Source organism: Orbicella faveolata, unplaced genomic scaffold, assembly GCF_042242905.1.
Source record: "Orbicella faveolata isolate gen_17 unplaced genomic scaffold, um_ofav_v1 contig_2, whole genome shotgun sequence".
NCBI classification, from domain to species: domain Eukaryota; kingdom Metazoa; phylum Cnidaria; class Anthozoa; order Scleractinia; family Merulinidae; genus Orbicella; species Orbicella faveolata.
This window is the reverse complement of record NW_028301547.1, coordinates 9,139,562-9,211,650: the sequence shown is the minus strand read 5'-3', so window position 1 is coordinate 9,211,650 and position 72,089 is coordinate 9,139,562. Positions and strand designations below refer to the sequence as shown.

The 72,089-nt window shown below is 39.9% G+C and overlaps 3 protein-coding genes and 1 pseudogene across 5 annotated transcripts; 3 read left to right on the top strand and 1 right to left on the bottom strand.

The window, feature by feature from the left end:
* The first annotated feature begins 1,627 nt into the window (after window positions 1-1,627).
* Window positions 1,628-3,882, top strand: LOC149111867 (uncharacterized). Its single transcript, XM_089289458.1, has 3 exons — window positions 1,628-1,821; window positions 2,692-2,819; window positions 3,467-3,882. Exons 1-3 carry the CDS (start codon window positions 1,665-1,667, stop codon window positions 3,488-3,490), a joined length of 309 nt encoding a protein of 102 aa, XP_089145584.1. The 5' UTR covers window positions 1,628-1,664; the 3' UTR covers window positions 3,491-3,882.
* A 19,373-nt stretch (window positions 3,883-23,255) lies between these two features.
* Window positions 23,256-38,348, bottom strand: LOC110066086 (uncharacterized). 3 transcript variants are annotated; one of them, XM_089289448.1, is made up of 17 exons: window positions 38,170-38,348; window positions 36,996-37,176; window positions 35,196-35,355; window positions 34,478-34,789; window positions 33,313-33,360; window positions 32,709-33,005; window positions 32,075-32,104; window positions 31,431-31,564; window positions 30,011-30,812; window positions 29,260-29,370; window positions 28,245-28,426; window positions 27,655-27,777; window positions 27,003-27,073; window positions 26,259-26,299; window positions 25,763-25,862; window positions 25,242-25,341; window positions 23,256-24,088 (listed from the first exon to the last, which is right to left on the bottom strand). In XM_089289448.1, exons 3-17 carry the CDS (start codon window positions 35,314-35,316, stop codon window positions 24,032-24,034), a joined length of 2,529 nt encoding a protein of 842 aa, XP_089145574.1. In that variant the 5' UTR covers window positions 35,317-35,355; window positions 36,996-37,176; window positions 38,170-38,348; the 3' UTR covers window positions 23,256-24,031. The 3 variants fall into 3 exon arrangements, with proteins under 3 accessions (XP_089145574.1, XP_089145576.1, XP_089145575.1); XM_089289450.1 differs by lacking the exons at window positions 33,313-33,360; window positions 36,996-37,176; window positions 38,170-38,348 and adding an exon at window positions 33,430-33,531 and having other exon boundaries at window positions 34,478-34,527; window positions 35,196-35,308; XM_089289449.1 differs by lacking the exons at window positions 36,996-37,176; window positions 38,170-38,348 and having other exon boundaries at window positions 34,478-34,527; window positions 35,196-35,308.
* An 18,204-nt stretch (window positions 38,349-56,552) lies between these two features.
* Window positions 56,553-57,621, top strand: LOC149111866 (uncharacterized; annotated as a pseudogene).
* Window positions 57,622-65,750: 8,129 nt separating this feature from the next.
* LOC149111865 (uncharacterized) lies at window positions 65,751-68,007 on the top strand. The gene is made up of 3 exons (XM_089289457.1): window positions 65,751-65,946; window positions 66,817-66,944; window positions 67,592-68,007. Exons 1-3 carry the CDS (start codon window positions 65,790-65,792, stop codon window positions 67,613-67,615), a joined length of 309 nt encoding a protein of 102 aa, XP_089145583.1. The 5' UTR covers window positions 65,751-65,789; the 3' UTR covers window positions 67,616-68,007.
* The last annotated feature ends 4,082 nt before the right edge of the window (window positions 68,008-72,089 follow it).

Sequence of the window (72,089 nt, the reverse complement as noted above, 5' to 3'; positions counted from 1 at the left end):
GGCAGTTTTTAAAGACGTCAGAGCACAGCTTTGACATATTTTAAATTTAACTTCGAGGATTTGCATGGGATACTCCTTTCATTCGGAAGATACACTTTGGTCAGCATTTAAGCGCTTCAAAACCTATTATATTTACAATTGTCTTGCTTACAAACATGGACTGGTCCTTTCAAAATGAAAGGTGTACTGCACATGTCTTGATTTGTGGTTATCAAGCTGATATGCAACAAGTTCAGCACGACCAGGAATGTGATTACAGTGAATGAATGTGTGTTCAAGAAATTCTCCTAAAACAAATGATAACAGTTGCATTGTGTTCTTCAAATAACATTTAATTAACTTCCCACTATGAATAGCATGATAAAAAATATGTTATTATCTTATTGTATTTTAAAGCAGATCCAACCGATCAAAGTAGTATTGGGTTTGACAGAACAATTATAACACCTACAATGAGGGACATCTGTATCAGGTCATGTGAGCATAAGAACCTAGTAAACCAGAGTGCAGCACACTGAGCAATGCGTAACACTCCTTTAGACATAATTTTTATGTTTGTTATGTAGCATTTGACTTTTTATCAAGCTTCAGCCGATAAACCTGTACTGTATACTTTTCATGTGAGTTGCTGGAAGCTCTGTTACACAACTCTTTATACAACTGTATGCTAACAGCCACTTGAAGATTAATATTGAATCCAGAAACAAACATGGATGCACTCTTCTATCCAGAAATAATTATGCAAACTACTAGTCAATCATCAACATATACTTTTAACATCACAAGGCTCTTCATGTATCAAAAGAAGCATGCAAACTATATGAACATGTTTTTTTATATTGTGTTTACTGCATTTACAGTAAAATTTTACCACATTTTGCATCATCTTAAAGCTGGCAATCAACCAAAGAACCTACTTCCTGTATGCAGATTGATTATTCTTATTCCACGTGACAACATTACTTTCCAGTCATGACAAAACGTATTCAGAACTTCAGTGGAATCGACACCATTGACAAGGTGTCTATTTGGGACCAACTGTTGAATTCTCAGTTGCTGATTTTATTATGTAACTGCGGCTTAGATATTGCAGCAAACCCTCTTGGCAGTACATGCGCAAGTTAATTTGATATCTGTAAACAGTCTTCAATAAAATTAATAACAACTCACCTATGTTGATACCTAATAATCAATGTTACTTCATTTATTTAAATTTATACCCTTATCTTTCTAGTGATGGCCTATTCACTTGTAGTGCTTTAACTCCCGAATACTAACGTTTAAAACTAGCACTCCAATTGAATGAAATAAAAGTAAATCTAAGCCCACACAAGTACGCTTTGCGGACCTATTTTTTTTGAATGTCATGTTCTAACACAGTTTTGGTTTTTTTCCAAACCGTCTTCCGGACCACGTATATAAATGAAAGGGCGAATTGTTGTCATATTGTCATTCAGTAGCAATTCATCTCAGAGGATTGAACTATTGCAAGGTATAAGTAGCCTTTAATTTAAATGCGTTGAATCAAATGTTGAATTTACAATTTTGAAGTGTGGTTTCAACATGCAGCTTATTTTTGTGAACTATTGGGCATTCTGAGAGATTTAGTCCATAATAGCCTTGGATATGCAAATATTTCTTCCTTTTTCAGAAAGACTGACAATATGGCTTGTACCATGAAAAAGAGAGAAAAGAAAGAACAATATCATCGTTTGTGGTCGATGGCAACTAAGACCTGTTTGTTTCTGACTGTGAAAAACGATAAAGTTGAAAGTGTCAGGTGTAAAGAAAGTGCACGTAACGATGGTTCAGAAGAATCTAGTAAGTTACAGCTTTTCATGTCGATGAATTCGTTTCTTTCACTTGTTGTCTAGCAGCATGGTAAAGGTAAGGTAAAGTCTGCATGCGAGCCAACTGGCCCATCAGGCCGGAGCTTATCCCGGTTTCTGTAGCATGAAGCGACTAGGAGTATTTCTACTCCCCCCTGGATGAGATGCTAGTCCATCGCAGGGTTACCCCAAGCATTAAGTTCGCCGGTACCCATTTATACACCTGGGTGGAGAGAGGCACTGTGACAGTAAAGTGTCTTGCCCAAGAACACAGCACAATGTCCCCGGCCAGGGCTCGAACCCGAACCGCTCGATCCGGAGACGAGCGCACTAACCATGAGGCCACCGCGCCTCCCAGCGTATTGGCAACGTACTTCATCATAAAATTCACAATTTTTGACTTGTGTGTAATAATTGACCTAGTGTTATGCGTAATCCATTGTTTTATCAATTCAATTCAATATGCCAGTCCAACACCATTTGCCTCTAATCTATCTGTAGACAAAGTGTCTATTGTGGTTAAACTTAAGTCGCACTCGAAGTGGCTGGACTGTACCACATTACTGGAACTTATACCGGTCTCCGTACACGGAAGTGCGGACAAAGGGTAATGTTACTTCCCCCGAAGGGAATGCTAATCCGTGGTAGGTTAGCCTCCAGCATGTTTCAACGTTTCTTTAACACATCGCCACTAGGGCACCGCCTCTCCTTCTCGTCTACTTGATACAGTTTGGTAGTATTGATCCGTCAAACTATTAAAACTGGAAACTGAAGGATACTGTTGCCGGAGCCACCTTAAATGTAAAAATTGCATATTAATCCTTTTATTTCGTGTTTTTGTCTTTTCTTTGACACAATTAAGGGAAACTGAAAGTTGAGGAAGCACAAGATACTCCTCCTTCCGCAATTTGTTGGCGGATTGTGTTTACACTAGGCACCAAGGATTACGCCCTGCATGTAGACAACAGCAACACTGTAACTACAGTGGAGGTGGGTTATGAATCTCGCTTTCTTCCGTGCATCCTCTTCACCAGACATTAGAGATCAACAAAAATGCTGATTTACGAGAGACAAAAATGCTGCTGTAAGTGAGAGAAAGTCCTCTTTTCTAGTCGCAGATCACAAAACATCATTCAAATGTGCTCTTTACATCTGCTTTACTTTATGATATATGTCAAAGCGTGAGGTCAACAAAAGCAAATTTTGTTGACACTGGCCTTCGGCCACGGCCTGCATGTACAAGATTACATATCTAATTAACAACTAGATATTGGACCGGAATGCTGATCATTTTCATTCTGGAAAATTGTGCTAATCGATTAAGGTTTAGGGAAGATCCGATATAATTGAGCTATTGAAATTATATTTGGCTCCGCAATAGGCATGCATTATCAAAACTACAAAATTAATTCTCTTGAAATGATGCTGAGTTCAGAATCGTTAAGTTCACTAAGTTAAGGGGCAAGACCCAAACACTTTGCTAAATTGCTGAACCGTATTTCATAGGGAAAAGTTGTTTTTTGTCTTGAAAGAAATGTCGGATTTGTCTGTGAACTATTTGACGCATTTGGGGGAGTGTTGATCTTCTAAAACACAACATGACCAATAACGACCATTGTGTCTCCTTTTTCTGTCAGAGGTTCCTGATGAAAATGCATTAAAAAAGGCAACCTGTTTTGTGCCAACAAAACCAGTTAAATCTCAACCATTCGCAGCATGGGAAGTGAAGTCCTCTGGCCCGAGCCAAGGGAAGTACATCGCTGTTGACGAGGAAGGACGCTTATCGGTTAGAGCATTTGATTTTACACCATGTCGCCTGGGCGCTACTTTTGTAATAATATAAGTATGCCCGCGGCGGGAAGAAAAACAAGACGGTTAAAATGTTAACAACTAAGCTTTATGAAAAATGAGCAGCTGGATACATTTCTAGATATTCGGTTTTGACTTTTTTGTTATTGAGATAAGAGAAAAAAAATGCATATCGTAACAGCTTCGAGATTGAAAATATATGGCTGTAATTAATATAATCATTTGAATTAAAGAGAAAGTGAGAGTTACAGTTGTTTGTATAGTAAAAGACAGTTATTGATCGAACGGAGGGGGGGGGGGGGGGGGGGGAAGCATTGAATAAATTACCCAATCGAGAGGCTCGGTAACAGTCCCCGTTATTCATTGATATAAGGTAGTTTGACCTTTTAGGGCAAAACAATTTAACCAAAACAACCCCCGATTTATTTTTTCGTTGCAACGAAATATTTATACAGATACAGATAGATTTATGGAGTAGGACTAATTCAAACATATCAATTCGCTACTCCGAGTTTCATGCTTCTCGCAATCCTCAGGCAACTGTCACATATATATATAGATACGTGACATTAACACTTTCATGAAAACTGCAGGTACCAAGAGAAATAACATCAAACGCACTGATAACAGTCCAAAGGGTGAAAAACATATGCCATTTGGCCGAATTCAGAGTTGTTATGCATGGTTAAAGAGGAAAACAATATGTTTAAGTCACACTTAAACTTTTTTTTAGTTTTGAATATTGTCAAAATTACATTGACGCAAGCTCGAGACCAATAAAATATTCCGTTTTCCTTGTTTTGTGCCTATGTTCATGTCGACGGGTATCCTTACATATAATGCAATGAGACCTGCAGACGCTACGCGCGTTGGTCTTTGTTAAGCCTCTAAACGACCTCTAAAAGCCTGACTTTACAAAATTGTAATCAGGCTAGGTGAAACATTTGACTGGAAATTAAAAACAAAAACCCTTTTATAATATTTGGTCGCGATACGAGCCTTTTCTAATTCATGTTAGCATTTAAGCTTTTCTAACCTTTATGCAAATATAGATTTTCTTGCATTTTACAATTTTCAACATTTCTTCCAAGTTTCTCATTTACTTATTTGAGTTTAGGAATATTAGCATGGCCACTCCAAAACGTGCTCTCTTCATCGGGGCAATATTCTTCCTTGTTACTGCTACAATTAACGTCTCTCTATTACCCGTTCATAGCACTACAAACTGCCCCTCATCTACCACTGATTTTTTTGGAATTTCGCCGGAGAAGAACAGCTTTAAGTCCAATTCCTATTTCACCCGACAATCAACAACAATATGGCGGACCAAACGCTTGCTTGTGATAGCAAAGGTTAGAAGAACACAGCGTGCATGTGCATTGTATTGTAACTCTACATTGACTTTTCGACCGCTTCTCAAGCTGATCTTCGACATAGAACTCAATCCTGGTCCGACTGGTTCCTTTAACTGCTCGGTGAAGGCAAATACCAGAAACATCAACAACGTAAAGATTGCTCACCTTAATGTTCGCTCGCTGAAATGCCGGGATCACTTTTTACTTGTTAAAGAGACTATTTTATCAAACAAATTCGACGTGTTTACTATATCTGAATCTTGGCTAGATGCCTCTGTTTCAGATTTGGAGATTGAAGTGCCTCGTTATAACATCTACAGGGTCGATCGAAGCAACAAGACTGGCGGCGGGATCTGTGCATACGTCTTGAATACCTATCGTGCAGAATTAATGGGTGATATCTCTGACATTTCAACCACCGGTTTTCATCAGCTTTGGTTGAAAATACAGGTCAGGAATTTAAAGTCAATTATTATTTGCACTGTCTATAGACCTCCGGATACACCGCTAACCTGTTGGGAGAACGATTTAACAACAACTTTGATTTATGCGTTATCACTGGACAAGCCTGTGTACATAATGGGGGACTTAAACTGTAATCTTCTCAGCACCGATTGTAGAGAATCGAAATCTTTAACCAGTTTTTACGAGTCGTTTAACTTATCGCAATTAATTGCTGCTCCTACTAGAGTGACCGAATCGTCGCGGTCTCTTTTAGATGTTATTCTCGCTTCGCAAACCAAACAAGTTGTCAAGGCTGGTGTCATGGACAGCTTTATTAGTGACCACGACATGGTCTTTGCCGTCCTACATCTGAAAGTATCCCGACCTAAGACCACATATATTACAACTAGGAGTTTAAAAAACTACAATCCAGACGCTTTTCAGTTTGATATGTCCGGTGCACCCTGGTCTGTTGTGGAAGTATTTGACGACGTTGATGACAAATTACACGCATTTGATCTGTTGTTCAATGAAATTCTCGATCATCACGCTCCGATTAGATCAATTAAAGTTCGTGGAAAACCAAATCCCTGCATAACGGAGGAGATACGTGAACTTATGAAATCTAGGAATGTCTGGCGCAAAACAGCTCGTAGAACTAATGATCCACATGCCTGGTCTACCTATAAAAACCTTAAACACCAAGTCAGGAAGTCAATCAGAGCAGCGGAGAGTGAATTCATCAAAGATCAGATTCAAAACAACCCACGGAACACAAATTGTATTTGGAAGGCAATCCGGCTCTGCATCCCTAAAAGATCAGTCTCCCCTAAAGTTTACAGCAAAGAGGACAAGATCGTGGCGGATACTTTCAATAATTTTTTTGCGTCTGTTGGAAAATCAACCAATTCCAAAATAAAATCTTTGGCTGAAGAGAACAACTTCGACTTGAATAACAGCATCTTTACTCCTAGAATTTTTCCGACATCTGAGCAATTTACATTTCATTCTGTTGAATGTAAACAAGTCGAGGACATTATAAATGCAATGCCTTCTAATAAGGCTCCTGGGATTGATAAAGTGCCAACTCGAGTCATTAAAGACTGCCTGCCGATTATACTCCCTTTTGTTACATCAATCATCAATGCTTCTCTTTCATCTTCAACATTCCCAGGGATCTGGAAAACAGCCGAAATCACACCTATTCCCAAACAAGGCAATCACGAACTACCTAACAATAATAGACCAATTTCGCTACTACCTGTGTTGTCAAAGGTCTGTGAAAGAGTCGCTTATAATCAGTTTGTCACCTATTTGACAACAAAGAAGAGGCTGACGACAAAACAAAATGGAAGCAAAAAATGGCACTCTACTGAAACATCATTACTTCGCTCGACTGATGCATTTCTTAAAGGAATAGATAAAAAGAAATTAACTGCCTGTGTTCTCCTAGATATGAGCAAAGCGTTTGATAGTGTCGACCACCAAATACTGTTACGAAAACTACAAGACGTTGGCGCCTCAACTAGTGTGCTACAATGGTTTAACAGCTATCTCACAAATAGATAGCAAGTTGTACGAATTCACTCCACTGTTTCCAATCCAATACCAATTGAATATGGAGTACCTCAGGGTAGCATCCTGGGCCCTTTATTATTTAGTATATACGTTAATGATCTACCGGAAGCTCCACGGAATTGCTCTACTGAATGCTATGTAGATGATACAAAATTGTTTGTTTCTTTTCATTCACAAGACACCCAACGGATTGTTGAGGAGATGAACGAAGACCTCCTCGGTGTGCGCAACTGGTGCTTCAGAAATCGGCTATTACTAAATCCAGACAAGACGAAATTAATTGTTCTCGGGAGCCGACAGATGACTTCGAAGCTCCATGATTTTCGTTTGTCTTTGTTGGGAAAAGACATCTCCCCAGTACAATCAGCCAAAGATCTCGGCGTGATTTTGGATTCGAACTTGACATTTGATGATCATATTAAGACCATAGTATCGGAATGTATCGCACGCCTCGCGCAAATTAGCCGTGTCAAACATTGTCTTGACAGAACGTCGTTGTTAACCGTGATAAATGCCTTGGTTTTCAGTAAGTTGTACTACTGCTCGAACGTCTGGGCAAATACCACAGAGAAAAATATAAGGAAATTACAGGCTGTGCAGAACTACGCATGTCGAATCGTCAGTGGCGCGAGAAAGTACGATCATGTAACTCCCCACTTAAAAAGTTTGTCTTGGTTACCCGTTAAGGACCAACTATACTACCGCCAAGCTACCATGGCTTTTAAGTGCATTTCCGGACACGCCCCCAAATATCTGACGTCACAATTCATTACCCGCGAGCAAGTTACCAAGCGTACAACTAGGAGTGGCCAAAAGCTTGATATACCTTTTTTTAAAACAGCCTCAGGACAAAGAACATTTTATTACAGAACTATTGGACTTTGGAACAATTTAGACCCCTTTTTTAAAATCAAGCCGTTCAGTTCAAGTTTTTAAACGTATCTTAAAGAATAAGCTTTTAGACAATTTTGTAAATACTCCCTAAACTTCATTTATTTTTAGTATTTTTCGCGACTACAAAGTTTAGATAATGTTGTAAATGTTTTTTAAATTTGACTAATTTTGATTGTGTAGTTATTAGTAACTTAGTAATTTAAGTAATTGTTCCTGAAAAGCCCCATTGGGGAGGTAACAATAAAGTATGTATGTATGTATGTAAGTCCTGGCTTAGGCTTACAGGATGTAAGCAATTTCAAAAATGAAATTAGAGACTCGTAAATCCTGAAAAACGTCCCTGAAAATAAAAATGTCAAGCGTGCATGTTTAAAAACAATAAAAAAGATCATAGCAATGACGATTTTTCATTTTCCAAAATTTTTTTTTTTTTTTTTTGCCCTTTTTCTCGTAAACGGTGCGGGTGTCGTTTAATATTTTCCTTACGCAAATTTTCACTGATGTAAGATACACATAGTTTCAAATTTTGTGTTCAAGGTTACAAATGACTTTTATCACCTGACCCATACGGCCCCGCGAGCAATTTCCTTGGAAAACCATAAAAAAAAAGGTCCCGTATGAGGGCTGTACGCGTCAAAGTCATAGGGCCGGAAAAACACGTACGGCCCTACTAGGAAATCGATGCGAGTTAATGATAAAACAAGTTTGTCGATGCAATATTTTGTTCTCTTCAGAATGAGAGATGAAAGTGAACATTCTGAGAGCGAATTTTACTCTCCAGGCGAACTGTCCGATGCAGGACTGCTTCATTCTTCAACTCACTCCGAAAGCACAGAAAGAAAGTCAAATGAAGAAGTTCACAACTATCTCAGAAGCCAACAACAAGCAAACAGGCGGTCAAGAAAACAACTTTTCCGGCTGAACTGTCCTATAATTAACCTTTGGAATAAGCAAACAGTCTTGGGGTGAAACTTCTTTTAGTGGAAAGCATCAAAGAATTCATCGTGGGTCAAAAGCAAGAAAACCGGGAAGTCGCGAGGAAAACAAAGTTTACGATATGAAAGTTTTCTTGGAGTTTCCAGAGTTGTGAGAAGCGAAATCACAAACGTACTTTGTGTACAGTAGAATAAGTTGCCCCGCAGTTTCAACATCAGTGTTGTTTAATGAGACAAAAGGAGCAGTACGAGTACGGACACAAGCTCATTACAGTACAGTTCATCCAGATAATAAAACTCGCTTGTGTTTAATTTCCACTACACAACAAAGCTAGCAAAGTCAGCAAACCCAGGCACTGTTTGCGAGAGCCAACACCGGTGTCATTGATATTCAGTTGCTGGTACTGTCTTGTTCAAGAGAATCCCGGAGGTCGACAAATCGCTTGAAACGACGCCGACATTTTCTTGAGTCTTCGGACGAAGAAAATTTGTGAACAATTTCAGTGAAGCTTGAAGCGAACTTTTGTTACCCCCTAAGTTTTTGATGGTTTTGACATATTGTTGACAGCTTTATGTCAACTTTGTGTTGGTAAACAGGTTAGCCAATCCCGTTAGCATGAATTCTAATTGAGGACTGACATTGAAAAATGAGAAAACGAGTCGTGTTTTTCGATGAATTGTGTGTTTTTTGTTGGACGTGAAGAAATAAATGACAATTTTTTTTCGTAGAATCTTAAGAGTAAATGTCAGTAAAAAACCAAACAATATTGTAGTGTTTGTAAGGTACATTTCGGTGCATCATACATAATATACTTAAGCACGCAATGTAAGTTGGGAAGTTGATTATTAAAGCAGCATGGCGGACTTCTAGATTGGATTCGTGTGTCGTATCCGTTCATTGCAATAATCCAGTTCCATCAGTTGTAGAACGTGACATCTGGCGACGAGGATTGAAGTTGCAACTGCCCAGACCATGGCGTCAACAAAGATAGACGATTTGACGAGTGTAAAACCCTTCGACCCACATGGTGAACCTTCAGGCGTGGGAAAGCGATGGCAGCGTTGGTTGAAAAGTTTCTCGATGTATGCCGACAGCAAAGGCTTGCTCATCGAAGCGGATAAAGCGGATAATGAAATCCAGAGGAGAGCTTTACTCCTTCATTCTGCCGGCGAAGCTGTTCAAGAAATTTTCGAAACGTTGACTGACACAGGCCAGGCGAAAGATTACGAAAAAGCGGTGAAGGCTTTGAACGATTACTTCATTCCAAAGGTAAACTCGACATACCAAAATCACCTGTTCCGCAGCATGGAACAACAGGACGGCGAAACTGTGGCTCAGTTCGTGACGCGATTGAGGCAAGTGGTCAAGGACTGTGACTACGGCGAACAAGCCGAAAACCAGATTCGTGATCAAGTCGTGCAGAGATGTAAATCACATGAATTAAGGAAGAAACTACTGGAAAAAGGTGAGAAATTAACCTTACAGCTGTTTCTTTCGACGGCAGCAAATCACGAGCGAGTTCAATCACAGCTGGAGAATATGGAAGGCCGAAAGGATGTGAATTTGGTCCGCGACAAGCAGGAAGACAAAGAGAAGGAGTCTGTAAAGCGAGCATGCTACAGATGTGGAAAAGTAAGACATTTCGGACGAGACTCTGAATGCCCTGCGAAAGGGAAAACTTGCTATAAGTGTGGAGGAGCTGACCATTTTGGTTCGCAGTGTAGAACGAAAACAGCCAAACCTCCCAAACCTAGACGGGAAGAGAAGACAAAAGGAAAGAAAAAGAAGAAGTCAGTAAGGTATGTGGGAAGTGAAAGAGATGAAGATGAGTATGCATTTACTGTGAATTCCGCTACATCTCCTGAGAAAATAGATGTGACTGTGGGCGGAGTTGTAGTTGCAATGCTGATCGATTCGGGTGCGAGCACCAATGTGATTGACAAAAACCTGTGGTCAAAGTTAAAGCAAGACAAGATTAAGTGTGTGTCGAGAAAGAGTGACAAGAAGCTTTATGCGTACGGCAGTAAACAGCCGCTGAACGTTCTAGGAACATTCTCAGCACTGGCAAGAGTAGAGGGGAAAGAAGTCGAAGCCGAATTTGTTGTTATTAATGGTGAAGGGGCGGCACTGCTTGGAAGAGAAACTGCCATACAGCTAGGCGTGTTGAAATTAGGAATCCGGATCTGCACTGTGACATCTAATGAGACGATCATGTCTGATTACAAAGAAATCTTTGAAGGTGTGGGAAAGTTAAAGAATTACCAAGTTAAGTTGCATGTGAATCCAGACGTACCTCCTGTGGCGCAACCAGTCAGGCGCACCCTATTTAGTCTTCGAGACAAGGTTAAAGAAAAGATTGAAGAACTGGTAGCCATGGACATAATTGAACCAGTAGAGGGCCCGACCCCGTGGGTTAGTCCAGTTGTAGTAGTCCCAAAGCAGAATGACGAAATACGCCTTTGTGTAGACATGCGAAGGGCTAATGAAGCCATTATCAGAGAACGTTATCCCATACCCACAGTGGACGAAGTGCTCCAAAACCTCAACCAAAGCACCGTGTTCAGTAAACTGGATTTAAAATGGGGTTATCACCAATTAGAACTCCATCCAGACTCCAGAAGTATCACAACGTTCACTACACATTGTGGTCTATACCAGTACAAGCGCCTTATGTTTGGGATAAGCTCAGCTCCAGAAGTGTACCAGCATGTCATTCAGCAATTATTACAAGGCTGTGAAGGTGTTGCCAACATCTCAGATGATATCATTATTCATGGGAAGAACACTGAAGAACATGACAGAAGATTGCAGCGAGTTTTGGAGAGGCTGAAAGAGAAGAATCTCACGTTGAATGCAGAGAAGTGCAGGTTCCACATGACCCAGATGGTGTTCATGGGACTGGTGTTAAGCGACAATGGTATTGGCCCTGCGGAAGACAAGGTAAAAGCGATCGTTGATGCAAGAGAACCGCAAAGTGCATCAGAAGTCAGAAGCTTTCTGGGACTGGCAAACTACAATGCTCGTTTCATCCCGGACTTTGCTACGGTCGCAGAGCCATTGCGCAGATTAACCAAAAAGGGTGTCCGTTTCGAGTTTGGAGAAGAGCAGAAGAACGCATTCAATGAGCTTAAGAGGAGGCTATCAAGTGCAGAAACTCTTGGTTACTTTGATAAAAATGCCAAGACACTAATCATAGCAGACGCAAGCCCGGTAGGCCTCGGTGCGATCCTCATCCAGGAGCAGCAAGGCAGGAAAAGAGTCATTAGTTACGCAAGCAAGAGTCTAAGCGATGTGGAAAAGCGTTATTCGCAAACGGAAAAAGAAGCCTTGGCTGTTGTATGGGCATGTGAACGATTCCATGTGTACCTTCACGGCATTGAATTTGAACTGTACACTGATCACAAACCGTTGGAAACAATCTACTCAAGCAGATCGAAGCCGTGTGCACGAATCGAAAGATGGATCTTGCGATTACAGCCATACAAGTTCCAAGTCAAATACCTACCTGGAGAGCAGAATATTGCCGATCCGTTGTCACGCTTACTGCATGCGAACGAGCAAGCAGAATCTTCATCAGCGCACAAGGTGTCAGATGAATTTGTCAGGTTTGTCGCAGTAACTGCCACTCCTCAAACGATGACAACACGTGAAATTGAAGAAGCCTCATCAAAGGACAGAGAGTTCGTGGAATTGCGTCAGCACATTAAAGATGGAAACTGGAAAGGTGATCAGCACAAGCAGTACATACCAGTATGTGGCGAACTGTGTGTTATTGGCAAGTTAATTCTTCGAGGTACTAGGATTGTCATTCCGAGCAAGTTGAGACCTCGAGTACTGAGCCTTGCCCATGAAGGACATCCAGGAATTGTCAGTATGAAGCAGAGATTGCGATCAAAGGTATGGTGGCCTGGGATTGACAAGGAAGCCGAGAAGTTTTGCAAAACCTGTCATGGCTGTCAGCTTGTAAGCAGTCCGGCAAACTCAGAGCCAATCAAGTCAACCCCATTACCAAGTAGCCCATGGCAAGATTTGGCTATAGACCTATTAGGCCCATTACCATCAGGAGAATCTGTCTTAGTCATCGTTGATTACTTCAGCAGATACTATGAAGTGGAAGTCGTGCGTTGGACAACATCAGAGAAAGTCATAGAGTGTTTGGAGAAAATCTTCGCCACACATGGACTACCTCAATCACTTCGAAGCGACAATGGTCCACAGTTCAGATCAGAAGTTTGGAGGATAACGGCATAGAACACAGGAAGACCACACCATTGTGGCCACAAGCGAACGGCGGAGTGGAAAGACAAAACAAGTCCCTCCTCAAGAGAATGAAAATAGCTCAAGCTGAGGGAAAAGAATGGAAGAAGGAAGTTCGCAAGTATTTGGTAGCATATAGGTCAACCCCTCATACTACCACAGGTGTGAGTCCAGCAGAACTCTTGTTTGGCAGGAAGATGCGTACTAAACTACCTGAATTGAGAGAGGAGAGTACAGAGAGTGAGATGCGAGACCGAGATGGCGAAATGAAAGCCAAAGCTAAACACTATGCAGACAAGAAGAGGAATTCCCAGGAGTCAGACCTAGCTCCAGGTGACAAAGTCTTAGTAAAACAAGAGCGCAAAAACAAGTTGTCAACACCATTTGCTTCTGAGCCTTATGATGTTGTAACCAAAACTGGGAACAGTGTTGTCGTTGAATCACCAGAAGGCATTCAACTTATGCGAAACACAACCCATGTAAAGAAGTACGAGGAAGCATCACAGAATCCGGAGGAAACAACTCCATTGTTTGATGTTGCTGATCCTGTAGAACCGGAAGCAGAACAAGAAAAACTGAGCAGCCCAGTTATGACGAGACCAACAAGGGCAAGGAAACTGCCGGAAAGATTTAAAGACTTTGTTATGACCTGAGCGTCGTTGTTAAGGACTCTGTTTTGACTTGAATGCTATTGTTAGAGACTTTGTTATGACTTGATGTCATTATTGACTGTTACGGTTCAAAAGAGGAGAATTAATAATTTTTATGGCCAGCCGTTTTGTGAGTTTAAGTCGTACTAGGTTTTTAGTTGACTTTCAATTGTGTTGACATTGCCCTAAGATCATAGTTGTTATACCAAAAAAGGAAGGGATGTAGTGTTTGTAAGGTACATTTCGGTGCATCATACATAATATACTTAAGCACGCAGTGTAAGTTGGGAAGTTGATTATTAAAGCAGCATGGCGGACTTCTAGATTGGATTGGTGTGTCGCGTCCGTTCATTGCAATAATCCAGTTCCATCGGTTGTGGAACGTGACTAATATGTTTACGCATAATGTTATTTATGTCGAGCCGTGACGGTCACGCAATGGTCCGTAGGTCTAGTTTGTGTCAAGTATCACCCCAGGGAAGAGAGGGGGCGTTCCCTCAAGGATAAAAGATATTTCTCTCGAGCAATTCGGCCTTCTTCCCTTGGCCCTCGTACCCTCGGTATCTCGCAAGGAAAAATTTTTCCCGTCCCCCCCCGCTCCCCATCCCCTGTTACCAGACATCGGATAGTTCGATTACATTTAGTAATGTGGACGCATCTTTTTCGCCCCACCTTTGCTGAACAATGGAAATCCTGTAGATGTGTTGCTACAATTTACGTGTCCTGGATCAAATTAAACTCGGCACATTTGTGGCCAAATTCATCCAATCCATGTGCTTAGTTTTATTGCGCATTCTTTAGCAAACTAGTGCGACTTCAAGCAGAGTTAGCTTTCCGTAGAGTCATACATCGATATACATCAAAGATTATTGAAAAAATCGCGGACACGGTCAAAAAACGATTTGGCTAATTTTTTCCTGTAGGTAGCCTCATAGTAAACAAACGGAAATGGGTTTAGATGTTTGAAATATGCACTTTAACGGGAATACACCGTTAAAAACTTTCGGGGGCTCAATTGCTCAAATTTCACCAAGCGCGATCCTGAAATTAAGCACTTTTCGGGCAGTTGTCATACGAAAAAAAATGTAACAGAAGGACTTTTCTAGCTATAGAAATGTAGAGATGGACTTGCTTTATTGATACCAAGTGATAGTTTTTGTCTCATGATATTCCTGGAGGAGCTACGTCTCTGTTAAGAGACGACATCTTCGGCCTTTTGAAATTAAGGCAAAAGTGGCCTAGAATAGCTTGGCAAAAATACATGTGGAAGTGTCTCAAAGTTTACAATAACACTACCAAGAAACCTTGAAAGATAGTTCTTTACGATTTGGGTTTTATTTCTTTGGGACCTTTACCTATCAAGAGATGACCACCGTCCGTATTTCGGTTGAATACTAGGACGCCATAATGAGATGCATAATAATAAAATTAAACGTGTTGCACACAAATAACTGTTTTGGTCAGTTATATCTTCACTGGCCGTTGAAATGACTAGAAAAATATTAAAATGTCTACAACTACACTTGATTTTCATATACCGAGACAGGAGAAACACATTTCGACTTTTCCTACCCTGTGAATCGCGCCATTGTTCTGCATAATTCTGCACACAAAAGGTTGAATTGTTGAATCGCACACGACAGGTTAAATTTGCCACACAACCGTTAGTTTACGTTTGCTTCGCATCCAGTGAACATGAATTCGAGCATTTGCATCCTTTTACGCCTTCTGCACTCGCCAGTTTCGAATATACCGAAAATCGTCAACACAAACTGGAGGATATTCCACAAGCAGTGGCGAGCTCGAGTGACTGAAATGCGATACGTAGGACTCTGCTGGCACGCAACGGCCTCTTGTAAATTATACACGCACCTCCTTTTGTAATCAGCGGATCAGTTATTCGTGAAACGTACAGTGCTCAGTTACTTGGAAGTCCAGGTACACTGCTGGACTAATTGTGTGAGTCGTGCGATGTATGGCTTTCCCCTCTTCCGAAGTGAAATATCAGAAACATCCAGCCCAAGGTCGATGCACATGTCTCTTAGCCTATCCACTCTTAAAGTTGTGAGGGTACGTTTTTGTCCAAGTTCGCAGATGTTAAGATCGAAAGATACAATCGGATGCTGAATGAATTTTCAAACCTTCCCGTGGATCGCTTTTCCGTCTTCTTTGCTCCCCTATTTGAAATTGGTCAGTTAAGAATTCGGTCTGTTTCTTTGTAAAACGCACCTTTTTCTTAATTGTCTTCAGGGCCCAACCCATTGGAAGAGGCAACAAGGCGTCTCTCTTTATTTGGACAGTAACTTGAACGCTTGGAATTTGACTGCATCCCTCCGTCAGCTTGTAAGAATATTCTCTTTTAGCTCTATCGTAGAGAGTTGCCTGTTCGAGCATCATTTGGTGTTTTCCAGTATCTAGGTGTGTCTGGAGGTTTGCAAAGCGACTGTAAGCTTATACAAATCCTTCCTCTGGACATGGGAAAAGCATGTCATCTGGCTTATTTTAACCAATACTGCTTCGATCTTGGTTTTCGTTTTCAGTTGAGAAATCTGCTTTGACACAGCTTTTCCTGATACGTCGGTGTCTCACAATCTTGAACGGCGGTGCGCCACCTGCATTCTGCGATGGGGGTCTAGGATTTCCAATTTTTCGGGCTGCTTCATGACTCCTTCGACCTTTCCCATAGCACTACTTTACCGGAACTCACATTGAATGCTCTCCACACTCGTACGCCGGTTTCGTCGTACTCAAAATTGTTGAGTAAGCTTATGCCATCCCATTTGATATTAAAGGTGCTTGACGGCTTGGCGGCAACATAGCTTGCTTTCACTCCTGTGGTTCCTTGGCCAGATTCAAGGGCTGTTTTGAGCTGTAAAGCGTTGATGACATCATTGCCTTCGTTTACGTACCTTCCAACGTCTCCTTTGATTGTTGCTGCTTTGCGATCACACATCTCCTTTCCACCTTGAGGGTCTGAGAGGTCGTTTCTTACAACAGCCACTCCTACGGCATAACCGGCCAGCTTAGCTGAGATGATTGAATTTCCGCTGTGATAACAGCCAGCATTATCTTGTTTGTAATAAGCCATTTCCAGGCCTGGAATTTCCTTTTTCGGGGTAGTGAGGCAGTCAAGCATTATCAAAGCCACAGTCACACTGTCTTGGGTGCAGTTGAAATACGTGAACAAGTGTCTGCGATTCAAGAAGTGCTCAGAACCGTCTGGCCGTCTTATGGTAACGCTAATGTGCAACGGCAATCCTCGCTTCGCAAACCAATCTGACTGTGTCTCTCGATATTTTCGGGGCGTATAATTCATTGCCCAGTCCTGGACTAACAGCACCGATCGGCTGGCAAGTTTGGCTAAAACTGAATGCTTTGCCTCAGCTCGGTGGACTGAACGTAGCTGATGGGCTTTCCAGCTGATGATATCACCCCTTGCCTGTTTGATGGCATGCAGCATGTCAGCTTGATCTTCTGCTGACGAGAGCGCAATTGAACACTCATCTTCTATGGTACGCATGACTCCCTCTATTTCATAACACTGCACACATGACTCATTGTGCATGTGGAGATGGTCTCAGGAGCCCCAAAATTCTGCATTGCTTGGGTCACTTAGTGCATAAATTCGACAATGATCGGGAACCTCTGAGGCCTCCATCGCATGTAACTAAAAAAAAAGTAAAATGACAACCGCGTGATTAGTGCATATTTGCAAAGCAACGCATGCGCATCGACATTTCAAAAAGATTACTTAAACGATTCTCAGCGTTGTATACGTGTGTGTAAGCATATAACAGTGAATTGTAAACTCTTGTTTCATGAATTAAGCATCAAAAAGACTTGGAAAGAAAGAAAGAGGTAGCCGTGTATCATGGTAAGAAGTCTACTACATCACTTCCGCAAAAGCAACGCATAATTATAGAATATGCCCCCACCTTGTAGTCGCCCTTTAGGTACTGCTTCGGCACACGAAGTTACTGCCTAATTTCCCTCGCCCATTGCTGAGTCTTGCCACAGTCAACAAGCTTGTCTACGAGTTTCTCTAAATGATCAAATGCTTCCGCTCCTTGTGCTGAAAAGTTGTCAAATCCTTGCAGAGACTTGCGAACAGATGAAGTACACACGGCCAAAACTCTCTGTAGGGTTCTCTTACTCATAGGCTCAAAGTTGGTTTCACAGCAGTATTGTTGATACTGCTGGACAATGCGCTCTGGTATCATTGTTCTGTTTACATTGGGTGTTTTTATGATCTCGCCAGTTCACAATTTCAGAAGTTTTTCCCCAAAAGGAACATCTTGAATTGTGTGTAGACTCGTTAGAAAGAAACAAAATGGTCTAATTTTACAGGTTCCATCTCATTCTCTTTTTCTCCTGGTCTGGAAGAGGAGCAGCTCATCCATGTAACATCCTGTGGCGTCGGGCAATGTTGTAGCGATAGCTAGTAACGGCTGGAATAAACTCTCTCATCTCCTTAAGGGATAACTTATCTGTTATCAAAGGGAGTATTTGTCGTCTTGTGCTCCAATGTTACGCGTTCAAGTAGCTCTCAGCAAATGCACTAAGAAGCTCCGTTTTTTTTTTTTCTCTTCTGCCTTCGACCACTACCAGACTCTCTCTGCTCACGGCATGACGATCACAAAGCTCCGTCAACAGTTCTTGCGAATTCTCAGGCGCCAGGGCATCAAGCAATGCAGATATACATTGTTGAGCTCTCCGTAGATATCTGCGTTTAGTACGCTCGTGCGCTGTATTCCATGGCACTGATAACGTGTAACGTACTGGACTGACGTCTCGAAGCTGTATGAAGCGATTTAGCTGCACCTGGGACTCGTTATCTAGACTAGAGCCTTCATCACTCTCTTCAGAATCTTCTTGCCGAACAAAAAGGCTCTGCCGTCTGGATGTTGAACCTTCTGACAATGATTCATCACCAACAGTTACAGGACAAGTAATGGCTGGAATATCAGAGTCACTCGCTTGTTCATCAACCTGACGAAAAAGTGAACACATTGCTTTGAATGGCTTCAAAATGAGATCAACCGAATGCACGGGCGGAGTGTCGTGTATAAAAGCGCAAGTCGCATGCGAGCTGGAAAGTAATTGTCGATAGTTGATATAATTCACTGGTAACCTATCCTGGTATCTTTATCCAGTTACTACTCAGTATTATTTTCCATTTGGAACATTTAGAAAAAATGTTGAGAAGCCATATATTAATTTAAAACCTTTATTATTTGGCTGTATTCTGGGATGTGACTGGCTATCCGGGCAGGGCACGCCTTTCCAATTCTTGTGCCATGTATGGTTTTGCCCAGTCGTTGACGTGCGGCAATGGTGGCGTTTTGAGCATGCGCATGCAAGTTATCCTGGACACGCCCTTCTCCCGCGTGGGTCGAACCCCTGAACAGGGCGGAGAAGGGAAAATTCAGAAAATGCGTTAAGGTTTTCCCCTTCCAGTAACTATATTGGAGAGAAATTTTTCATAAACACTTTGAGGAAACTCACCAAACTTAGACCACGTAGACCTTCTGTGATGTCTTCCGCACCTCCTGAGGCACCTAAGTCCTGCGATTCTAACTGATTTTTTGTTTTTGCCAGGGGCTGTAGACATCGAGAGAGAAAGAATAATTAATTATTTTCTACTTTACACATCCCCCTTGAACCAATAGCTCTGAATGTGGCAAAAGAACAAAACTAGCCCAGGCAAAAGCCCCACAAACCTCAAATTGATTACGCATTCTATATTTTACCTTGTCACAAGTCATTCTTTTACGTTCCTTTCCTTTTTTCCGAGCATTGTTGGAAGGAATTCTAATATCTGTGAATATTTCAATTCGAGTGTTCCCCACGCCATTAATTACTTTTGAATAAGTCTTGAAAGAGGTGAAAATGCTGAGCAAACGTCAGTGTTTGAAAAAGATTCCGACGTAAAAATATTTGCAAAAATCCTGGAAACTCGTGAGACATGAAAATAATTTTGCTGTTAAACTTGGCGTTATTTTACGCGGCGGTGAAGTGATTTGAAGTTAGGATATGAAGTCTGTGATTCCCGCCAAGTACCCTGCGTGAAATGAGAAGCTATACGGATGTATATCCTTGCATAAAGTGAGAATAAACATTGTAATCGCTTACCTGATCCGACGGGTACGAGGTTTTTCGTAAGTTCGAAAATTTGTATTGAGTGCTGCAAAGTAATTCCCCTTTCTGCTGCGGGTACTTTTTCAGATTTCTTTTTGTGACCGGAGACATCCCAAGGCACAGAACATAATCTACTAGTTCTTCTCCATCCGATTCCAAGGTTTGATCGATGTAACGGGCAAACGGTCATTTCCGAAAAATTGACGGGCTTCACGAAAATCCCGCTTCTTGCTAAGATAAGTGCTATCTCTGTCTCAACACCTGAAAACTGTAAAAAACGCTTGTGGCTTCTGATATCCTTGCTGTACGATGACAGCGATACTGTCTGAGTGGACGGATGCCTTGCGCGTTCCTCTGTACCACAAACGCCACCAACAATGTCAAGGAAAGAACAAGACATTTTTTTTTTTCTACTGGAGTTAAAGCAGCCGTTATCTTTATTCCTATCACCGACGATTATTACGCTTTTGCTTTTCGTTTACTTTCGTTAACTGGTTACATTTGTTTCCCGTGGGAAAATTAAATCGTTATTTTCGTTCCATAAAGTTTTTACTGTACGTTTTAAATTTGTGACATTTGTAAAGTCTGTTTCTTTGTTGTATTTTTCTGTTCATGACGGCAATATATTTGTTTAGATTTTATTCGTGAGGCAGAATGTATTGTTAGTTGATCTCGTTACGTGACAGATTATCACATGTCACGCAGTCGACACGCAGACAGGAACCTGAGCAAATCGCTAGCGTTGCCTGCCGTGTTGTACGGGATCTTTTATGTGTGGGAAGTCAAAAAAGCCAAAATTAGGATCAAATTAGACTAACCGAAACTGTGTTGCGAGACGCAAGTAACTTTTAGAGTTTACTCATCACCGGCTCAGTGGCTTCAATCAGCCGGTCGGCCCCCTTTACACCAACTTGCAGAGAACAGTATTTCGAAAGTATCTTCCAAGCGGCATTATAAGGGTCTATAAAAGATTTCTAAGGTAAGGAAGTATTGATGTCAAAGCATACATAACAAGCTAAGTGCGGCTGCGACTCAAACAATGTTTTGCTTGTGTCACTGCAATGTTGATTTTGTTCATTTCAATATGGCGCCATTTACAATTTTACCGAAGTTTGGTTGGTTGTTGTATTAAAACAGTAGAAGATACCAGAAAAGTGAAAGGATGAATTTGAAGACCCACCTTATAAGCCCTCGTGATAGTATTCCTGGAAATTTTGAGACACTACCACATGCATTTTTGCCACAATATATTAGGCCAGGTTTGACGTGAACTAAAAATGGCGAAGACGTCTTCTGGTAATTAACCCGTGGTTTCATCAGGAAGGACACGATACAAAAAATATCAGTATATCTTGGTAAAGGAAGGCCAACTGTATATATTTATGGCTAGAGAAGTCCTGCTGTCGCATTTTAGTTCATCTAAGGACAGCCTGAAAACTGCATAATTTCGAGCTCGCACGCACTCATTTTCGATCATGTAGTTCATAACGGTTTATTCCCGTCAAAATGAATATTTACACAAATTAACCTCATTTCACTTTAGCTAGTGCCTATAGCTACATGTAGACAAAAAAATGGGACGAAACGAATTTTTGACCATGTCCGCGATTTTGTTATTCTTCTTTGACTCTTAGAGACATCCACTCTTAATTGTAGTTGTTCCACGCGCGGTCGTCTGATGTTATGTAATCGCGTCCTCTTTACGTTCAAACAGAATTTTCAAAATTTTCAGGTCATATTATAAAATGCTTATTGACTGAGTTAGGTCGGGCCGAACGGGAAAATATTTGGCTCTCGGTCAGGACGTCCTGAGCGAGAGCAAAATATTTTCCCGTCCCGCCCTCCCACTCAGTCAATAAGTACATATTACTGCAACTACTTCAAGATCGAGATTGCTAAAACTATATGAGGAGGAGGAGACAGGAGTAAGTGTGCAACCGTGTCTAGAAATTCTTTTAATATGAAGGCGGTTAAGAATATCTGGTAGTGATTTGCAACACCATCAGTGTGAACTAGTGTTGTTCTCGAATTAACCTTGTATGTTGGGCGGGAAAAACAAACTTTTTTAGACGAGGCAACTTGACCTTTGCATATAAGGAGTGAGGGAGGCGACTATCGAGCTCGAGGTACAGGTTGCTACCAGTGACGGAAATCCGGTCGTCTTTGACATCTTGTTTAGTATTTACTAGACATGAAGGCCAAATTATACCTTCCACAAATTGCAGATCACGTAATTAAAACTGCAATTACCGGCAACCTTACTTCAGTTGCTGTCAGGGTGCATAGAATCAAACTGTGATGCATGTTAGTTAAGATTCTCTTAACCATAGCCTTCACTAGATATAACGCCGCGCGAACTTCCACCGGCGGAGAACCCGTGTTTCAAAAGAGGTGGAGTTTGAGGTCCTTTTTATTAGCCCTTTTTACAGGCAAAATCTATGCAACGTAATTTTCGCGTATTAGAAGATCTTGTTTTCTTTGACTTGTGGATTCCGGATTTCCCGAATCCGATTTATGTGTTTTACGGTTGTCGCGTTGAAAGATTCATCGCACGCAAAAATCGCATTCACATCGATGCTGTCACTTTTGCGCTACTCACCAGTCTTCTCTTGGCAGTGTGAGCTTGGCAAGAGCCGCGCTCTTGTTGGAGCCAGGTTGATCAAAGGTCATCAAAGTATCCACCCGAAACAATCACCACTAAACCCTTACTGGATAATGTTTAATCCAATGTATGGCGTTATCCACCTTTTGCACAACCAGGCCGAATGTATAGCTGGTGGGGAGGGGGGGGGGGGGGGGTGCTGTTCAAAACTAGTTATGTTTTACAGGCAGTATATATATTTATTAAGCACTGCTGAAGTTAATTTTTTCTTTCGTCACTCTAAAAATCAATAATTCCGAATTCCGGATTCCCGACTCCGTTTTCCGATTTCCGATTTCCGGATTCCGGTTTCCGGTTTCCGGTTTCCGGATTCCGGTTTCCGGATTCCAGTTTCCGGATTCTGTGTTTTAGGGTTGCCCGTTATTAGCAGTTAAAGTTAAAACTGCTGGTTAAGTTATCATTAAGGATTATTATTATTGCTATGGTTAGCAGTTGTGTCACGAGAATGGTAACAAATCGTTCGCCAAGGCTGCGTTGTTTTGGCTCGTCACCCACTCCTCCTCAACGAACGTTCCTTGTGAGGGATGCTTAACAATAAAAACGAACTTCATTAGGAATGGAAAAGAAAAAGCACAAGAACAAATGACAAACACATCATGCACATACGCAGCAAGTTGAAACGCTCGTGCACTGTTTCGGTTCCACGACCTGGCACTGAGAAAAAGAACACACCAAGGGCTGTGAAACAACAAAATATGAGTCATTTTCTTTCTAAATTAAAGTTATTTTATTTTACTTATCAATCCATTGTGGTTAGAGACAAAGTTTAAGAGTGATGAATGAAAAACGGCTAGGAAAAATGTCGGTGACCATATCTTGTTTTCTTGAGGCGCTTGATCATCAGAGGAACTGATTTTATACAAGAAAGGTTTCCATCAATTATCAGTATTTACGATATCAAGACATTTTTAATACAATTTATATACACTACTGCTAAATGAATATGACAAATTTTATCGATGAAACCTTTGAGGTTAGAAATAAAGTTTAAGAATGCTGAAACCTGAGGCTCTTGATCTTAACAGGAACTGACTATGTACATGCGGGCTTCCATCAATTTATCATAAAGTATTTACTTTACAGTGATATAATTGACACAACATTTATATACACTACTGCTAGGAAAATATGATTTATTCTACAAATCAAACCCTTGTGGTAATGGACAAACTTTGTGAACACTGAATGAAAAAATACGAGGCAAAATGCCTGGGACCATACTGATCTTCAGAGGAACTGCAGAAGTTACTAAACAAACAATTCATTGAAAAACAATTTACTCACATTACTGTCAACTGAATAATTCCTATGCAACGTGAATTAAATTTCAGTAGTTTCTTTCTACTAGAGAAAAAGTGACGATTTCAAGATATGCCGGGTTCTCTTATCTTAACCAAATGTTTTGTCCTTATCGAAACTAAGGAAACTACAGCGTCCACGTTATTTTACAAAACAGTAACATCTCTCTCTCTCTCTCTCTTATAAGGTCTCTGAGTCATCAGTGATGTCATCATGTTGCACATTCACGTACGATTTCTGAAAGAAAAAAAAAAACAAAAAAAAAACCAAAATACATGAAAGGCTTATTATCATCTAGAACCAAGTCGTTTGTGGATAAGTATTAGGGAGTTTAAGTAACTATAGCAACGACGCCGACGCCGAGGACAACGTCAAGTTAAAAAATGAATTTACATTTTACCTATGCATCTCGGGATAATCTAATGTCATTAATATTTTAGTTTGTCTCTCTTTCTCGAAACTGAAAATATACATTTCAAAAATTCTCCGTCGAGGTTCACGTTCTCCACACAACATAGAATTTGGTCATTTCATATCAGGGATCTTTCGCAAACCACGACGGTAACAGCGACGAAAATGTCATCAAACTAAAGGGTTAATGAGCCACAAAATAGCTGTACACGTGCGTTATAAATCTTTGTGCATTTCTTTGCAGTTCTCTGCAAAACAACAGCATGAAACGACTAACTTCTCCGTACTTTGGAGAACGTGAACTGCACTGGCTAATTTTTTCGTTTCTTCCTTTGGAAATAAATGTCGCCATTGCATATTTTGCCTGAGCAAGTTTTTAGACCGATAGGCGTACTGAACAAATCTACGTGGTTGCGACATTGGAAGGTAAAATTTAAACCCAATTTTTATAAGGCGTTGTCCTCGGCATCCCTGTCGTCATTGCTAAAGCTCCCTATTGTTGTTTTGATAATGAAGAGGACAGCAAAGAAATCCACCAAGAATTATAATGCACGTGCACGCCATTGTAATCCTCATTAAACCTTTTTCCCGTTGTCTTTGTCATTGTGTGTGTGTGTTCTTTTTTTACTGAAAATAACCTGCTTATATCGACATAGTAGAGGTTGACACGGCAATCACAAAGCAAATAAATTTTTTCGCTTTGTATATTAGAATGTGTTTGTATGCATCGCCTGCATATGCAGAATAATGGAATAAGAGTGCCAAAAGTCCGCACTGGGATTCCACATGGGCTCGGTTGACACGCCAAACACAAAGAAAAAAATATTTGTTGGCTGCAAATATCGGACTGTGTTTTTATTTATCGGCTTTATATGCAGACAAATAGAGATTATAGACGCCGAAAACACGGACTGAGATTTCTAATTTCGTAAAGTATAATTGTTACAGTTACTGTAACAAGTATACAAGCGACACATACCTTAAATATCCTTAAGAGACATTTGATCCGTTTTGTTATGTCTTCAAAAGTAGGCCTCATCAAGGGGTTTTCCATCCAACAGCTTTGCATAAGTGCATATCTGTAAACAAAATAAGATAATACTTTTACATCACATCACATCATTTGACAAGAAACGAGATGTCCTGACATTGCATAAAATATCATTTAATGGCATTGTATTATAGTGCATTAGCTCGGAAGAAGGAGGAATGTGGGCGGGGAACATAAACGCCGGCGAAAAAAAGACATCAAATGTGGAACATAGATTATGTCGTCGTCCATGAAGAAGCTTTTCACAATAAATGTAGTGTACTTTGTATTTTATTATCATTCATGTTTGGAGAATTTGGAAAAAGGTCAAGTTAAACGCTAGCTCTTTCTGCGAGGTTTTTCTGCAGTACTAGGAGACGATAGGCCCGAGTTCTTGAAAGTGCGGGCCAAACACAAAGGTCAGCAGTTAATAATTTGAAATAATTGTGGCAGCAGATTACTGAACTTACAGTTCCTCAGTGCAATGGTCGGGACGAGGCATCCGTCTTCCCGAGCAGAGGAAACTTACAAGAGCCCGTGGTGTTGCTATACCAGGGTAGGGGACCTGACCTGATAAGGGGATGAAATAAGGTCAGCTTCGATGCATGAATAAGTATTAGAAATTTGAATAAGTTGAATCCAGTGTAAAGAGAACTCGAACGAATAAATTCAAAATATACACATATTAAAAAAATAAATAAATAAATAAAAAATGAAAAAAGCGAAGCACAATTATCATTTTGATCGGTTCTGAACACGAGGCCTAGTTACCAGTTAATCGAATCAAGAGCGGAATGCCAACAGTTAGAATTTGAAGCGCGTGTCGATTCCTTTTGTGAGTTGCCAGAGGTCTTCGTTCAGGTTTGCAATCAGTTACATATCATCAACTACCTTTGAAAATCTCGAGCAGTAAATTGAATTGTACTTTTGTCATTTCCACGTACATAAAAATGTTAACAGACTTACCAAAGGTGGTAATTTCCCATAAGACAATACCAAAAGACCATCTGAAAACAAAAAAACAAACAAACAAACAAACAAAAAAAGATAAGAATTAAGAAGGCTAACTCACAAGTCTACTCAGACTGTGTGGAATTTTGAATTTTGTTGTTTAAAACAATGTTTCAGCTTTATTCCTGTAACTTTCACATTTTTATTCAGCTCTTTTTTTTTCTTTTTTTTTATCAGTTTTGAGAATTATTGAGCCATTTCTATGGTTTCCTAACATTTAATAGAATTTCTAAGCTAATCCAAGATATGACAGATATTAGAAAATGACGGCGTCATTTCCGCGTCATTTGACGTCATTATTACATGTTATGGACCTTAAAAGAAATGTTTTTTGTACTCCCTATAAATCATTCAAGTTTCATCGTAATGGCTTCAATTCACTAGGAGTTACAGGAGAAAAACCTCAAAAGCCCCTCGAGCTTTGAACGATAGCGGAGTAAGACGACCAAATCCTGCCCCTACTGAACAATGTGTTCTTATTTATTGTTTTTATTGGTTGGAAGTCAATACATACACCGAATGCATCAATTGCAAGATTCTTATGTAAAACATAAAATTCAGACTAAGTTTCCCCCAGGTGTTGTCCTGGATGTTGCTATCCTCGTTGCAGAAGGTTGACAAAAGACGTGACAATTTTAAAACAAGCAAGAAAGCTCACTTATTCGAATTTGACGCACACAGCATGATTCTGTTACTTACACGTCACTCTGTGATGTATAGACTAGATATCTCAATGATTCTAAAGACAGCCATCTCCAGGGGACCTTACCCTGTTGAAGAAAATGTACTCAGGTATTACTAACTGATATGAAAGTAAATGAATACACCCTAGTTTGATTTCTGATGATAAAATGTATTGGCTTATTGAATGAAACATATATTGCATGACCCGGGGAAAATAGCTTTCGCCGGTATACATCGAACCGAAACCTGCTTTCCATGGATATAATATGAGATATGTTGATTTATTGCAATTTTCAACGTAATTATAAGGTTAATATCAGTAACATACAGGAACTACAGATTACGTCTGTTTAAAAGTAGACTCGTCAATATTCATTTTCCGCTTTTTAGCTTTTTAGTCTTTTTAGAGTAAATTACAGTTTACTGACAAAGACCAATTCCACCTATTTTTTGAAAAAAAAAAAACAACAACAACGTTTGGTATTCTTTGTTTAAATACTCGCACTGCCCATACCGAACCATTCGACTCATTCACCCGCGTTTTTTCCCTGCGCTTGACAACAGAGACATGCAATTTCTTTGCGTTTTTGCGTTCATTCTGTGGTGCAAAGTAGCCGTGTTTTTTTTGGTCTGACGGCAGCGTGTTCGGCGTCTATCCTGCACTTACATTGGACGTCTTGTTGTATATGCCACGATCTGAGATATCTCTTGCCAATCCAAAGTCTCCAAGTTTAGCAACTTTATTTTCGTCAATAAGGACATTTCTTGCTGCTAAGTCGCCATGAATACACTGTAGAAAAAAGCACATGAGGCGTTTCCATAAATTCTGGAACATGCAAAATAACCTAGCTCAAAACAGCAGCAACTAGTAAAATGAAGTTATGATATTCTTTTATGAAGTCAAAAGGTCGCCATTATGACGAAGCGAGCAACTTTGAGTCGTCATGATTACAAAATAACTTCATACGAAATGAAGGTACAGGAAAATTCCACAACTGAATGACCAATTTTGTCCTCAACAAGAAGCAATTTTTTGCATTATACTATTCAAGACAGCTTCCGTTTCAGTGAAACTATATTTACATACACTTAGACATTTATTGACAATTTGTTGCAAATCGGAGAAGATGAAATGCATTTCCTTTCTTGGCATTTGACGCATCAAAACTTGGCGATGTTTTCTTGTAGAGCCAGAACAAGACACTTCGGAACTATATTTTCATAGTACAAGTACACTGTACACGATGTATCACGCACCTTCTTGCTTTCCAAGTGTTGCATTCCTGAGGCGATCTGCAGAGCAATTTTTATCAGGTCCCGATCATTCAGCGCACATTTGATATTCTCGTACTTGCCGTGCTCACCAGGGGCAGGCTTGGAAGTCAACAAACTTTCAAGGGTTCCTCCGGGAATCAAATCAGTGACCAGAAGAATATTTTCTAACCAAATAAAAAATAGCGGTTGGCTTTATTTAGCCTGGCCTTCTTTAAGACCCGTGAGACGGGTCTCCGTATATTTTGAACAGTATCCAAGTTTCATGAATATTTAGTCATAAATCAGCGCGGACACTTTCTCGCTGTCCCGGTGCCCCGCTCCCTTCGAATAAACTTCTCTTCTCCGAATAAAGCGCGAATGGAAAACCGCACAGACCTAAATCTTGACGACGGTGTCTATAAATCAATCATCTGCCGTGTGCCAGATTCTTTATTTTAATATTTGATTGCTCGACAGTGAAACCACCATAAGAGTTTAAGCATTTTTATTCTACTTTTGTTTTGTACATTTTAGGATTAGTCCAGTCAAGTAGCAGCCAAATGGATTATGCGCTGGCGTAAAAGCCCTGGGTGCGAGCCCTGCCTGGGGCCATTCTGTTGTGTACTTGGGTCAGACACCTGTGCCTCTCTTAGTAACTCTGCGATGGACTACCACCTCATCCAGGGGCTCAGTAGAAACAATCCTTGTCACATCATTCTACAGAATGACGTGACAAAAACCGGATTTATAAACGTTCGCCGGATGGGCTTAGCTCGAACAGATACTTAACCCCTCTGCATCCTACCGAGTCAAAGCTGAAGGGCAAAGGAACTGAAACGTTACAAAAATGAAATGGAAATTTAAGTTTGTCCTGGAGTAGCTTAATCGTGCTTTGAACATCCTGGCACTAGTATAAAATCATTCAATAACTGCCAGGTGACTGGAAACGTAGAGATAACTCATGTTATTATCAAGTTTTATTAGCTTATGGTCACGTGATGATTTCTTGGCAACTTACCACCCTGAGTACATGCGCCAACCAAGTTGACTATATTAGGATGCCGTCCAGCCCGCTTCAAAATCTGTATTTCACTGAGAAGGGCAACTTTCTCAGTCTTATTAGCCGTGTCTATGCATTCACAAAAAAGAAAGGTAAACTTGTTTAGTAATTCACTCACCATTCTCAAATAGGCCCCCTCCGAGTCACCTTGTGCCCTGGTATCAAAACCAGTCTTTGGGCAAAACCATTCATACGGAAAGATGTTCCACCCACAAGTTTATTTTCATGCAAATCAAACTCATTTTCACTTGAAAGGTTTGGCACGAAGACTCGTTTTGAAACAGAGATACAAGGGACCTCGGAAATGGTTTATTTTAGATTAATAGAGGCGGTATACACATAGCGAAATACATGATGCGTTTAAGAGCCCTTAGGTGATCTTAAATTTGATTTCCATTTTTTTTTCCACAAATATTTACAGCTAAGGTAAGTTAAATTCGTACAGGGTGATTTTGTGATCATCCGGGTGAGGTAAGTTCTGAAAAGAACCGTTATTGCTGACTAACTTTTAGACAACCCGAAAGGAAGTCATCTTTAGAGTAAAGTCTGGTCAAGTCTGGTCCGATGAAACTGATTGGTTAGTTGAGGCGTGATGGTATAGATTAAAAATATGATAAAAATAGTCATGAGAACCAGACGATTTTGTCTTGTGCTGACTGAGATGCAGTATAACCAACGCAAGGAGTGAATTCACTATCTACATACATACCTTTCAACTGTTTCACTGCTACATCAATGACTTTCGTATCCTTACAATGATAGCGTCCTTTATAAACAATTCCAAATTCCCCTTCTCCAAGCACTTCATCTCGGACTTCAAGTCTTTTTAGGTCGATTTCATAGTCTTCCTCGATCTCTTGGGAATTGCTAGAAGAACGTTCATTATATTTTGTGCCCTGTTTAGTTTTTTTGGTAGGCTTTGGAGGTCTGGGAGGCGTGGCCTCAAAGTCCGGTGTTGGCAGCAACTCTCTAACTTTTGGGGGCTCATGGGCAGGTGAAAAGCCAACACCTAAAGCACCTAGCTTTGGCTTTGTTTCAGCTTCTGGTTCACTCATGGAGCCACGTGAAGGCAATAACCCAGGTTCCTTTTCAGTCTCTTGCCGAACTACAATAAGATTAGTGTTCTTTTCAATTTCCAAGGGTATGTCTTGTCCTTCAAGGATGTTGCCTCTATCTCCACTACCTGGCGTCTGAAAATTAGGATTCTGGGTTTCTGACTGCAACATACCCAAACAGGTCACATTTTGTTCCGAATTTTCTTCCATTCTTTGACTCTCCTTTTCAATTTGTGGAATCGGAGGCAGTGGTCTTGCTTGAGGAGGCTTCTTGACTTGACTTTCAACACCTAATAAGGGGTTTTCCTCAGGACTGTGTCGTGACAGTGGCACCTCCTCGTGTTCTTGGGGTGCTGGATTGTTGTCGATATAATCGTAGATGTTTTTGAGTTGGTCTTCCTCTTGTATCTGCCCGGTGAATTTAACGCCCTGCTCAGGGTCTTTGTTATCATATGTCTAGAAAGAATAGTAAAAATACGTCACTGTACGTGTCTAAAACTATTGTCTTCACGGAAGGAAACTATGTAACAAAATATGCAAAACGTGGACCCAGGGGTGGGGCTGTTCAGATGCATTGGTGATCGAGGGGTGTAATTCTATTAGACAAAAACGTACACATCAAACAGCCCAGAAAGTGACCAAACACCTTTCTGTTTTTTGCTCTATAACGTGACGAGAAACGCAGAACGTGACCTACTTATGAATAAATGCCTAACACAGGAAAATACAGTGAATAAAAGCGCTTGAGGGTACATATTACGGGACAAGCAGATTTTCTGCAAAAAATGTCTTCTTTCTAATCTTGCCCGTATCTACATATCCTTTGTCGGGATGATTCCACGCTCACCAGAAAAAAGAACATCGAAATTCCTCTATTTTCTTGTTGTTACACCTTTGTGTTACACATTTTAGAAGTCTCTGTTTTTTTTTTTTTTTTGTCAAACGTTAGTATGCTAAGATTTACAGACAGTGTTCTGACTTTAGTAGATAAACACGTTTAAGTACGGCATCTTGTTGATTTTTTCACCGCTGAGAAATATGACAGAAACAATGTACTGTCATATTTTAAACTACCTGATTACGAAGACATCGCCCTCTGAAGTATTGCCAAAATACACTGACACCCCCGAAAAACATAATGGCAACGGACAAAGGCACAATGATGGCTGTGATCTCGACATTTTTCCTTTTACTTGTTGCTAATGGCCCTAAAAAACAAAATTAGAGATAAGTGTTATAAGAAGGCGCTCCTACACTAAGACCAGTGTTTCTAGTGCCTGCAGATACCCGCTGATGTTTGATTAAAATCTGTCGACATTGATTATGAGTATAACCATATTAAAATGTTAATACTAAATATCAGCGAAATGCTTATCCCCCTCGGTTATACATAGAAAAGTACTTACTTTTTAAGACTTGCACCCCTCCCCCTTCAAATATTGAGCTGAAGGCAATAGCACAAGGAAAGCAATTTTCTCAGATCATCGCAGCAAAAATAAATAAATAAATAAAATAAATAAAATGAATGCTCATCAACGTATTGGTTACAAGGCAGTGATACTTCAAATCCGTTTCATATAATTCATCGAAAACGTATTGGACGTAACGTACCCTTTATTTTACGGGAGTCCTTTTTTTTTTTTAAACTCCTAAGGTTTTAAACAAGAAATAATTATTAAAAACAACAGTTGTAATAATTCTCTTAATAATTTCCTAACCTTTTGTTCCCTCAACGCTGGGCGCATCATCTATTTACGTAGTGAATAAAACAAGAATAAAATCGATTATTCTCGTATAAATATAATATTAACATTCCCTCAATATGTTCGTAGCTTCTAGCTTGTTTCTTAGAAAAGAAATCTCCAGTTTTGGTTTAGTCTGGTTCCCCGAGAAACATTTGATATTTGGGACATTTACCAATGAAATACTTCTAAACTTTGTTTACTTTGTTCGCGGGCATTTTCACAAGAGCGCCAGTGGAAAAGTTTCCCTGCTACAGCAACCTTAAAAGTGCACTGAATTTCGCATCCTGCACTAAATTTTAATTTTACTCTGAATAATGGTTGACTGTGCTTGCAGCTTATCAGATTCGGTACAGTTTCAGTGAAATAGAGAAAGAAGTAGAAATAATAAATAACAGAAGATATAGAAATTTACAATAAATAAATAAATAAATAATAGAAGAATATAAGGCTATTATTCTAAACCACCTGTTTTATCAGTTTGGCTGCCACTACTTATAACAGTACGATAGGATGTCATGTGTCAAAGTACGTTAATCAAAAGTTCAGCAGAAAGTGCCCCCACCCCATCCCCCCATATATTAGAAATCAAAAACACAACAGAAAATACCTCTATATCCTAATGTCGCACTTGAAGTCTTTACTCCAGCACTGTTCTTTGCAACACAATGATATATACCATAATCATTGCTCTTGACTTCTGTTATAACCAACTGGCTGAAAATGCTATTGCCATCGCCTGTTAAGATCTCTGGCGTTGAGTTGTATTGAACAGAACTTGAATCATTTTCTTTTACCCACGTGATGGTCGGTTTGGGATAACCAGTGGCAGTGCAATTAAAAGTCACATTGGACCCGAGAACAGCAGTTTGGTTGACTGGAACGTTGACGATCTCTGGACTTTTGTCTACAGAGTGGATAGATAAAGATAGATAGGTAGATAGCTTTATTGAATAAAATCATTGCAGCCCCCGAAGAGGCTGAGTTGTGACATACTTTAAACTCGTTAATGATAACAATTCGTTACTTCCCTAGAACGTGTAAAATAAAATTGCTTATGGACGTAAGCAGTGTAGCTACAAATCCGCTTGATGTGGATAATAAGTCACGTATTGCACGTAAAGGACAGTTCATTTTATCGGGAGTCCTTTTTAAAACCTCCGAATTCCTAAACGTAAAATAGTTAAAAATACCAATTAAAATGATTGCCTGACCTTTCTTTGTTGGATTTGGGGATCTCATGCTGAAACTCTTTACAACAGCTATTTACAAAGTGAATACAAGAAAAAAAAAATGGTTTTTGTCATATGAATATGAGATAAACAGCTTACTTTCTAAACCGTGGTTGGTCATATTAACTGGAGTATTGATAGATTCTGCCTTCCCTACCGAACCAAAACGTCTTGCGTCACGTGCACGTTGGTAAGTCAGACCTAAAATATGATTTATTTGGCACATTGTTAGCATTATGGGTTAAAGAAACACATCGATAAGAACAATACAATGTGCATGCACAGCCGGACACGTTCACTTCCCATAAAACACTTTTGGGATCAAAATGGCGGTCGTGTACCTCCGCTAAATACTTAAGGGGGAGGGAGTGGTGGTTTAAGTTATTACATTATGATTTAACAACAACAACGGAAGATTTTCAACTAATATTATCGGAACTTATGTGGTAAAGCTGAAAGCAAGCTAGATCGCAAAAAGGTTCTTACACACTCACCATGATTTGTCCCTTGCTACCCTTATATCCACGGAATGTTCCTTGTCGACAATCACATGTAAATGTACAAATACTACTTTTTTGTCCTTTGAAATTATTTAGGCCTAAAGCGCAGTGCCGGGTCATTTGACGAATGTTACTAATATTTGGAATTTGTTATCATAAGTAGTAGAAGAAGAAGAATTAGAAATGGATTAAAAATATAAGTGTAAAACTAATCATAGACAATTTTACCTGTCCTGCTATTGGAATAGTCCAAGTTAGGTTAATATTTTGTTTTAAGTTTTATTTTTATTTCTAATAAACAATTATATTATGAGCCCGAGTCAAAAATCACGCATAGAAATCGAGAGCCAATAATCTAATTGTTTTAGTATAAATCTAGTAGTCGTTTAAAACTTTATATAAATCCTTTTCAAAGACACTTCGAAAACGCCAAAAAGCGGCCGTCATTATGTTAACAAGTGCAAACTGCTACGCTACTCACTATCCATCATATAATAGATAGTGAGTAGCGTAGCCAATCATGCCAGAGAGCGGCATTCGTGATAAAACGCTAGCAGATTTATACTAAGGTAAATTAGAATGAAATTAATTAACTTTCTGTTTGAAAGGAGGAAATTGCAATCATTTCATTAGTTCTTTTTACTTACCTTGCACAAGAATTTTTTTGGTGCTGCAGACATCTATACCATTCCTCGCTCTACAAGTGTAATTACCAAATGTTTCGTTCGTCAGGGCACTAACTGTAACTGTGCAGCTCATGTGTGTAGCTCGTGGCGAGTCAGCGTAACATTTATTCCCGAATCGTTTATCTTGTGGGTCAAACCATTCAATTTGTTTTGGTTTTGTTTTTTCACTCTTGTGACTATCAGCTTGCCAAGCAGTGCAAGTCAAGTTAACAGTTTCATTAACAGTTACATGTAGCTTGCTGGATGGCGGAGTTATTTCAATCCTAGGTTCGCCTGATTTCAAAGGGAAAAAAAGAGACCAAAAGACGTGTTTCAATAGATGCACGTATTCGTTACACAAGTCAATTTGCTAGAGATCAAAGCTTTGTGTTATGATGCTTAAAACATGCACAAATGTAAGTTCTTAACGGCCAAGTTTTACGGAGCATAGCTATTGCTTTCTCGACCCCTCAGTTCTTATTGTAATTCTGTTTTGTCTTTTCAAACAATCACCATCCTTGCCTTTGTTTAATCCTCCTTCGTCAACAAGGTGCCCTGGAGGCGTTGACGTCTTAATCACCACAGTTCAAATAAACTGTGTTCTAATATTTCCTATTTTGCAACCGCTGGCCAACCCATCTCCTAGATATGTATATTGTTATTTAGTCCATTTCAATATAGTGCTGATATTATAACTTACCGGGATTGTTGCTGTTACAATACTGACACCAGGCAGATGGGAGGATGGATAAACCAGTAACAGCAAGTAATAACAGGAAGTACTTGGTACTGCATCCCAGCCAAGAAATACTGGCCATCATCACACGTCTCAGACTATGAATTCTTTTGGTTCAAATAATCTAATAGTGAAACATTTGAACCGGTGTTGGATTGTTGTGACAACAAAATACAACATAATATACTCAACAAAATATGCCGCTCATGATTGGTCAACTTACGATCAAAATAGAGGTTTACCTAATCGGGAAGGGAAAAAAAAAATAAATAGGATCATTCGTCAAATGACCTGGCACTACATTGTGCGCCTAAATAAATTCAAAGAACAACAACAACAAAAAAAGTGAAGTAAACAAAGTGAAGCTCCGAGAGAGGCCGGCCTATAAAAGGTTTCAGTTAAGTTGAGATCATTTCATCAAAAGGTATTCCCTCTCGTCCCTTATTTCCTACCTTTATTATCCCTGCCTTTTAATTTTTTGTTCTCCCTCTTGTGACTTTGAAAACATATTTTAATGGACAATTTATCTTTTTTTGTATAGTTGGATTTTTAATTTTTAATTTTTCTTAATTAACGGTATCACAGGCTCGTTAGTTTTTAATACAACTATTGTGTGCTACGCTCTTCAATTAAAGATTGATTCATTGCTTGCTCGCTTGATTGTCAAACTTTAGTATTCAACTGAATAGCCATGTTTTCGTAGTACAGACGTTGTCAAACCAACCGATCTCCTTAATAGACGCTTTTCGCCGAATATAAAAATGAATTTTTTTTTTCAGATTTGTGGAGGTACGCACGTGCGCACATGCGCATATACACATGCGCATATACAACTATACAAAAAAAGATAAATTTCAGATTTGTGGAGGTACGCACGTGCGCATGTGCGCACGTGCGTAAATATAATTATATGGTCGCTACGCTTCTGTTGCTACCTTTTATTGGCTAGTAGTAATTTGGTTAGCCACTGTTCTTCTGTTAACCTTTTTCCATCAAAAATACTGACATTTGCGTTTCAAATTCTCACAAACGTCCAGGCCATGAAATCCGGTAAAATCTATCCACGTCAAGGCATGGGTTTGGGGCTCATTTCAAATATTTCAATCAAATAACGACAAACTCGCCAACTCGATACGTGCTACCTTACTAACATACTGCTCAATAAACCACTGACAACAAGCACTCACAGGAACTACTCAATCCTGATAGAGATCTGGACTCTCATTCGCTAAGAGCTCGCAATCTATTTTAAACGAATTAAGGAAAGTGAAAGTGAAATTCGGTGCGAAGTGGTTAAATTGAAAATGATCGACGGATACAGCGGCTTGATGCAAATTTGAGCACGGACAATCAGCATGGCGAACAAAGACGACACATGCCTTAAAGTATTTACAATAATGTTTAAGGTAAAGATTTACGAAGAAAATCTAGTACGAAACACAGCAAAAATTACTATTCATCTCGAGGCGTGGAAGACAACGGTGGATAGACATATTAAGCAATGTCAGTCAAAAAGAAAATAAAGCTTATCTTTCAGATATACCGTGGTTCGACAACTAAGGCGATTCAAAATCTTCATCGAAAACCGAATGTGAAAATACTTCAGTACTCCGAAGAAAGCACAAAGAAAAACTTCAGACTGCGGCGTAATTCGGAAACGGCAACTCCTTACTTTTAAATACGAAAGGTGCGTACAACTTGGAGATTCAGTTAGTTAGCTTGCTTAGTAACAAAAGGTAACAAAAAATCTACTGAAAATCTAACCTGTGTAACGTCCAGTGAAGAAACTTCAGTCTGGTAACAATGCGGACTTTTACAGAAATGAAAGTCCTTCTGTGATGAGGTAAACCGTTGGGTAGATTTCAGCCCGCCGTGGAGTAAGACTTTCTGCTCAGGTTAATAAAAACGGCACGTAGTTCAATAAACCCTTGAAACTCAGCCTAGTCTGGAAAATCAAAACAAAAACGCAGGAGTTTTAGCGCTGTTGCTTTGATCTTAAATTCTTCACATTCAACTTTGAAGAAACACTGCTTTCCGTACAGGTTTTGCAGAAAGTGCATGAAAATTTACGCACGAAGTAATATGCCAAATTTTTACCTAATAAAGAAGAAAAGTTTGCTGCAGCGAAATTGTCACGAAGTAAGGCCATGTTCGTATTTTCGCACTAGTTTGCAATTGAAGTAATGCGGGGAGTCTTTTCAAATGCAAATGATATTTCCCAAATGATACTCCCCCCCCCCCCCCGATGAGCCTCGATAGCAAGCTGGTTACAGTCCAAAAACGAGGCCGGATACCAAAATAGCTAACCTATTACTAAAGTGTGACAGAAATTGTCTAATAAGAAATAACAAGATTTTCCTCGAGCAAGTTGGAATATATATTTCGTTCTTCCAACGTATGTTTTTGATGGTATTTGAATATTGGTGGTGTCCCGGGGGTATTCCAGAGTATTCTGAGAGTATCCCAAATGTGTTTCTGATTTTACAACACCCAAATTCACCACGTGTTACGAGGCTAAAAAAAAAATCTTAAGAAAAAAGACTTTTTCTGAAAGCGAAACTTTCGTTCTGGTGAGAAGCTATCGTTCTGGCATATATGGCATCAATACTGAGATTTCAGTTCTAGTCGAGAGTTTCCAGCTCTGGAGAACCAATGAGTTCAGTTTTGTAAAATAAGTCGGTTAGTTGCTGTTTGTTTCTATATATTTTTTCCCCTCACAAATCTTGTAGATCTTGTAAGGGCGCTTCTTCGCTCGCGATCACTTCAGTCTCGAGCTAATCCCGTCAACAGCCGATCTAGTGCTATATTCGTTGCGTTGCCTGGCAGCTGTCAGGATAAATACGTCGCCTGTGCATATATATTTTTTTCTATACCAAAAATGTCTCAAAGAACCTCCGTGCTATGATTAACATACGTCTCATACTTTACCGAAACCCACCGTGAATGTTTCAGCACGTGCTATTAAGTTTCCCTTTTTAAAAGGCTGAGCTGGGTGTACAGTGTTCTTTTTTCCTTCTGTTTTTGTGCGTCTGTTCACTAGTGTACAAACTGGGATCAGCGACCAAGTATAAGCAGTCCCTTGCTCGAGCTCTCGTCACCCTGGAAGGGTTTACTACCTTTTGCGATACGACGCAAACATACAAACAGAAAAAACAATGACGACTAACATTAATGTCATTGCGCCTGAACATGTCAGCCCGTGCGTGTTGCAGACGTAACACACTCTTACAACTTGCCTTGGTTATGATTGTGCCCAAGTCGCATGACACGGCCTATCGTAATAGACGCAAATACCGATCGACACTTTACGTCAAAACTGCAGGTGTTCTGGATCTTGAAGGGTCATTGTCGTAAGAAACATAATTTTAACGGTAATATTTTTCACGGAGTGGGTTAACTTGTTTAACTTCTACCGCTGCTAAAAATAGTTCGCGGAAAAAGAAGTGAAACGTATACATTGCTTCAATAAGACAATAAATATAAGTTTCCTTCTAGAAAATTACTCATTAACTGTTGTGAACTATTAAGGCCGGCTTCGATCTAATTGCTACTATCATATGGCCGCAAAAAAGTCTAGTGATCGTTACGAACATATGCAAATGGTAACCGGTAGTCATGAGGATTGCACTCAACTTACTCTGTAACCGTAGCGCTCATAAACGCCTTAAAAAACGCCCTAAAAACGCCTTAAAAAACGTCTTAAACTCGGCGTTTGATTCTCCAATCTTTTTTTTGTTCACTAGATTTCAGGGATCCATGATTTTTTATTTCAAGAAAGGCTAAATGTCCTCAGTGCACATCGAGATAAGCAGGTGCAAATGAGATGTTGACAACTAGCTAGCGTGGCCTTTCGTCAGAGGAATACGTTTGATGCTCAAGCTTAATGCGCCAGTAAAAACCAGTCTTGATTATTATCAACCAGACAAAATATTTCTCATACTGAGATCTGGTTTATCACTACTCTTCGGCTGTTATTGTCAATTTCACCTTTGGTAGTTCATAATCAATTCTGTTCGTATTACGTAATTTCTTATAAATATTCGTTCCTACATACGAGGAAATAAATAACAAAAAATTCAAAAACATATATGAAAAAAGTCATAAAATAATAAAACGCTTAATGCAGAGAAAGAAAATAACGTAAGGAACAGAATGAGATGGCCGATTTGGGAACCTTAAGGTCGTAGATTTTACATCAAATATTGTTTGAATCATTTCCCTCTAGTATTGGCTGCAGTCGTTTAAAAATCATCGTTGAACCTCGTAGAAAAGTCGTATTAAAATGAGCGTGAAAACGAAGTCAGAAAAACTCATGAAGTAATACAAGCAATCATAAAATACGCGAAAACGTGGAGAGCCTCTCATTCCAACAGAATAATAAGAGACTTCGGAGGTGATTAAGTCTTAAGAATAATTAAAGAACATCTCTCCCCTCATTTTCTTGAGCAGAAGAACCTTTCGATAACCACGAACTTTACAATTGATGGTCTGTCAATGCTGCTTTGCTGACGTCTAAAAGGAAATATGAATATAATACGTGACGGCTCCATCTGTTTACGAGCGGTAGTTGAGGGTTTTTCCTAGTCACGAAGTCCCAATTTTGGAATTTCTCTCGAGTTTCCGGCCTCGCATGATTTCGAATAACAGTATCAAGAAGAAAAAGACATACAATGGCCATATTTACCAATAGAAAAGAGTAATGTGTCTCAGACGCACGAGGCGTCTAACATTAAGTGCGACTAAGTAAGTATACCAGATACGTAAAGCTCGTGCGAAGAAAAGAAAGCTATTATGAGAGAGACGGTTACTCGCTTAATTACACTTTTTTTTTTTTTTTTGGTCAAACGGATTCCCAGTTCAGAAAAATCCATCAGTTCCTCAGTCGTCTCGTACTTACCTAGACAAATCATACGTCTGTGACCTACATGTTTAATGGGTCTGTGTCTTCCTGACATATAGAATTTTTAAGTTTTTCTGAAAAGTTAATACGCCTTATTTAACATAATCACCTAGAACGATGACACGTCTGGGACATTTGTCTATCTGAGACGCACGGTCGTCTGCCTAGGTAATACGATTGCCTAGGTAATACTTGAGAAGGCAAGTTATTTGTCATCTATGTCATCACTAGCATGGTTCTAAACCGTGTACTCTCTTTGGCGAGAAAAGATAAAAATCGGGATAACTAGTCCTAGCGTTCAAAGGCTATGTAGATTTAAGTCGGAGTAGCCTACAAACTTTTGGACAACTCCATAGCAAGTAGAGAACTCGAAAGAGAGAGAACAAAAAAAGATACTCGCCGTTGCCGAAGCGATCGACTCACCGGATCGTCTCGTGAAAGGTTTTAAGTCAATGATCTAGTGAACGTACGTTTCTTGAGCAAAACAATCCAACACGTCTAACACGAAACCCTAAGTCATAAACGTGTTGTGTGGTAAGCTGTCACTGGCGAATATTTTCCGTGTTGCTCGGGACGCCAGCTCATTAATTAAATATGATTTTGCATAATTTCCATTGCCGGTTGAATAAAAACATTATTTTATGTGGATTAGTCTGGAACTGATTGTTATCGACACCGGACGACCTTTAAACCGAGACTGAGGAAGTTGTAAAAGAAGAAATTTCTTGAAGGGAAATTTCTAGGCTGGTGAAATATTTCGATTTTGATTCGGAATTTTCGATCAGTCTGAAATATACCTTTTCTACCGGACATTCTTCAGAATCTTACATTTGTCCATTTTTGTGGCCTACAGTAGTTTTCTACACAGGTACGCATAGACCGTCATTGCGTGACAGACCCAAAGAGCCTCTGCGTAGGAGGCAACTTTGGGGCAAGTATTGCGACAAGTATAACTTAAATAGGAAGCATTTACAAGGACGTTTGTCCACTCCCTTAATTTCTGGGGGTAGAACTCAATAATCCTACGTGCGCTAATAAAGCACGTGGGTCTGGCTTTCCCTACTTTGCTTCGCGCGTGTAACGCAAAGGTGAGTCTACTCGCCAGCTTTTGGAAATCATTCAAGTGTTTAACACAGCCCGGGTGAATACTGTACTGACACATCACGTACAGACCAATGAAGTACAAAATCTGGATCGCCACCCGTTTATTGAACTTCGTACCAGTTGCAGCAGTTATCCTTACTGCACACGTGGGCCGTGCGAGAGGTTTTCTGCTAAAGTAATGTTTAGTTGAGGTAGAAGGTGTAGTCAAGGACAGGAAGTCCTTGCCCATCCACTTTGCATATCGTTATTAATCACAGATTGTTCAATAGAGCAATAGTCACAGTAGTCTCAGTGCATGGCTCCGCTTGCCAGGGCTATCCATGATGTTGAGAGCTTGCTCGCAGCGGCAGGCTAGCCTTACTTTGCAACTGAGCACAAGATATATAGAAATACGGGATCTACAGACTGCATGTTTACAGACGTAAGAAAGCGGATTTTTCATACTCCTGACCTCGCGTGTTTATATTTATATAGGACCCTTGGATGTGTCGAAAACGAAGACCCAAAAACAAAGACCGAAGACCTAAGACCCTGTGGTCTAAAACGAAGACCCACCTGTCTGAAACGAAGACCCACCGGTCTAAAATAAAGACCCACTTGTCTAAAACGAAGACCCACTGCTCTAAAACGAAGACCCTGTAGTCTAAAACGAAGACCCACTGGTCTAAAACGAAGACCCACTGGTCCAAAAAGGAAGACCCACTGGTCTAAAACGAAGACCCACCGGTCTAAAACCTTTTTTTTTTCTTCAGGAAAGACTATACGCTAGGCTAAATTGCTTTCGTTTTTGTAGCGCATAAATTAAAATGTCATCTGAGCGCGCGGCAAACTTGACAGTAGCTTTATCTTAGTCGGTACAACGTGTCAAATTGTGTAACGCAATGAAATTCCAACAGTATAGAAATATACGTTTTAGTGACGATTTTAGTATAATTTGTCGTCACCAATATTCTATTTTTCAAATGCATATGAGCAAATTATGATGAGGTGACTTCATTACTTTGCTTTACTGCACTTATCATATAAAGGCGCAAAGGTCCACTATGCGTGACTCGCAAATTTATTCACCACGTGCTACAAGAATGTGATTTTTCCAGGAAAATTACGTTATCACTCTCACATTCTTCGGGGTAACACTATACACTAGGCTAAATTGCTCTCCTTTTTGTAATTTGCTCATATGCATTTGAAAAATAAAATATTGGTGACGACAAAATATACTAAAATCGTCACGCAAGAAGTTCTTGCGCCGCAAGAACACGCAAACCGCCGCAAGAAGTAAAAATGTCGTGTTTTTGCGGTTTACCCGCAAGAACATTCGAAACGCAAGAAGTTGAAAGTCTAACCGCAAGAAGCCGCAAGAAGTTGAAAATCTAACTGCAAGAAGCCACAAGAACTTATGAATCTTACCACAAGCCGCAAGAAGGCGCAAGAAGTTGTTGTAGGTCAAAACGTCTGTTCGTTTATAAGTACCATATGTTGGTGGTCGAAATGCTCAGCGTTTGCTCGCAATGTTATCCATAAGATAAGTCACTGCGGTGGGAAGAGATATATTTCTAGCAGGTGAGACCAGATCTGGATTTATGTTTGCTTATACTGTGAAAATAATATCGAACGCACTCGCTTATTACGTCCTCGCGTGTTCATGACACCTACGGGAAAAAAGCCCTTCGATCACTTGAACATTCTGCTGGCAGATAATTATGCAACAATCACAAAACGTCTCCAAATAATGAAGCTCATGAAGAAACAGTCCACGTAGAAACATCGAACTACGATGTAGTTAGTCTGGGTTTCAACGCTTTTTCTTCTGCAAAATTCATTATCATTCAGAAGTGTTGTTGTCTTCTTCTTGCAGATATGTAAGCGAAGACAACTTTCGTTGAAATCGCACACTGAACCGCGAAGACTGCGTGTACACTACGATGTTGTAAATTTCTTTGAGAACTTTTCGCAGAGTTAGTCTTGCAGAAAATATATTTTGTGTTTCTTAACAAACGGTAATCAAGGAAACTTGAAAGTTGCCTATGGAAGCGAACTTCGTAAATTCTACCCTGTTTGCAATGTGGTAAAACATTACCGGTATAACTCTAAAATAGTTTATACGCGCGAGAAACGTGACCACGTGCCTAAATGGAACACACATGTTTTCGTCGGGTAACGGGGCAAATCAGGTCACTCCGATAAGGCTACAGTTACCTTATCCCGACGATACTGCGGAAGAGGAGTGTCAGGGTTACCAAAAGTAGTCTCGTTGTCAAAAGAAATGAATTCAGTTGCGCGATTGTCACGGTGCTACCGGTCTCAACTATTGCTCGCGGAAAAGAGAGTACATTAAGTTAAAAGTTAAACAATAAAGTGACTTCTTATCTCATAAGGCGTAAATTACTGGCCTGGTTTTTTCCGTGTTTATTAATTTTTATGTTTGAGAAACTACAACCATAGCACGCTCGAAAAGTAAGGTTAGGACATTATGCTCACAGGTTTGACGCCTTAAGACTCACTGTTAGACTTCACAGACTCGAAACAATACAGTCTATAGCGTGCTTTTTTTAAAAAATAGAGCTATTGCAAAATACACGGTGATGACAAGGAAATACAATAACGGTGCAAAATGTTATCAGACAAAATATCTCTCCGGGGAAAAAGAGTTATCATTATACAAAAGATATCCCTTTATCCTGATAAGACAGCATGCACTGATAACAATCATGTTGTGACGCCTTGAATTCGCATAAAGTCTTCAAACATTACTGACGCGTGAAAAGTCACGCTTGTCATGCATGCATGTAGTCCTGTGCTTGTTTTCGCCGACTGAGAAGCGTGCTTGTTTCAAAATTTGGGTTACACTTGGAAGCTACTTCCCAGTAAATAAGTGTTTTTTTGACCTTTGTTTCGAACAAAAAAAAAAGCCATTTCAAATGAGCTCATTTCGCGCCGCTATCGATCACACCGCGGTTCGGGGACTCCGGAACACATCGTAATAATAATTGTAAACAGTAAAATTTCCTCCATATCGCCGAAAAACAAAACAAAGTGAAATTCAGAACCAACCGATAAAAAAATGTACTGTTATTAAAAATAATTATAATCCAACAAAAAGCCAAAGGCCTCATCTCTATAACAATCTGTAACGTTGCTTTGAGACACTCTCGATTCACAGGTTTTCAGTTTTAGTACGCGACAAAAATCTTCCCACTGTCAGTGATAAAATCTACCGACTGATTTATTCGCGAACGAAAACTCTCTCCAAGGAAGACTTCAACAGCGTATAGACTTTACATGGCTTACAATTAAGCACTTATAATTTTAGTCACATCATTAAGAAACTTCCCAAGATCTCTTGTGTAACGGTAGCCGTATACATAGTAAGGCCGACGATTTATTTGTTAGTCGGTACGGCTGAGAATCAACTTCTTCTTCTGTTATATTTGTTTACGTTTTGATGGATTAAAGTATATATTTGGCGGCCGACGTTTGTTCCAAGTGCGATTTTGGTAACGTCTAGGCAACTGCAGAGCAATTTGAGATCCCGCAAAGATAAAAGATAAAAGAAAGATAAAAGCTAAAAAAGTCTAGATTTTCTTGTGTGACATTCTTGTGGCTTGGCGTCACATCAACTCGATAGCAAGTCTGCGTGGTCCGACCCTCCCCAAGCAACAGCGGCGGCAAAAGGATTTGGTCTGCGTGGGGAGCCATTCTTTTGCTTTGTCGTCATAACAAAGTCAGTTGACGAGAGACCAAAAGAATGATAGCCCTGACCTGTACATCCGCCTCTCCCCTAAAAATATATAACTTAAAAAGAAACAACAAAATAAATTACAAAATGCAATGAGAGGGGAAAACTTTCCGGCGCGTAAATACTGACAACAAAGATTCTCGCATTCCGTTTTCATAGTAATAACTAGTTTTAGGGATCACTAAGGGAGCATAAACATCCTCTCTTACATACTTTATTTATTTCAACACGGTAAAATATTCAGTGATTAATTAAAATTTAAAAAAAAGTTCAATTATAGCAACACTGTTTAACAAGATTGTCGTAAAGGAGCTTGACTGACAGTTGCTGTAAAGTCAGTCAATTTCCCACATAAAGCGTCCAAGAGAGTCTAATGAGGGTCCCCAATAGGTTTGGCGGGATGCGGGATTTGGCTTTTTTTTCCGCCGTGATATTTGGGATTTGAGCTGAAAACTGGAGCGGGAAGCGGGAATTACAATTACGAGCGGGAGCGGGATTTCGTGTTTTTATGGGGTTGGGATGTGGGATTCGCAAGCGGAACAGAGCGGGATAAGGGATTCTAATTCTTACGTGACCTCATAAATTGTTATTGACCGGCGCAAAAACCAGAAGCTGGCGGAAACGAACCTTCTGTGCGTTTAGCTGTGTCAGGCTCAGGTTTCAAGTAATGAATAGCAACGGCTCTGTACCCTGTCAGGTTCTGTCAAACGTATCCGTTATCGCTTGACTATTTTAGTATCGTGAGACTGTATGAGGTATTTGAGTCCTTTGGTATTTGATCATTTGTGTTGACCTCTGACATCAATGACACCTGTCCATTTCCGACAGTTTCGACGCTTGCGTCTTTAATCTTGGCCCCCCGATCCTTTCCAGTTTTTCTAGTCTTTCGACCTTTTCCAGAGCGCTTGGCTTGTTTCGGCCAGGATGGCCACACTGAATGGCGATAATAGTGATTTACCGAACGTGACGAATTGCGTCACCATATATATATATATTTCCGAAAGGTCTAGATAGCAGCAGACATGTAAAGATTTTAAGGAAAACGACCAATTTTTTAAGTTTAAAAGACATGTTTCGACAGAACTTCTGTCATCTTCAGTTGAATGAATGATTACAAAGCAAGTTGAATAATAAGGAGGCAAAAATGCTAATTAAGACAAATAGTAACAACAGAACGTGAAAAGGTGTACATCGAGAAAACAGAAAACACAAGGATAACCTAATAAAGACGTATTTACGCTTTTGCAGCGGTTAAAACAGCAGGTGTTCTGGATCTTGAAGGGTCATTGTCGTAAGAAACAATTTTAAAGGCAATATTTTTCACGGAGTGGGTTAACTTGTTTAACTTCTACCACTGTTAAAAATAGTTCGCGGAAAAAGAAGTGAAACGTATGCATTGCTTCAATAAGACGATAAATATAAGTTTCCTTCTAGAAAATTACTCATTAATTGTTGTGAACCATTAAGGCTGGCTTCTATTTGATTGCTACTATCATATGGCTGCAAAGAAGTCCTGTGATCGTTACGAACATATGCAAATGGTAACCGGTTGTCATAAGGACTGCGCTCATTTTATTCTGTAACCGTAGCGCTCATAAACGCCTTGAATAACGCTCTGAAAACGCCTTAACAAAACGCCTTAAACTCGACGTTTGATTCTCCAATCTTTCTTTGTTCACTAGATTTCAGGGATCCATGATTTTTGCTCATGGATGTTATATAAGATCCATGAGCTTAGTAGGAAGTCCAATGGCACTCACTCACTCACTCACTCACTAACTCACTCACTCGATTCTGATTAATTTATTCATTAAAGTTGGATTAAACATTTTTTCCCTACCTCCCCTGCTAAGTATTGTTTTTGTCTCAAGGACTTCTGGGCATATGTTTGACTGGTTTTGTGGGGGTACAAGAAAGGCGTAGATTTTTGTCCAACAACATGGGGTAAGAAGGCACGGAGGTCGAAGATAGTTACTTTTTTGTTCGATCAGTAAACAGGGACTTCTTCGTGGGTTGAAACTGATGGAAAGTTTTTACGGTAAGGAACACTTGCTGCGACAAATCGACAACGAAATCCTATAAGCGACGGCGGACGATACTTGCATCGAAATCTTGAAAGCTTCAATGTCTTTCGACCGTGGTCCGTGGACGAATCGGCGGAATCGTTTACAGAGTTTTTAATGTCACCCGGAGGAGGAATGAAATGAATGCCGTGTCATATGGAAGCTAAGGTAAGCCTTCTTGTTGTATCGTTTTTTCCTTTTAAAGCTATGTCTATGAGAGTACTTGTGCGTACTAGTAATTGGATTCTTTCGTTCGGAAACTCCTCGATTCCGAAAGTAGTCATCTGACAAAGCACATTGTTTTCTAAACTCAAAAGTTAGAGCTGACGTTCGCCATTTTGTGTCATTGTTGGATGTTGTCTTTACAGAGTTGATTTCTGTCTGTTGGCGATTTATGTTATCGATCAGTACTACGGATGTAGTTTGTACTGGAAATGTTGATAACAAGACTCCGTATATATATTCGGGAAGAAAAGCCGGCGAAATTAGCTAGGCCATGAGACGTGCGGCCTCGTGAAGCTTCGAAGAAGCTTACGTCGAGTTTAAAATAAAGGTTACTGAGAAAGTTAAAAGTGAGATGAGCAGACTAAGAACACAAGCAAGCCTTGTGCCTTTGGCAGCGTTACAGACCGACAATTCATCCCAAACAAAAACAACCTTGTTTCAGAATGTTGGATCTCTCCACCTCCGGCTCCACCTCTACATTAGATGATGTGCGAAGTGATTACAACAGTGAAAAAGCTGATGTCAACATTTTGCTGAATCAAAACTTTGCTTGTCAGATAGAGATGATGCATATCAGCTTCGTGAATTTACAGGTCACAGAGATGACTTTAGTCAGTCTAACATAAGAACTTGCAATGGAACTGCTGTGTACCTTCTAATGTTTAGAATTGTACTAAATTCCATACAGATGTAACTTTAATAATTTAGAAATTACTTTTATGGTTTTAACCCAACCAGTTCCAAATATTCATTTCATTGGTATCTATCGCTCGAAAACTAAAGTTACAATTTCACAGTTAATTCGTGCTCTTACTCACCTTCACAAATCAGTATTAATAGAACCTACAATTCCAACCAGGGCCCTAGCCAGAAACAAATTATGACTGAGGCAGTGTCCAAGAAATGAGTTGTGACTGAGGCAGTGTTCATGGTTTAATTCTCTTCCTGGGAATTTAGAGTGTTTTTGATGACTATAAACAACAAAAACGAAAAAAATGACGGAGGCAAGTGCCTCGGTTTGCCTGTTACTAGCTAAGGCCCTGCCAACTGTACTGCTTGGGGATTTCAATATTGATCTAATGCAGGCAAATACAGAACAAAAGGCTTTAATGAAATATCTTATAACAGGCAAAGGATACAGTCAGTTGATTAATCAGTACACCACTGACTACTGTAGACAGAGAAATCATGCACCACAAATTATGTGCACAATCAGCAGGTGATCATCAGCATTTTGAAATAAATTTCCATGAAAGCTGTTTGAATATTTGTTAACAAAAATTCACTATGGATAACATATGAGATCATTATAATTATTAATTTAGCTGAAGATGAAGCTTTACATACCAAATAAATATCTAAATGTATTAAGCAACTATTTGAATCACATATAGAAAACAGTCAGAACATTTATTGGCAGAAACAAAGAATGGTTTGAATTTCCTGTGCTTTTCGTGTTCTTAAATTCCTAGTCTCCATAGAGTTTCAAAATTACATGTAACTCTACCAGAATTTGGAGATGCTGCATGACGGTTACTCGCTTGATTACTTACACTTTTTTTTTTTGGTCAAACGGATTCCCAGTTCAGATATATCTACCAGTTCGTTAGTCGTCTCGTTTTTGCCTAGACAAATTATACGTCTGTGACCTACATGTTTAAAGCGTCTGTGTCTTCCGGACATATAGAATTTTTAAGTTCTTCTGAAAAGTTAATACGCCCTATTTAACGTCTGCCTAGGTAATACGATTATACATATAAGGCCAACGTTTACGTTTTGAGAAGGTAAGTTATTTGTCATCTATGTCATGGTTCTAAACCGCGTTCTCGCTTTGGCGAGAAAAGATAAAAATCGGGATAACTAGCGTTCAACGGCTATGTAAGTCGGAGTAGCCTACAAACTTTTGGACAACTCCATAGCAAGTAGAGAACTCGAAAGTGAGAGAACAAAAAAAGATACTCACCGTTGCCGAAGCGATCGACTCACTGGATCGTCTCTTGAAAGGTTTTATGTCAATGACCTAGTGAACGTACGTTTCTTGAGCAAAATAATCCAGCACGTCTACTGAGACACGAAACCCCAGGTCATGAACGTGTTCTCTGGTAAGCAGTCACTGGCGAATATTAATCGCGTTGCTCGGGACGTCAGCTCATTAATTAAATATCATTTTGCATAATTCCCATTACTGGTTGAATAAAAACATTACCTTATGTGGATTAGTCTGGAACTGATTGTTATCGACGCCGGACGACCTTTAAACCGAAACTGAGGAAGTTGTAAAAGAAGAAATTTCTTGAGGGGAAATTTCTAGGCTGGTGAAATATTTCAATTTTGATTCTGAATTTTCGATCAGTCTGAAATATATCTTTTCTACCGGACATTCTTCAGAATCTTACATTTGTTCATTTTTGTGGCCTACGGTGGTTTTCTACACAAGTAGGCATAGACCGTTATTGCGTGACAGGCCCAAAGAGCCTCTGCGTAGGAGGCAACTTTGGGGCAAGTATTGTGACAAGTATAACTTAAATAGGAAACATTTACAAGGACGTTTGTCCACTCCCTTGATTTGTGGGGGTAGAACTTAATAATCTTAGGCGCGCTAATAAAGCACGCGGGTCTGGCTTTCCCAACTTCGCTTCGTGCGTGTGACGCAAAGGTGAGTCTACTCGCAAGCTTTTGGAAATCATTCAAGTGTTGGTTGTGTCCTGGTGTACCGGTACACAGAGGGAATAACCATTGTACTCCTTTCTTTACGAACCTTTGTTTAGCTGTTGAACATTGTTGGGTCTTTTTTATCGGTTCTTGTGAACCGGTACACGAGGACAGAACCCAAGTGTTTAACACAGCCCGGGTGAATAATGTGCTGACACATCACGTACAGACCAATGAAGCACAAAATCTGAATCACCACCCGTTTATTGATATTCGTACCAGTTGCAGCAGTTTTCCTTACTGCACACGTGCGCCGTGCGAGAGGTTTTCTGCTAAAGTAATGTTTAGTTGATAGTCGAGGACAGGAAGTCCTTGCCCATCCACTTTGCATATCGTGATTAATCACAGATTGTTCAATAGAGCAATAGTCACAGTAGTCTCATTCTACCTAAAATACATAAACCAGGTAATCCAGGACGCCCTATTGTTTCATCTAATAGCCATCCCACTGAACGCATATCCCACTTCGTTGACTACCACCTTCAACCTTTAGTTCATAAACTGCCATCCTTTGTTAAAGACACTAACGACTTCCTTAACAAACTCCTTACCATCGGTAATTTACCCGCTAATTCCTTTCTAGTTACACTTGATGTTTTATCATTATATACTAATATTCCACATAATGAAGGTATTAATGCTTGTGAGCATTTTTTACGTACTTCCTTTCACAATACCATTCCTACTGGCACACTCTGTGACCTCATTCGCATGATTCTAACCATGAATAATTTCTCATTTAATGATAACCACTATCTTCAAATCCATGGCACCGCCATGGGTACTAAAATGGCCCCCTCTTATGCTAACCTTTTTCTAGGTTATTTCGAAGCCAACCCTTTGGAAAATGCCCCATTTCAACCCAACACTTGGCTACGATACATCGATGATATTTTTATGATCTGGACCGAAGGTCCAGACAACCTAAAAATTTTCATCGACTATCTTAACAACATTCACTCCACCATTAAATTCACCAGTTCACACTCTTCTATTAACGTACCTTTTCTTGACGTTAGTGTCTTTTTGACTAACGACGGTAGCATATCTACTGACCTCTACACCAAACCTACAGACAAACACCAACATCTACTCTATTCATCTTGTCATCCCTTACATACCAAAAAAGCCATTCCTTTCAGCCTAGCACTCCGCTTACGACTTATCTGTTCTACCGACGCCACGTTTAATACTCGCGCGGCTCAACTTACCACTTACCTCCTTAAACGAGGTTACAACCGTAATTTCGTCACCAAACAAATACGACGAGCCGCCGACATCCCCCGCAGACTTTCGTTACAAACCAAAGACGTCAACAAACTTAAACTTATACCATTTATAACTACCTTCAATCCATCACTCCCTCACATCTCTAACATCATTAAAAAACATTACAATTTGTTGCTCTCTTCTAACCGCTGCAAAAACGTTTTTCAACATTTGCCTGTTGTAGCGTTCAGACGCTCCCCTAACCTTCGTTTCTTACTAGTTACAGCTTAACTCTCTTCTAATTCTTCTAATCCCCAACTCCCTTCTGGTTCTTTCCGTTGTGGCAAAAACTGTGCTACTTGTCCCTACATTTCTCACGGACTTACTACATACACCTTCTTTTCTACCGGGGAAACACGCCCATAAAATCTAACCTGACCTGTGACACTAAAAACCTCATCTACATGATTCAATGTAACCGCTGTAATTTACAATACATAGGAGAGACGAAACGACGATTAAAAGACCGCTTTAATGAACACCGCCGTACCATAGATAACCCCAACAACAAATCTAAACCTACTACAGCCGCCGAACATTTCCTGTCCTCTCCTAACCACACCGCTAACGACATGCAATTAATCCCCATCGAGAAAATCGTTTCTAACCGGGACTCTATCCGTAAGGCCAGGGAAGCTTTTTTAATTCAAAAAGGCAGAACAATTGATCCTAATGGTCTGAACATCCGCGAAGAAACATATTAATTGTTTCCATTTGTTTTCTTTTATTATCTTCTTTTACCATGTTATTTTATTTTACCGTATGCTTATCTTTAATTTACGCTATCAATTACTTTTGCCTATTTTCGGTATTACGTAAATATCGGCTACATAAAAACACGTACCAATGTAAAATTTTCCATTGTACCTGAAGAAGGCTGGTTTGGCCAGCAGAAATATGGTACACCTTCAAAAAAATCATCCTACGTTGTGTCGGTTTTTGCTTTTGTATTCTTCATTTTATATGTAAAACCGATCAGATCACTATTGATCCAACGTATACCAGTAGGATCATCGTTCCGGTTGCTTGCTTAAACATTTTATGGTCAGTGCATGGTTCCGCTTGCCAGGGCTATCCATGATGTTGACAGCTTGCTCGCAGCCGCAGTCTAGCCTTACTTTGCAACTGAGCACAAGATAGAAATACGGGATCTACAGACTGCATGTTTACAGACGTAAGAGAGCGGATTTTTCATACTCCTGACCTCGCGTGTTTATATTTATATAGGACCCCTTCGGATCAATTGTCTCAAAATATTAATTGCTGTTGGCATTCTTCCTAATTGTGTCGATATCCTAAGGAAACACAGTTAAGGTAAACAAATAATCATTTTGAAACAAGTGTTATTTAGCCCAGTCATTCAAGTGTGACTGAAATTATAACTGAAACACGATTTTGTTTGCCCAAAATCTGGAAAAACCAAAAATGAAAGGTCGAGCGGTGCGCTGACTGAATTGAAGTCTGGAGTACACTACCAATTGTAATCACTGATGCCACCGAATCAAAATTAGTAATAAACAGGAGTTTGAATGTCAGCTAATGAAATGAAGGCGTCGAAAGCACTCTGACAATCTTTGGGTGCGTTCCTTTTGGGAGATCTGGATCAGGATCAGTGGTCGGTGATCCAAGATCACTCGGATCATGGTGCATCAAAGGAACCGATGAATCCACTCTGGTCACGGATTCTCGGTTCCTTTGATGCACCATGATCCGAGTGATCTTGGATCACTGATCCTGATCCAGATCACCCCAAGGGAATGCACCCTTCGATTACTGCTAGCCTAAGATAAATCTTCTAAGCCGAATCACCGTAAAGGAAGGCAAGAACAAAGGAAAGACCGGCATGCAAAGCAAAACCGTACCGAGCAGAACCAGAAATCAGATAAAGTACACTTTCGTTACAGCAATAAACGGAAGTAGTTACCTTTTTGTGATAACACACTTGCTAACATCCCCTTCCTTCTCTGTCAAGACGAATTGTAATGGGAAATCCGCCATCATTTTGTGACTTCCTTTCCCTGGGGCTTTGCCTCGTATTTTCTCTGAACTTCTGCCTGACGACTTTTCTCTAATCGCGCGTTTCAAGGGGTGTCTGGAAAACCCGAATAGCGAATAGCGAATAGTCGCGAATAACGAATAGCGAATAGTCTCGAATAGTGCGAACAGTGGCGAACGGTCGCGAAAAGTGGCGAATAGTGACGAATAGTCGTCAATAGTCACCGCTTTAGACCTAATATCCAGCGTTAATTAATTATCCAAATAAGCAACAGAATTTCAGTGAATTTATTACCTTTTCTTCTCCGGACTCAGGCTAGTAGGCTGTCCATTGCCGACATTAAGAAAACAGAAAACACAAGGATAACCTAATAAAGACGTATTTACACTTTTGCAGCGGTTAAAACAGAAGAAATTTCGCTTAGAAACACGTGTTGTCCTGACTAGCGTCTGTGCCTTTTAGCGAGAAAATCCTATCCTAAGTTGCTACGAGGTTGATTGCGAGATACTGGGTACCCTATTTGCTACTATTTGCCACTATTTGCCACTATTTGCCACTATTTGCCACTATTTGCCACTATTTGCCACTATTTGCCACTATTTGCCACTATTTGCCACTATTTGCCACTATTTGCCACTATTTGCCACTATTTGCCACTATTTGCCACTATTCGCCACTATTAGAGACTGTTCGCCACTATTCGTACTATTCGTACTATTCGCTATTCGCTATTCGGGACTATTCGCTGTTCACTATTCGCGACTATTCGCTATTCGCCATTCAGGTTTTCCAGACACCCCGTTTCAAGAGATGAACACCGACATTTACCTCGAGGTATTTTAAAATATACATTTTCCGGCCGACGTTTATTCCAAGTGCGATTTTGGTAACGTCTAGCCAACTGCAGAGCAATTTGAGATCCCGGAAAGATAAAAGATAAAAGATAAAAGAAAGATAAAAGCTAAAAAAGGCTAGATTTTCTTGTGTGACATTCTTGTGGCTTGTCGTCACATCAACTCCATAACAAGTCTGCGTAGATCCGGTCCTCCCCAAGCAACAGCGGCGGCAAAAGGATTTGGTCTGCGTGGGGGGCCATTCTTTTCCTTTGTCGCCATGCATAACAAAGTCAGTTGACGAGAGACCAAAAGAATGATAGCCATGACCTGTACTTCCGCCACTCCCCTAAAAATTGATGACTTAAAAAGAAACAACAAAAATAATAAATTACAAAAAAAAAAAAAAAAAAAAAAAAATAGCTGGAAAATGCAACGAGAAGGGAAAACTTTCCGGCGCGTAAATACTGACAACAAAGGTTCTCGCATTCCGTTTTCATAGTAATAACTAGTTTTAGGGATCACTAAGGCAGCATAAACATCCTCTCTTACATACTTTATTTATTTCAACACGGTAAAATCTTCAGTGATAAATTGAAACTAAAAAAAAGTTCAATTATAGCGGAGCCCCATACCCATATGGGACAGAAAGAGAAACCCATGAATAGATTTTCTCATGGTTTTTATGGCTACCGGTATTGCTCGTGGGCGCTTGCGCACGACGACGACGGCGGCGGCGGAGTTGCCCAACATGGCGGCCATAAATGGGACACCTAAGCCAAAACGACGCTTAATTTTTCGCGGGCTTTCGCGGGCTTTCTGTAGCTCAACGCGGCTACACGGGATGCTACGTCAACGTTAGGTCTTCAGGTTAGCTGACGCTTTCTGTGTTTAGGTAGAAAACGGTTTGGAAAATATTTTTTCCTGCAATTTTCGCTGGTTTAAGTTTAAAACACGTTTGAAATATATAGCTGTGGTCAGGGCCACATTGGTGGCTACCCAGTGATTTAAGTCAAGCATCTTTGGAGGGATAACTGAAACTTAAAGCTGAGTGGTTATTTTTGATTTGTTTAGAGCTGCTTGTTGCTCTGTATTGTAATTTTTGGCATATCTTAGGAAGATTTTTAATTTTGATTAATAAGGTTACAGTCAAGGTTGCATGATGCCTGAAAAAACTATGACAGAAGAGTAGAAATGGAAAAAGAGAGAAAGAGAACGTGAACGACAGAGGAAAAGGAGACGAAACCGCAAGCAAGAGCAGCGCGAAGCGGAGTTAAGACAGCGGCGAGAAACGAGAAGCAACAGAACGGAGATTGCCAAACGAAGCGAGCCCACCCCAACTCCCTCCCCCTTCCTGAAAATAGTGAAACCAAGGTTTAATAGTATAGATATTTTTCCAATCAATAGTCAAGTGAAAGTTAGGTACCGTAACTTGATTTAAGGCAATCTGCAACCAGGAGAGCTATCGCTTATGCCACGAGGCCTTGTGAACTATCAATTCGTGTTGCACCGTGTTAAAACAAAATCCGTGTAATTTTCGTCTACTAACAGGAACCTACTACAGGAACCTTCATTTTCAACTGAACATACTGGAAGGAACACTCCTTCAACAACATAGATTTAAACTGGAGCGAAGCCTGTATCTCATATTTTAAGAACTTTTTTTTATTTTCGGTTTTTTATTTCGTAAAAAGAGCCGTTTTTTGCTCCCCGAAAGTGACGAACCCCAAAAGCTGCTCATTCCGAAAATAACGAGGGTCGTTACGTTCAGAGGTTTACGGTATGTGCCGATTCCTGTAAAATTGAAATATTTTTCTCTCTATAGAAACTGAAATTCTGATGTCAAATGATCTAGCGAAAGGAAGCCATTGATTTACTGTTTGTACTTCATTTTGGATTATTTGTTAATCGACGAGAAAGCTAAGACTGCGTCAAGTGAACTTTTTATACTAAAAAAGTTGTCTCTAGAGGTAATATAAAACCAGCTGTGATAATTCTCGATACATTATCTCGAAACGAGTTTTTTCATACAAGAACATCGTTAAAAAGTGAAGAAATATATCATTTAGTCACTAGCACGTGCGGCCTTCGTGAAAAAAAAAAATATCGAGCTCTCCCAACAAGATATAAAACTACGGGTGAAATCTTGCGCACTCTGATGGAATTCTCTAGCTTTAATCTGAATTATATTCTGTCACCGCACTGAGGGCTCACGTGAGATAGCATTGCGCCTGCGCGAACTCAGTGTGCTGCCGCCTTTGAAAGCGAACGGTGTTATATCATTGAGTAGCAATAATTTGCTCCTTGAGATGAAGGAAAAAAGTACCGAAGTCAATACACAAGAACAAAGAATGACTAAAGAGCATTCAGGGAGAAAGAGGAAGCCAGACCCGACGGAGAATATCCTCTCTACATCCGAAAACATCGAAGGACCAACAGAGAGTGGAGCCATAAATGGCGTCTCTCGTATTTCTGCTGATATGCAGTTCATGCTGACAGTTATGCGAGAAGGATTTGATAGTCTGAACCAAACAATATCAGCAACGTCTACCAGTACGGCTAATGCCATTGCTGAGGCGTTTGAGACGTTCAAAGGAGAGTTAGAAATCGCTCCCGAAGAGGAAAGCGTGCTAGAGAGCGCGGGAACGCAAGACCACGAGGTTGGCGAACCACCCGCAAAGAAGCGCTGTGACCAACTACCGGAAAAGCTCGATGAGGAAAAATCAGAGAAATCCCCAGAAATTGAAGCGCTTATCAATAGAGCCACTCACGCCTCTAATGAAGGAAAGAGTGAGGTATTAAAAAGCCTCAAAAAAGATCTCTTGAAAGAAGAAACGAGTCCTGAGGTGGACTGCGAGCTTGCGAGTGTAATCGATTCGATGCTCAAGGAGGGCTACCTGAAGAAAAGCTTCAGGATAGATGAATAAATATCATCGCCCAAAAAAACTGCCAAAACCTAACTAAAGTTAGAGTTAATCAAGCAGTCTGGGATAATTTGAGCCCAGCAGTACGCTCACAAGATGTGAAATTGCAGAAAGTGCAAACTTCCTTGTTCAAAGGACTCTGTGCCTTGACGACTGCGGTAAACAAGTTGCTCGGAAATCTGTCCTCAATTCCCTCGGGGAATGAAATACTCCTGGAAGCCACTGATGCTTTTGCCCTGATAGCTAATGCAAATTTGGAGTTAAACCAGAGGCGTCGAGAGCTGATGAAGCCAGACTTAAATAATGATTACAAACATTTATGTTCGTCTTCCTCGTCTGTTACTATCACCGACCAACTGTTTGACGATGATTTAGCAAAGGAAGTGAAATAGTTGACTGAAGTCAACCGCGTCGGAAAGAAAGTTGCGACAAATCATGGCTCAGCACAGAGATCACGTTATGACCCCAGAAACACGAGGAATTTCAGCAACTATGATTCAAAGAGACATGGAAATCGTAGCAGGAGGCCTTTTTTAGGCTATCGAAACAACGATCGACAGTCTACCAACCCCAACAAGACAAGGAAACCAAAACAAGGGAAACCGAAATAAAGGCCACAGCTACAGACCCTGTTAACACAAATGATGTTAGGTAAGAGCTCGTTCCCTATTTGTGCCTAATGACAATATAGGTGGACGATTGAAACAGGTTTTCCCCCAGTGGCGCTGTTTAACTTCAGATCAGTTTATTCTTGATAGTGTGCAACACTACAAAATAGAATTTGCCCAACTCCCTGAACAGGAGTCTGTGCCACAGGAAATAAATTTTACCCCTCAAGAACAGATTATCATTGAGGAGGAAATTTCAAAACTCTTAAAAAAAGGTGTTATTACAGAAGCAAGTCACTGTAGAGGAGAATACATTTCTACCATATTTATTAGACCTAAAAAAGATGGTGGACATAGGTTGATACTTAACTTAAAAAAGCTCAATGCATATGTTGAGTACCATCATTTTAAGATGGACACATTGCAATCAGCTATAAGGCTCATGAAGACAAGCTGCTACATGGCATCTGTTGACTTGCGTGATGCATATTATTCAATACCCATTGATGATGAATACCAGGAAGGAGCACTCTGTACACCTTCGGGTTTATTCTGACAACACCACTGCGGTAAACTATATTGACTCTATGGGGGGTACACACTCCATGGAGTGCCATTCTGTTGCTAAGAACATTTGGCACTTTTGCATGGACAGACAGATATGGGTATCTGCAGCTCATATCCCAGGGAAAGAAAATATCCATGCAGACAGAGAGTCCAGGATTTTCAGTGATAATAAAGAGTGGATGCTTTCACCTCGCTTATTATGCGAGATCATTGACATATGGGGGAAACCCACCATAGACCTTTTTGCTTCTAGGCTAAACAAGCAATTAGATTGTTATGCATCCTGGAAACCAGACCCAGAAGCAACTTATGTGGATGCTTTTCCAATCAGTTGGGGTAATCATTTGTTCTATGCTTTCCCTCCATTTAGTTTGATTGCACGATGTTTACAGAAAATAGCGATGGAGAAATCAGAGGGTATCATAATTGTTCCTATGTGGGAAACTAAGCCATGGTACTCGCAACTATTACGCATGATAACGGATGTTCCAAGGACTCTGCCACAAAAGTCAGACACTCTTCAAATGCCAGCAAGGAAGGAAATGACACATCCTCTAATCAAGAAAATGACCATGATGGTCTGCAGAGTATCAGGCGGTCCCTTGAAACACAGGGAATTTCAAAACGAGCCTCGGACATCATCTTACAGTCATGGAGGAAGGGAACACGTAAACAGTATGTTTCATACATCAAGCGCTGGACCAAGTATTGTCATAGCAAAAATGTCAGTTGGGTTGATCCCTCTATTTCCCAAGCTTTAGATTTCCTTGTCGAGTTATATGACCAAGGTCTTGGTCACAGTGCTTTGAATACAGCACGATCGGCTCTCTCCTGTATACTAAAACCTGTAAATGGCATTACATTTTGGTGCTCATCCTACAGTCACAAGATTTCTGAAAGGAGTCTTCGAATCCAGACCAACAGTATCAAGATACACAGAAACATGGGATGTAGGAACAGTCCTGAGACATCTTAAGACAATCCCTACTACCAGGGATGTTCCTCTTAAAGACTTGACATTGAAAACAGTTGTGTTAATGTCTTTAGTTTCGGCCCAGCCTGGGCAAACCATACATATGCTAAATCTTGAGGACATGACAAGCACGGAGTCACAAATTACGTTTGTTATGTCTAAGCCTATAAAGCAAACCAAGCCTGGTACAAAATCAGTTCACGTTCAGTTTACTTCATATCCTGCTGACCCCCTCCTATGTGTGGTCACTACACTAAGGGAATGTTTAGCACGCGCAAACGAGTTGCGTGGACAATGTAAACAAGTGTTTATTAGTTATCTCAAGCCTTTCCGTCCGGTGTCCAGGAGCACCATTAGTCGTTGGGTTAAAGTTGTTATGAAGGAAGCAGGGATTAATGTAGACAAATTTAAGCCACATAGCCCAAGGTCTACCTCCACATCTAAAGCCAGTTTGTGCTCTGTACCTTTCGACCAGATAATGTCAGCTGCTGGTTGGTCTTCAGCCACCACTTTTGCTAGGTTTTACAACAAGCCAATCGATGTAAACAATGGTTTTGCTGATAGCATTTTGTCACTTAAATAATTCACTAATAAACCACCTTGCATATGGTTCAAATGGTTTCATGTGTGCAGTTGCTTTGAAGTCTCACGTGAGCCCTCAGTGCGGTGACAGAATAGAATTCAACAATTAAACGAGACTTACCTGTAAGTTGAAGTTTGATTAGAATTCTATCTGTCACCAAGCACCGAGGGATTACGTGCCCGCCCTAGGTTTTTCATGCCCAACCCTTTCGTGGCTTGGTGCTGGATTTTCCACTGCACACATGGTAAGTGCTTTAAAAACTGAGTTCGCGCAGGCGCAATGCTATCTCACGTAATCCCTCAGTGCTTGGTGACAGATAGAATTCTAATCAAGCTTCAACTTACAGGTAAGTCTCGTTTAATTGTTGAATTATACTTCAACATGAACCTTCAGTGAAAACGAAAAACAATTGTAGTCATCAGTAGTTAAAGTATCTGAACTGTTGTCAGAAAAAGGTGAGGTCGGTGAGCTAAAGGGCATTTGATGAGATATCATTATATATATACTGAGTGCAATCAAGGCGAGGAAAATGTTATTTTAGTTCCAGTTACACCGAGTTGTTCGTGTTTTGACGTACCGGAATTTTACTGTACGTTTTAAATGTGACTTACTTCGACCCCCGCATACTTTAATTAGTTTCATTGATATGTTGGAATGAAATGCCGTTATAGGCTACCTGTTCACATTGTTTTGTGAAGACGGATAGATTTATCCCCCTCCATAAAAAAGACAAATTGTGGGAGCAATCATTTCTCTCACGTTTTTATACATATGTACAGCAGAAGATCCATACGTTGATGCTCATACTGTTTAATCGGGGAATGCGCAAACAGGTTTTCCGCGACTTTTATCTTTAGCGCCGTTGAAAGTGTGAAAGAGACTATTTAAGCATTTTTTTTTAAATATACAAACTTCACGTGACCTTAAGTTTGCTTATATCTGCAATTTTGCTTTTGCATCAGATTTACGAGCGGGAAAATCACTGAAAACAGAACAAAACAAAACAAAAAGTCTGCGGTCACTAAAAATATTTCAATCAAAAAGAAATCAATATAACTAGTAGTTTTTGTCACATTTTGCAATGTAGTAGAACCTGACTTTTATTTTCCAAGTTTATACTTTCGAAATCTGCTAATAAAGTTGGCAATGTTATTTTTAAATTGCATGCATGTATGAAGAAACCTCGAAACCGAGATGTTTTCTGGTAACATCAAAACATCAAAGTATAGTGTTAAGGTAAAGGAAACTAAAAACTTCGAACAAAAAGTACAATGCATGTGATATCTTTTGCAGCATTCTTTAATTTTGCGTGAGAACGAAGTAGATATGTACACTAATCTAAAAACCATTCCTGAGAGAAAAAATATACGCTTGTGTTTCACGACGTACCTCAATGATTTTTGGTACATGTTTACATGTATTTCAGTTTGATTTCACAAATCAAACGGAAACAGTATGATTAGTCACAGAGATGGTAACGAACGTTTTCAGTTTTTGTGGGCGCTTCAGCCTCCATTATGCTACTGTCGGCGGAATCTATTTGTCTACGTGTCGCGTATCGCGGTTCTTCTGGGAGGAATTGAGTAGGCTTATATGACGTGATCATTTGATACGGCGGCCATTGCTGAGTCGTGTAATATTTCAGATATTTTTCGACAGCTTTCCGTCACGAGTGAAGGTAAGTTATTTTCCATTTCTAAATTGCTTTGCCTCGTTTTTGTCATATATAATCCTTCTTCCCGAACTGCCATCGAGAACTGTGTTCTCTTTGTTATTTCAGTTAGATCTTCGTGAGAAAATTTCTTCGGCGATACAAAATTGTTTTTCTCACGCAAGCCATTAACTTATACAGGCTCGGCTAGTGTTCAGTGTGGATTGCACGGGAAAAGTATTCGCTTTCGCAAGCACTCACCTTCTTTACCCAAACGAGTGTCAGTTATTGGACTCTAATGTTATCACGTAAATCGTGTACATGTATTTGCACTGTGCAGTTATTTTGAGAGACCCTATTAGGGGTAAATTCCGACAAGCGACATGGCCTTGAAAAGGCGACATGAGAGCTATGAATTGGCGACGAACGACAGACTACTCCAGCGAAATAGAGAAAGTGACACCAATGCCAAGATAGTTACCGACAACGAATTTCGGAACTGAGAATGCATCGATTGTTTTAAACGTTTGAGTCGAAGTGAAGACGCATTTCCAGAGTTTTAAATGTGTTTTCCTGTCTCACGCGCGATGTCAACGGGTCGTGAAACCCAGGGTTTCTTATATATGCTAAAACGTCCACGTCCAATAAATCGAGTCCGTCATTGCTGAGCATTTTTTCTCACTCTCAGCTGAGTGAGCAGTGCTCTAAAACGCCTAAAAACAGGCTTAAGGAGAAAGGTAAGAGATCTTCGACCGTCTGCTTCATATTTTTATTAGTAGGTAACCAGTGAAAGAATATGAAGCTGTATTATCAACAAATGGCATTATGGAAGGAAAGGAGAGACAGGGGAAAGTTGCCAAGGTCTTCTCGTCTTCAGCAGAAGATAAGGGTTACGCCAAATTCAAAGGAAGAATATAGATAGGAGAGGTTATCTGATTGAGGCCGTTGAGATTTTGAGTTAAAGAACGATTGTTAAACATAAACATGGTAAAAATAGTCATAGGTTCGATTGTACATTAGGTCCAAGTACTGACTGGAAAATGGCTGAAAATAGCAATTCCAAGCGTCTAAATTTCAAACGTTCCTGGGGGAGCATGTCCCCACATCCCCTAGGAGGTTAGCAACTTCAGCGCTCGAAAGCATGCCCAAGCCCTTAGAAAGCATGCCCCCAACCCCTTAGAAGATTTTGAAAAATTGAAGTAGCTAAGAAGTCTTTTCCTTCATTCTGAGTCGAAATATAATGCTTTAAAAGTAACCCTAAAGTAACCATTAAACCCACTGACTGGAGAAATGCTGGCTCTGCATAAGAATTCCTACTGCTGAAAAGTGGTCGAAGCAAGTGCAAAGCATACAAGGAGTAAATTATATCCAAAGAGATACTTAATTATATATCTACTTGACTAAAACAGCAAGGAACCTTCAATGCGTGAGAAATAATCGTTTCAGCGTGAGAGCGCAAGATTGAATTCGTTTGCGTGAACCTCATGCTCAATGCGTGAGACTTGAGAGTACTGTGTCGGTTTTTTTTTTAATAAACAAAGGTATTACGATGTGTTATACATGTAGCTTCGTTTTAATGGAAAAAGGTCAAATTTCCTGACACAACTCCTCTGAGACGAAATTCCGACAGGCGACATAAGAATCTTGCGAAATGCCGACATGGCTGGTGGCGAATTTCAGACAGGGGACATGGGTACCCCCCCCCCCCCCCCCCCCCCCTAACAGGGCCTCTTTTGAGCAGCTGTGAATGCAGTCAAACTGCTGAACTTACATGTACTGGAGCTACATGACAATATTAACTGCGAGTATGGGGACATCAATTGAACAATACCGGTCGAGGAAGCGAAGGATGCCTTATCACATGTTCAGCGGAGATGGATTCTTACAATGTTTTAGCTAAATGTGTCTCACTTGACAACATTGAAACAAATTCTGGACATGTACAGAAATGATGGGCTACATTTTGTCTACATCCCATTGCTTGTAAGGGGAAGTGAATGATAAGGAGAACAATCCAGGCCCTGCAGTATTTAATAATACTAATCCAACAACCACTGTGTGGGCAGGCCACAAGTCAAGGAACTGACAGAAGCACACTTTGGTGAAAACGTTGGTGAGCAATGTGTTGCAAATTATGTTCACTTGATTATGGTTAAAATTTACAATACACATAGAAGACAATCAAATAGAAGACACTGTACTCACAATATGCTTATTGGATCGTGCCTATACAGTTCTACAAAATATAAATTCTGTACAAAAAAATGTGTATTTGCCATTAACTGTTACAATGAGGTCAACTAATGTTCCAGGAAGAGTTTCGATTTTTGCGAGAATGTACATTCAATGCAACGTAATGCAATTTAATACATTGTTCATTATTTTCACTCTTGACACCAAACAATGCCCAATATATGTCTCTTAAATATTTACTTGCAGAAGCATTTTCCAATAATTTTCTTAAACTCATCAATAACTCATCAAGTTTAAACAATGTAAATCCTAACTGTGATGGTGTTTGGATATCTGATCTTATTTGACATAGATGTTGTAATTTTAAGTCGCCTTTTCCTCTTTAGTTCTAGTTTCAATTGAGAAGATAGGTGTACTTGTGTATATAGTGGGTCAAACACCGAAGACCACATTCCATCACGTTTAAAAGACTCTTCTCTATATTTGGAAATATGGTTAAACACGGTCTTTCATGCTTGATGTATTACATCACTGTTACTACAATTGTTGTTTGTGGCAGTTTTTAAAGACGTCAGAGCACAGCTTTGACATATTTTAAATTTAACTTCGAGGATTTGCATGGGATACTCCTTTCATTCGGAAGATACACTTTGGTCAGCATTTAAGCGCTTCAAAACCTATTATATTTACAATTGTCTTGCTTACAAACATGGACTGGTCCTTTCAAAATGAAAGGTGTACTGCACATGTCTTGATTTGTGGTTATCAAGCTGATATGCAACAAGTTCAGCACGACCAGGAATGTGATTACAGTGAATGAATGTGTGTTCAAGAAATTCTCCTAAAACAAATGATAACAGTTGCATTGTGTTCTTCAAATAACATTTAATTAACTTCCCACTATGAATAGCATGATAAAAAATATGTTATTATCTTATTGTATTTTAAAGCAGATCCAACCGATCAAAGTAGTATTGGGTTTGACAGAACAATTATAACACCTACAATGAGGGACATCTGTATCAGGTCATGTGAGCATAAGAACCTAGTAAACCAGAGTGCAGCACACTGAGCAATGCGTAACACTCCTTTAGACATAATTTTTATGTTTGTTATGTAGCATTTGACTTTTTATCAAGCTTCAGCCGATAAACCTGTACTGTATACTTTTCATGTGAGTTGCTGGAAGTTCTGTTACACAACTCTTTATACAACTGTATGCTAACAGCCACTTGAAGATTAATATTGAATCCAGAAACAAACATGGATGCACTCTTCTATCCAGAAATAATTATGCAAACTACTAGTCAATCATCAACATATACTTTTAACATCACAAGGCTCTTCATGTATCAAAAGAAGCATGCAAACTATATGAACATGTTTTTTTATATTGTGTTTACTGCATTTACAGTAAAATTTTACCACATTTTGCATCATCTTAAAGCTGGCAATCAACCAAAGAACCTACTTCCTGTATGCAGATTGATTATTCTTATTCCACGTGACAACATTACTTTCCAGTCATGACAAAACGTATTCAGAACTTCAGTGGAATCGACACCATTGACAAGGTGTCTATTTGGGACCAACTGTTGAATTCTCAGTTGCTGATTTTATTATGTAACTGCGGCTTAGATATTGCAGCAAACCCTCTTGGCAGTACATGCGCAAGTTAATTTGATATCTGTAAACAGTCTTCAATAAAATTAATAACAACTCACCTATGTTGATACCTAATAATCAATGTTACTTCATTTATTTAAATTTATACCCTTATCTTTCTAGTGATGGCCTATTCACTTGTAGTGCTTTAACTCCCGAATACTAACGTTTAAAACTAGCACTCCAATTGAATGAAATAAAAGTAAATCTAAGCCCACACAAGTACGCTTTGCGGACCTATTTTTTTTGAATGTCATGTTCTAACACAGTTTTGGTTTTTTTCCAAACCGTCTTCCGGACCACGTATATAAATGAAAGGGCGAATTGTTGTCATATTGTCATTCAGTAGCAATTCATCTCAGAGGATTGAACTATTGCAAGGTATAAGTAGCCTTTAATTTAAATGCGTTGAATCAAATGTTGAATTTACAATTTTGAAGTGTGGTTTCAACATGCAGCTTATTTTTGTGAACTATTGGGCATTCTGAGAGATTTAGTCCATAATAGCCTTGGATATGCAAATATTTCTTCCTTTTTCAGAAAGACTGACAATATGGCTTGTACCATGAAAAAGAGAGAAAAGAAAGAACAATATCATCGTTTGTGGTCGATGGCAACTAAGACCTGTTTGTTTCTGACTGTGAAAAACGATAAAGTTGAAAGTGTCAGGTGTAAAGAAAGTGCACGTAACGATGGTTCAGAAGAATCTAGTAAGTTACAGCTTTTCATGTCGATGAATTCGTTTCTTTCACTTGTTGTCTAGCAGCATGGTAAAGGTAAGGTAAAGTCTGCATGCGAGCCAACTGGCCCATCAGGCCGGAGCTTATCCCGGTTTCTGTAGCATGAAGCGACTAGGAGTATTTCTACTCCCCCCTGGATGAGATGCTAGTCCATCGCAGGGTTACCCCAAGCATTAAGTTCGCCGGTACCCATTTATACACCTGGGTGGAGAGAGGCACTGTGAGAGTAAAGTGTCTTGCCCAAGAACACAGCACAATGTCCCCGGCCAGGGCTCGAACCCGAACCGCTCGATCCGGAGACGAGCGCACTAACCATGAGGCCACCGCGCCTCCCAGCGTATTGGCAACGTACTTCATCATAAAATTCACAATTTTTGACTTGTGTGTAATAATTGACCTAGTGTTATGCGTAATCCATTGTTTTATCAATTCAATTCAATATGCCAGTCCAACACCATTTGCCTCTAATCTATCTGTAGACAAAGTGTCTATTGTGGTTAAACTTAAGTCGCACTCGAAGTGGCTGGACTGTACCACATTACTGGAACTTATACCGGTCTCCGTACACGGAAGTGCGGACAAAGGGTAATGTTACTTCCCCCGAAGGGAATGCTAATCCGTGGTAGGTTAGCCTCCAGCATGTTTCAACGTTTCTTTAACACATCGCCACTAGGGCACCGCCTCTCCTTCTCGTCTACTTGATACAGTTTGGTAGTATTGATCCGTCAAACTATTAAAACTGGAAACTGAAGGATACTGTTGCCGGAGCCACCTTAAATGTAAAAATTGCATATTAATCCTTTTATTTCGTGTTTTTGTCTTTTCTTTGACACAATTAAGGGAAACTGAAAGTTGAGGAAGCACAAGATACTCCTCCTTCCGCAATTTGTTGGCGGATTGTGTTTACACTAGGCACCAAGGATTACGCCCTGCATGTAGACAACAGCAACACTGTAACTACAGTGGAGGTGGGTTATGAATCTCGCTTTCTTCCGTGCATCCTCTTCACCAGACATTAGAGATCAACAAAAATGCTGATTTACGAGAGACAAAAATGCTGCTGTAAGTGAGAGAAAGTCCTCTTTTCTAGTCGCAGATCACAAAACATCATTCAAATGTGCTCTTTACATCTGCTTTACTTTATGATATATGTCAAAGCGTGAGGTCAACAAAAGCAAATTTTGTTGACACTGGCCTTCGGCCACGGCCTGCATGTACAAGATTACATATCTAATTAACAACTAGATATTGGACCGGAATGCTGATCATTTTCATTCTGGAAAATTGTGCTAATCGATTAAGGTTTAGGGAAGATCCGATATAATTGAGCTATTGAAATTATATTTGGCTCCGCAATAGGCATGCATTATCAAAACTACAAAATTAATTCTCTTGAAATGATGCTGAGTTCAGAATCGTTAAGTTCACTAAGTTAAGGGGCAAGACCCAAACACTTTGCTAAATTGCTGAACCGTATTTCATGGGGAAAAGTTGTTTTTTGTCTTGAAAGAAATGTCGGATTTGTCTGTGAACTATTTGACGCATTTGGGGGAGTGTTGATCTTCTAAAACACAACATGACCAATAACGACCATTGTGTCTCCTTTTTCTGTCAGAGGTTCCTGATGAAAATGCATTAAAAAAGGCAACCTGTTTTGTGCCAACAAAACCAGTTAAATCTCAACCATTCGCAGCATGGGAAGTGAAGTCCTCTGGCCCGAGCCAAGGGAAGTACATCGCTGTTGACGAGGAAGGACGCTTATCGGTTAGAGCATTTGATTTTACACCATGTCGCCTGGGCGCTACTTTTGTAATAATATAAGTATGCCCGGGGTGGGAAGAAAAACAAGACGGTTAAAATGTTAACAACTAAGCTTTATGAAAAATGAGCAGCTGGATACATTTCTAGATATTCGGTTTTGACTTTTTTGTTATTGAGATAAGAGAAAAAAAATGCATATCGTAACAGCTTCGAGATTGAAAATATATGGCTGTAATTAATATAATCATTTGAATTAAAGAGAAAGTGAGAGTTACAGTTGTTTGTATAGTAAAAGACAGTTATTGATCGAACGGAGGGGGGGGGGGGGGGGGGGAAGCATTGAATAAATTACCCAATCGAGAGGCTCGGTAACAGTCCCCGTTATTCATTGATATAAGGTAGTTTGACCTTTTAGGGCAAAACAATTTAACCAAAACAACCCCCGATTTATTTTTTCGTTGCAACGAAATATTTATACAGATACAGATAGATTTATGGAGTAGGACTAATTCAAACATATCAATTCGCTACTCCGAGTTTCATGCTTCTCGCAATCCTCAGGCAACTGTCACATATATATATAGATACGTGACATTAACACTTTCATGAAAACTGCAGGTACCAAGAGAAATAACATCAAACGCACTGATAACAGTCCAAAGGGTGAAAAACATATGCCATTTGGCCGAATTCAGAGTTGTTATGCATGGTTAAAGAGGAAAACAATATGTTTAAGTCACACTTAAACTTTTTTTTAGTTTTGAATATTGTCAAAATTACATTGACGCAAGCTCGAGACCAATAAAATATTCCGTTTTCCTTGTTTTGTGCCTATGTTCATGTCGACGGGTATCCTTACATATAATGCAATGAGACCTGCAGACGCTACGCGCGTTGGTCTTTGTTAAGCCTCTAAACGACCTCTAAAAGCCTGACTTTACAAAATTGTAATCAGGCTAGGTGAAACATTTGACTGGAAATTAAAAACAAAAACCCTTTTATAATATTTGGTCGCGATACGAGCCTTTTCTAATTCATGTTAGCATTTAAGCTTTTCTAACCTTTATGCAAATATAGATTTTCTTGCATTTTACAATTTTCAACATTTCTTCCAAGTTTCTCATTTACTTATTTGAGTTTAGGAATATTAGCATGGCCACTCCAAAACGTGCTCTCTTCATCGGGGCAATATTCTTCCTTGTTACTGCTACAATTAACGTCTCTCTATTACCCGTTCATAGCACTACAAACTGCCCCTCATCTACCACTGATTTTTTTGGAATTTCGCCGGAGAAGAACAGCTTTAAGTCCAATTCCTATTTCACCCGACAATCAACAACAATATGGCGGACCAAACGCTTGCTTGTGATAGCAAAGGTTAGAAGAACACAGCGTGCATGTGCATTGTATTGTAACTCTACATTGACTTTTCGACCGCTTCTCAAGCTGATCTTCGACATAGAACTCAATCCTGGTCCGACTGGTTCCTTTAACTGCTCGGTGAAGGCAAATACCAGAAACATCAACAACGTAAAGATTGCTCACCTTAATGTTCGCTCGCTGAAATGCCGGGATCACTTTTTACTTGTTAAAGAGACTATTTTATCAAACAAATTCGACGTGTTTACTATATCTGAATCTTGGCTAGATGCCTCTGTTTCAGATTTGGAGATTGAAGTGCCTCGTTATAACATCTACAGGGTCGATCGAAGCAACAAGACTGGCGGCGGGATCTGTGCATACGTCTTGAATACCTATCGTGCAGAATTAATGGGTGATATCTCTGACATTTCAACCACCGGTTTTCATCAGCTTTGGTTGAAAATACAGGTCAGGAATTTAAAGTCAATTATTATTTGCACTGTCTATAGACCTCCGGATACACCGCTAACCTGTTGGGAGAACGATTTAACAACAACTTTGATTTATGCGTTATCACTGGACAAGCCTGTGTACATAATGGGGGACTTAAACTGTAATCTTCTCAGCACCGATTGTAGAGAATCGAAATCTTTAACCAGTTTTTACGAGTCGTTTAACTTATCGCAATTAATTGCTGCTCCTACTAGAGTGACCGAATCGTCGCGGTCTCTTTTAGATGTTATTCTCGCTTCGCAAACCAAACAAGTTGTCAAGGCTGGTGTCATGGACAGCTTTATTAGTGACCACGACATGGTCTTTGCCGTCCTACATCTGAAAGTATCCCGACCTAAGACCACATATATTACAACTAGGAGTTTAAAAAACTACAATCCAGACGCTTTTCAGTTTGATATGTCCGGTGCACCCTGGTCTGTTGTGGAAGTATTTGACGACGTTGATGACAAATTACACGCATTTGATCTGTTGTTCAATGAAATTCTCGATCATCACGCTCCGATTAGATCAATTAAAGTTCGTGGAAAACCAAATCCCTGCATAACGGAGGAGATACGTGAACTTATGAAATCTAGGAATGTCTGGCGCAAAACAGCTCGTAGAACTAATGATCCACATGCCTGGTCTACCTATAAAAACCTTAAACACCAAGTCAGGAAGTCAATCAGAGCAGCGGAGAGTGAATTCATCAAAGATCAGATTCAAAACAACCCACGGAACACAAATTGTATTTGGAAGGCAATCCGGCTCTGCATCCCTAAAAGATCAGTCTCCCCTAAAGTTTACAGCAAAGAGGACAAGATCGTGGCGGATACTTTCAATAATTTTTTTGCGTCTGTTGGAAAATCAACCAATTCCAAAATAAAATCTTTGGCTGAAGAGAACAACTTCGACTTGAATAACAGCATCTTTACTCCTAGAATTTTTCCGACATCTGAGCAATTTACATTTCATTCTGTTGAATGTAAACAAGTCGAGGACATTATAAATGCAATGCCTTCTAATAAGGCTCCTGGGATTGATAAAGTGCCAACTCGAGTCATTAAAGACTGCCTGCCGATTATACTCCCTTTTGTTACATCAATCATCAATGCTTCTCTTTCATCTTCAACATTCCCAGGGATCTGGAAAACAGCCGAAATCACACCTATTCCCAAACAAGGCAATCACGAACTACCTAACAATAATAGACCAATTTCGCTACTACCTGTGTTGTCAAAGGTCTGTGAAAGAGTCGCTTATAATCAGTTTGTCACCTATTTGACAACAAAGAAGAGGCTGACGACAAAACAAAATGGAAGCAAAAAATGGCACTCTACTGAAACATCATTACTTCGCTCGACTGATGCATTTCTTAAAGGAATAGATAAAAAGAAATTAACTGCCTGTGTTCTCCTAGATATGAGCAAAGCGTTTGATAGTGTCGACCACCAAATACTGTTACGAAAACTACAAGACGTTGGCGCCTCAACTAGTGTGCTACAATGGTTTAACAGCTATCTCACAAATAGATAGCAAGTTGTACGAATTCACTCCACTGTTTCCAATCCAATACCAATTGAATATGGAGTACCTCAGGGTAGCATCCTGGGCCCTTTATTATTTAGTATATACGTTAATGATCTACCGGAAGCTCCACGGAATTGCTCTACTGAATGCTATGTAGATGATACAAAATTGTTTGTTTCTTTTCATTCATAAGACACCCAACGGATTGTTGAGGAGATGAACGAAGACCTCCTCGGTGTGCGCAACTGGTGCTTCAGAAATCGGCTATTACTAAATCCAGACAAGACGAAATTAATTGTTCTCGGGAGCCGACAGATGACTTCGAAGCTCCATGATTTTCGTTTGTCTTTGTTGGGAAAAGACATCTCCCCAGTACAATCAGCCAAAGATCTCGGCGTGATTTTGGATTCGAACTTGACATTTGATGATCATATTAAGACCATAGTATCGGAATGTATCGCACGCCTCGCGCAAATTAGCCGTGTCAAACATTGTCTTGACAGAACGTCGTTGTTAACCGTGATAAATGCCTTGGTTTTCAGTAAGTTGTACTACTGCTCGAACGTCTGGGCAAATACCACAGAGAAAAATATAAGGAAATTACAGGCTGTGCAGAACTACGCATGTCGAATCGTTAGTGGCGCGAGAAAGTACGATCATGTAACTCCCCACTTAAAAAGTTTGTCTTGGTTACCCGTTAAGGACCAACTATACTACCGCCAAGCTACCATGGCTTTTAAGTGCATTTCCGGACACGCCCCCAAATATCTGACGTCACAATTCATTACCCGCGAGCAAGTTACCAAGCGTACAACTAGGAGTGGCCAAAAGCTTGATATACCTTTTTTTAAAACAGCCTCAGGACAAAGAACATTTTATTACAGAACTATTGGACTTTGGAACAATTTAGACCCCTTTTTTAAAATCAAGCCGTTCAGTTCAAGTTTTTAAACGTATCTTAAAGA

Coding starts and splice junctions, on each gene's coding strand:
- LOC149111867 (XM_089289458.1), top strand. CDS start 1,665: ATGGCTTGTACCATGAAAAAGAGAGAAAAGAAAGAACAATATCATCGT. Junction 1,822..2,691: donor CGATGGTTCAGAAGAATCTA/GTAAGTTACAGC, acceptor GACACAATTAAG/GGAAACTGAAAGTTGAGGAA. Junction 2,820..3,466: donor ACACTGTAACTACAGTGGAG/GTGGGTTATGAA, acceptor TTTTTCTGTCAG/AGGTTCCTGATGAAAATGCA.
- LOC110066086 (XM_089289448.1), bottom strand. CDS start 35,316: ATGATGGCCAGTATTTCTTGGCTGGGATGCAGTACCAAGTACTTCCTG. Junction 29,371..30,010: donor AGCAGTGAAACAGTTGAAAG/GTATGTATGTAG, acceptor GTGAATGCATAG/ACACGGCTAATAAGACTGAG. Junction 26,300..27,002: donor TATACATCACAGAGTGACGT/GTAAGTAACAGA, acceptor TTTTGTTTTCAG/ATGGTCTTTTGGTATTGTCT.
- LOC149111865 (XM_089289457.1), top strand. CDS start 65,790: ATGGCTTGTACCATGAAAAAGAGAGAAAAGAAAGAACAATATCATCGT. Junction 65,947..66,816: donor CGATGGTTCAGAAGAATCTA/GTAAGTTACAGC, acceptor GACACAATTAAG/GGAAACTGAAAGTTGAGGAA. Junction 66,945..67,591: donor ACACTGTAACTACAGTGGAG/GTGGGTTATGAA, acceptor TTTTTCTGTCAG/AGGTTCCTGATGAAAATGCA.